Source organism: Lissotriton vulgaris, chromosome 5, assembly GCF_964263255.1.
Source record: "Lissotriton vulgaris chromosome 5, aLisVul1.2, whole genome shotgun sequence".
Lineage (NCBI taxonomy): Eukaryota > Metazoa > Chordata > Amphibia > Caudata > Salamandridae > Lissotriton > Lissotriton vulgaris.
Window position 1 is genome coordinate 952,686,470 of NC_141693.1, and position 72,089 is coordinate 952,758,558.

Sequence of the window (72,089 nt, forward strand, 5' to 3'; positions counted from 1 at the left end):
GTCGCCAGACCCTCAATATGTCCCAATCCTGGCACCACAATCCTGTAGAAAGAACCAGAGTCGAAGCCCAAGTAAATTTTAAAGTGCTCAAAGATTTATTTTGGCCGAAAAACAACCCTACGCGTTTCGAGGTACGCCTACCTCTTGCTCACGGGTGGAGTGTAATTCAAAGCGCCAAACTTTTAAAGTGACAGAATTGTGTTTGCACATATCACGTGACAATCAATCATGAAGACAGACTACCGTGGCTACATTGTTGCTACTGTTTTACATTGTGTTACAGAACGTATTTTCAAACGACATATTTACCACAAATGCAGTATTTCATATGTGCATTTTGATGCCTATGTGAATACGCAATTTATATTTACACCAAACTTGATATTGTCTCACTCTGGCGAAATTTCATAGGAACAGTGTCATTTCAACGTTTTGAGCCAGCTAAACAGTGAGACCATCAACACATTCATGTGCATTGTACATCATAATGAATTGGGTTGGCAATTTTTAGCCCTGATTTATGATTGCAAAAAAGTCCGTATTGCCCAAGTGGGCAAGAATATTGTGCTGATCTTGTTTGACACATTGTTTATCAAGCCCCAGTGGGGCATCAAAGGCAGGCTAAGCAGAAGATTTCTAAGTGCCAACAGCGTAACGCCAGGGGGCCCGCTGTTTAAGATTACTAATGGCTGATGTGAGAAACAGCAGGAGGAAGGAGGCGGCTGACAAGCGGTTTACCCACGCTGGGACCAGCGCGGAGGAGAATGCAGGCACGAGTGCAGCACAGCCTAAACCTGTGGATGAAACGAAGAAATTATGGGACACGCTCTGGAAGGCTTTAAAACGTGAACAATCCAAATGGTGGGAAGCGGCTGCTCTCACCAAATACCAGGAATGTAACCAAATACCAAGAGGATTACGTATCTTTATCATTCCCACCTTCCAGAAACCAGATCCAGAACTCATAAATGAATGGATGGAAAACAATAATGTATGCTCGAGTAACATGTTGAAAATACTCATCAAGTATGCTGAAAAGGAGTGTGCCAAACTAAACGAGGAGATTGAAGTCTTGACAACCAAATTAAAAGAAAAATACACCGAAACTGAGTTTTCAACAGAGATGGCTAAAATGACGAAAAGATTGGAAAAACTTGAACAAGAAATAAAAGAGAAGAAACAACGGAAATTCCTCCGTGATGAGATTGACTATAAGAAAGGTCAAATCCTCACGTTCGCCAAGAGATTTGATGCACTAAGGGACACGGCAAAAAAACAAAAGAAAGCCAAATTTCCCAAGAAAAGCAAATCTACTGCTGAAACCACAGAGACCACAGAAGAGGAAGCGACTGTATTGGTGCCTGAAAGTGAATCCATTGAGAGTGACGTATCTGAAGTGGAGGAAGATATGACCCCAAACGACAGAATTTTAAACGAGCTAGCACTGATGGTACAAGGACGCCAAACAGGTACGCCTCAAAGAAATCGTGGAAGAGGCGGCAAAGGAGGAAATACAGCAACAGGAAGAGGAAAGGCAAACAGTGTGGCCAGCCCCGTGGGAATGCGAACAAGGGGCAAATCGATGAAGAAATGAAGACCAAAACTGTGGTAAATTTATCTAAACACCATTTATCCTCTGATCAGTTAGAAGTACTGTCTAGGGGTCTTTCCTTTTGCCCTACGGCGAGGTTTAACTTTACTAACACACGTATAGACTTGTTTAAATTTACGAGAAAGCTCAAGCTAAAAAAATGGTTTGCAAATAGAACACGTTTGAAAAAAGATAATAACCAAGATAAGGTTAGCAAACTAACTTTACATGATGCTGAGACTTTACAAACTTTTCATGAACTGGCTGGATGTGTTGACATCTCAGAGAATCCGATATTGAATTTGGTTGAAACTGAAACTGTTGATCTTTGTAGCAAAAGTGGTTTTAAACCAAAATCGATCTTTGTGCCTAACATTGCAAACACTTACATTGACACCTTTGAACAAGGAATGTTAACTGCAATGCGTAAAATTGAGAAACAAAGACCGAAAATTAATATGAATCTTAACAAACATCAACACCAGGCTTTGCTAGACATATCATGTCGGTCTGACGTTGTGATAAAAAATAGTGACAAGGGGGGTAATGTAGTTATTTGGCCGATTGACATGTATCTGTTTGAAGGAGAGAGGCAATTGAATGACTTGGACAGTTATACAATGGCCACCAAACGGGAATACAATGAAATGATCAAGATTTATCATGACAAACTGTACAGTTGGAAAGAGGCAGGCATAATTGAGGATGAAGAATACAAATTCCTGTTATGCAAATATCCTGTGACTCCGGCACTGTACTTGCTGCCAAAACTACACAAGAGTATGTTGATACCACCAGGAAGACCTATAGTCTCCTCTGTTGGCAGCTTACTAGAGAACACCTCCCGGTATATCGACCACTTCCTACAGCCCTCAGTACAAGCACTACCATCATACGTCAGAGACACATCTGAATTTTTGAGAATACTTGAAAACTTTGCATGGCAACCCGAATACTGGCTAATTAGCTTTGATGTGGTCAGCTTATACACAAGCATACCACAAAGCCTGGGTATTGATGCTTGTAAACATTTCTTAAAAAACCGGTCCATTTCACATCTTGTACATACCAACATGTTATTGGACATGATATGGTTTTGCCTGAGCAACAATTATTTCATTTTCAATAAAAAGATGTACAAACAGATCCGTGGGACGGCGATGGGTACTTGCTTTGCCCCCAGCTTTGCCGGGTTATACCTAGGCTGGTGGGAGGAGCTAGTGGTGAACAACATCTCCCACTTTAGTACCCACGCCGTCCTGTGGATAAGATACATAGACGACATCTTCTGCGTGTGGAATGGCACGCTCAAACAAGCACAGGAATTTGAGTCTATTATGAATAAAAACAACCTCAATCTCAAATTCACGAGTCAAATGAGCAAAACTTCCTTGGAGTTTCTGGATGTGAATATGACAGTTAAGGAGGGTGTACTTACAAGTTCACTATTCCGTAAGAAAACAGCGGGGAATAGCCTCCTTAACGCAGACAGCTGCCACCCAACCTCACTTATACACAGTATACCATTTGGGGAGCTCATCAGGGCTAAAAGAAATTGCAGCACAGCAGAGGGCTATGAAAAAGAAAAAGAAACAATGAAGAAAAGGTTTTTAAACAGGGGTTACTCAAAGAAAATGATCAAACAGGCAGAACAGAAAGTAGCTCAAATGGAAAGAAAAGATCTCCTAATCCCAAAAGAACGTAAAGAGGAGGAAATGATTCGGTTCATAACCACATATAACTGCCAATCTTGGGAAGTTAGGCGTGGGTTGAAGAAATATTGGGAGATCCTTAGATTAGACAAAGATCTAGAAGAAGTAATAAATGTTACTCCATCAGTTACGTATAAAAAAGCAAGGTCCTTGAAAGACATGCTGAGCACAACACTGATCAAAAATCCCCCCAAACCAAATGCAATACAAGGATTTTATCCTTGTAAAAAGTGCAAAGCCTGCAAAACAAGCAAAAATTGTAAAGCAATTAAGCTTTCTCCTGAACAAGATGAACACATTATCACGAAACATCTAAGCTGCTTCACTGATTATGCCATATACGCACTACAATGCCCGTGCAAGAAATCCTACATTGGGTGCACGACAAAACAAGCAAAACTCAGGGTCTTAGAACACCTCAGAGCCATAAAAAACTTGAACCAACAATACCCAGTAGCACGGCATTTTGCCCAAGAACATAATCAAAACCCCAATTTGCTAACATTTGTGGTAATTGACTGTGTAGAAAGTAAGGAAAGGGGTGGCAACCGATGGCTGGACTTGAGAAAACTAGAGTCCAAGTATATAATTAAGTACAACACAATCCAACCGGGGGGCCATAACCTCGGAGAGGAATTAGCAATACATCTATATGATTGAATGCAATGTTATATCCTTCAATTGTGTAAACGGTTGCTACATATTGTGCCTGCATTTGAAACACATTAATGTGCGCTAGTTTTTAATAATCACTTGTCACCACCTGCTGAGATTATCTGCGAACTTTTAACTGAGTTATAATTTTTGCACAAGCCAATCACATTTATTATTGAAGACAATAATACTAAAATATATATGTTGTCCTTTTGTTACAGATCAGTGATGCCTGCCCACTGGGGCTTGATAAACAATGTGTCAAACAAGATCAGCACAATATTCTTGCCCACTTGGGCAATACGGACTTTTTTGCAATCATAAATCAGGGCTAAAAATTGCCAACCCAATTCATTATGATGTACAATGCACATGAATGTGTTGATGGTCTCACTGTTTAGCTGGCTCAAAACGTTGAAATGACACTGTTCCTATGAAATTTCGCCAGAGTGAGACAATATCAAGTTTGGTGTAAATATAAATTGCGTATTCACATAGGCATCAAAATGCACATATGAAATACTGCATTTGTGGTAAATATGTCGTTTGAAAATACGTTCTGTAACACAATGTAAAACAGTAGCAACAATGTAGCCACGGTAGTCTGTCTTCATGATTGATTGTCACGTGATATGTGCAAACACAATTCTGTCACTTTAAAAGTTTGGCGCTTTGAATTACACTCCACCCGTGAGCAAGAGGTAGGCGTACCTCGAAACGCGTAGGGTTGTTTTTCGGCCAAAATAAATCTTTGAGCACTTTAAAATTTACTTGGGCTTCGACTCTGGTTCTTTCTACAGGATTGTGGTGCCAGGATTGGGACATATTGAGGGTCTGGCGACCCTGTCGAACGCCTGCTGCACAAGCGGCGGAAGCACGCCATCCGTGTAACTTTCATATATATATATATATATATATATATATATATATATATATAAATATATATATATTTCCGCTCCGTTGCACCAAAATCCGGGTCACTCGCAGGCGGGTGCCTCTCGTGGCGGCGCCCCACGTGATAAATCACAGCTCAGGTTTCTTTCGCATCCCATGGAAAGAAATTACGGCACTCACAGGGAAAGTGTTCAGTATGTTTTTAATCGCTCAGCAGACAAACGCGTTTCGGTATTCCTTCGACACTGACGAAGGAATACCGAAACGCGTTTGTCTGCTGAGCGATTAAAAACATACTGAACACTTTCCCTGTGAGTGCCGTAATTTCTTTCCATGGGATGCGAAAGAAACCTGAGCTGTGAAATATATATATATATATATATCACCTACTGGCGGTCGCCAGTAGGTATATATAGTTAGGATTTTTTCTCTATGGAACTTTTGAAAATTCTATGTCTAATAACTTTGGCGTTTGTGGACGGAATCGGCTGGAGTTTTCAGGAAAATGGCACATTTTGTTCCTGAGCAGCCCCTGAAAATGTGGGGGGGTTTCGTCAAGGGGGGGCTGAGAAAAAAGGGGGGTCCCAAAATGCGTTTTTCCCATGTTAATTTCCATAGGGCCTTTGGCCTCACTTTTAGCCCGAACGGCTGAATGGATTTCCACGAAACTTGGGAAAATTATAGGGACTGTTAGCCCGATGTGCCTTTGCTAGGTCTCAATATATGTGCTTCAGTGGATTTTGAGAAATTAACGTTTAAAACAAGATATATATCTGTGACAGCGCTCCGGGCTGCGCTCCGGTTCGCTTACTTTTCGCGAAACGGAACTTTGCGATGCGAAGCTGATTGGCTCCCCGGTGTCTGTCAACATTCTAAACAGTCCGGAGCGGCCGCCCTCTTATCTCTTGGTAGGATCGAGAGAGAAGAAGAGGTGAAAAACGAAGGGGGAATTTAATGAAAGGGGGCAAGGTATACCCCTCTTGACCCCCTAGGAATGTTGTTGGGGTTATTAAAGGGTCCCGTGGGGAAAATAAAAAATAAAAATATTCTTCACGGTAGAAGCGCTTCACGGGCCGCGAATTGGGCCGCAAACTGGTAGCGAAACGGGAATTCGCCATTTTGTGCTTCGTTTTAATTAAATTACTAGGTATAAGGGGGTGCGGGAGATGTATCCTAATCCCTTATGTTTTCTGAGGGTGGCTGAGGAGGCTCATATATGTTGATACATGTCTTCCAGCGGCTGTGCGTGAGCTTTTTTTTTTTTGCTTTGTGACGTCTGTTAACGTTCGATTCGATGGAAATCAGGAAGTGTTGACCGCCAATTTGTCAGTGCGATAAAATATTTTGTTATAAATGAATCCTTATTGTTAAACATTGTCTGCGCCATCTTGCCTTTTTTCCAATGCCACAATTTTGTCGTGCACGGCAGCCATTTTAGATGCCAGGCCGGTCCCAGGCTATCACCTAGCCCTGCAGATGTAGTTTATGGCCCCAGCTGTAGAGAATCCAGACATGCCAACCCTCCCGATTCAGGCGTGAGACTACTGATTTCAGTGCTAGTCTCCCGCCTCCCGATTTCTGCAAGCAAAAACCCGGGGGCATATTACCAACAACTAGCGATAATTTTTGTCTCTAACTTGTTTAGAGACAAAAATTATCGCCGCACATCGGCGATTTTTATCGCAGATAAACCTTGCTATTAGCAAGGTTTATCGCAAATGCGAAAAAAAACGGTTGCAATGCATGAATATCGCTGAAAAGTCCGCGATATTCATGCATTATCGAGCAAATGCTCTTAGCCATGTTATCCACCTCCCATTGGATAACATGGCTAAGAACTGCTCAGGGCAGGTGTTAGCTTTTGGAGATATTCGCGCTTAGCGCGAATATCTCCAAAAGTTGGTAATAGGAGATAGCGATGTTAGGGACTGTTTCCAGTCGCTAACATCTTGGCACGCCCACTTTGCATGTCATTAGTGATAAATATCACTGACATGCAAAGCGGGGCCCAAGATGGTCGCTATCTCCTTTTAGCTGTCACTAACTGGTGTTAGCGACAGCTTGGTAATAGGGAGATAATTTTATCTCCGCTTTCTTGGCTTTTAAAGCCAAAAAAGCGGAGATAAACCCCCTTGATAATATGCCCCACGATTCCTCGGGGGTTTCAGCTGACAAGGCTTGGTATTGTGTTACGTGGTAATTCTTCCAGGAAACGTCAGAGGGTCGATGCAGGGGTTCTAGAAGGGGTGATAAACCATTTAAGCCTCATGAACAAGCGCATGGTCTTTTAAAGATCTGTGAAGTACTCCGGGCGGCGGTGTGTGTGTGTCCTCTTTCAGGAACGGGCAGGGGGGGGGCACTGCCAGCAACTTGCCAGGCCAGGCAGTGTTCAACACTTGCATCACCCTTTCTCTGCCTGCTATTGCGCTCCATGCTTCGGAAAGGTAAGAAAAAGAACGTGCATTTGAGTTTGAAATGTCCGATCCTGTAGCAGTACACTTGCAAAGCCCACACATGACAATAACCGGATTCAAGGCCCCATTCACCCGTTTTTAAAAAATATATAGCACTCCAACAAAGTAGGATTATAAAACTTTATTAACTTTTAAATATAACGAACGGAACAAAAACTGTAACAAACATTTAAACATTTTTGACAAAAAAAGCAACAATGGTCAGAAGCTGTCTTATGTGCGAATAGTCCCAAGGCAGCACAACGTGCTGAGTTCTGGACGGCACCCAGGTGATGTCACCTGGGTGCCGCACTGGTTTTTGGGATCCTACAATGCAGCTCAGAAAAACAGCGTGGGGCGTCCCGGGTGGTGCGGGGGGAGGCCTCGTCAGTAGCGGTCTGTTGTGCGAATAGTCCCAAGGCAGCAGAACGCGCTGAGATGTGGATGGCACCCAGGTGATGTCCAGTAAACTGCAGCACTGGTTTTGGTATCCTACAATGCTGCTCCGAAAATTGGCGTGGGGCGGCCCGGGGGGGGGGCGTGGGGGAGGCGGCGTGAACGGGCCTCCCCAGGTGGCGGCCATCCAGCTGAGTTGCGCCCGCTCTTGCGGCTACAGCGTCTCGCTCACCATGTAGTTGAGTTGCTCCCACTCTTGCAGTGCAGCGATAGGCGGCTGCCACAGGACTCTTAAAATGGCGGCCGGCTCTTCGGTTTTGGGCCTGGTCCACTAAAATGGCCCTGGGACACCTTGGAACTCGGACGCTTGCCTGCTAGGGCTTGGGCTCCATTCTCGAAAGCGTCCCCTCAGCCGTGAAGATTCTACAAAAGTCTTGGGGGCCCTCGACTCCTGCAGGCTTCCGGTGGGGAGCGGCTGCCATGATTGCTCACGGAATGACCACGACGGAGCCACGAGATGGTGGTGCTCTCATGGTGATGCCAGCTTCAGTCTGAATCATCCAGAAACAAGGTGGGGCTTTCATCGTTTGGGAAAAAAAAATGTTCTAAACCAATGAAAAGTGTTATTTTTAGGTCATATGACCAAGCCTTCCATCTTTAGGAAACCAAAAGTAAAATGAACCAATGAAAAGTTTTATAAACAAGTCACATGACCTGTTTTGCGGCATAGGGCTACAAAAAGCATAGAAAATCCGTTGGCACGTGAGGCGGCGTCAGTAGCAGACCGGTGTGCGAATAGGCCGAAGGCAGCACAACGAGCTGAGATCCGGATGGCACCGAGTTAGTGTCCAGCAAGTTGCTGCACTGGTGTGGCTATCCTACAATGCTGCGCCGAAAGTCGGCGTGGGGCGCCCCATTGGCCTGTGAGGTCGCGTCAGTCAGTGGGGGCTGTGCGTCTCCCCCAAGATGGAGGCTCCTCGGCTGCAGTGGAGCGCCCCTTAGCGTTTCACTCGCCGTCCAACTGAGTTGCGTCCGCACTTGCGGCTACAGTAGGCCGAAGGCAGCACAACGCACCGAGATCCGGATGGCACCGAGGTGGTGTCCAGCAAATTGCCGCACTGGTGTGGCCATCCTACAATGCTGCGCCGAAAGACGGCGTGTCCAGCTGAGTTCCGGTCACTCTTGCGGTACAGTGACTCGAACGCGCCGAGATCCGGATGGCACCGAGGTGGTGTCCAGCAAGTTGCCGCACTGGTGTGGCCATCCTACAATGCTGCGCCGAAAGTCGGCGTGGGGTGCCTCGTTGGCTTATGAGGTGATGTCAGTAGTGGATCGATGTGTGAATAGGTCGGAACCAGCACAAGGCGCCAAGATCCGAATGGCAAGTCCTGGATGTTGAGTGCCATAGTTGAGAGTTCTGAGCAGTGCTTGTAAGACTGTCTGAAGCTTATTTGCACCTGCTGTAGCTTCACTATTGCCCTGGTGTGGCCAAAGATCGCCCATGACATAGGCGGCCGGCTCCCGAGGTCCGGCGGAACTTTTTTCCTTTTCCTTTCTGCTTCTTGTCCCACAATCCGTTTCACCTGAAGACACGACCAGGTTCCTGAATGTGTGCAGGGGGACGCTATTGATTGAATGAAAATGGCGGCTTGACACAAAGCTGACTCAAGCGTTGCTGTTGATGCTATACAGACAAAAATTGGTTTTCAGTTTGTACATTCTTCAGGATTTTTTTTTCCATCCAAGGCTGATTGAGAGTTTGTAGAAAAATGGCTTCAGATTTTCCACATACTACTCTTCAACATTCTTCCTAAATGTAACAATGTGAGACTCACTAGGAGAACGGCTGTTTATCTTTCCTTTCAAAATGCTGCCAACAATATTTTCTGAATGGAAGACACCATCTTGTAGCATAAAGGGCCGAAAGGGGTTCTGGTCTGGCCGATGGTTGGTGGAGACATTTTGACTATATCTTGGACCTGCCCGGCCTCGCCCAAAATGGAACCGGTATAAATGGGACTCGTAACTCCTTGTTGTGTACTGGTTGAACAACCTTGATATCACAAGATATGAATGCAGTTTTGATGCTCATGGCGGGCGGGGACGAGAATTGATTGAATATTTCGACATCCCTATTGATATTAAGTTCTGATGTGTTATTGATTACTGTACTATTGAAAGTTCGAATTAACGTCACCCATGGTACTTGCACGCAAATGTATATCTAGATAACTTTTTTGTAAGTGGCCCTGTCGTATTTTAATTACAAAATGTACGTCCACCGATTCCGCAACTGTTAGACATCTTAGTTCTTGCAACCTAATGGCTCGCTCGTTACGTTCCTCTATAATGTCAATGTCTCCTCATCATATACGATTTCAGTTTGCTCCGTGGCCGGCCCACGAGGTTATAGGCCCGTATTTGTATACTGACATTTTCACAATAAAGGTTTTTAAAACAAAACATGGTAGTAGTATTTACATTGGTAAAGTTTTTACTTTTAGTCACTGTTTTCGAATCAGTAAAAGGCAAGTGAAATAAAGCAGTCCAATTACATGACGGATAAAAGGTATAATATGTAGGAACGCAGTAAAGATAAATGGTCAAGGGCAGTTGTGTTTTCCACTCCTGCAACATAAAGTGATCGATAAGAATCTGATAATCAGGGGTATCGGCGACTAAGACAGCAGGCCGAGTCTCTTTTACTCAACGGCTCCGTCATGGAATGAAGAAACGCCCTTTTTCTCGAAAAAGGAATATATTTTACTTGCAGGACAGTTGTAAATTTTCCGGGAAAGTACATTAGCCTGGAATATTATAACATATATGTTTAAAAAAAAATAATGTTCGAAATCAATAAAAAGCGTAATTTTTAGGTCATATGACCAAGCTTTTCATCATTAAAATAACAAAAGTAAAATGAACCAATGAAAAGTTTTATTAACAAGTCACATGACCTGTTATGCTTACGTTATGCGCTGCGCGCCGCGCCCCGGATCACTTCCGGGTGCGCTAACGCGGCGTGTCATATAACGCATTACGCGACAACGTAGGTCAAGAATATAGTCAAAATGTCTCCACCAACCAGCGTTCGGAACACAACCCCTTTCAGCAGTCCAAAAAGTTCTGTTAAATGACAACAGAGGGGACAGGCAACAAGAACCATCAGTCAAAGAGGGGAGGGCAAGTTCTTCTCTACCGGGTCATGTTGGGGCGCTACCGCAACTGATCGAATTGGTAGTCTACAGTGTTTCTGGATGTTTCAGACTAAAGCTGGCGTCAGCATGAGAGCACTACCATCTCGTAGCTCTGTCGTGGCCATTCCACGAGCAGACATGGCAGCCGCTCCCCACCAGAAGCCTGCGGGAGTCAGGGGCCCCCAAGACTTTTGTAGAATCTTCACGGCTGAGGGGACGCTTTCGAGAATGGGACCCAAGCCCTATCAGGGAAGCGTCCGAGTTCCAAGGTGTCCCAGGGCCATTTTAGTGGACCAGGCCCAAAACCGAAGAGCCGGCCGCCATTTTGAGAGTCCTGTGGCAGTCGCCTATCGCTGCACCGCAAGAGCGGGAGCAACTCAACTACATGGTGAGCGAGACGCTGTAGTCGCAAGAGCGGGCGGTAAACAGCTGAATGGCGGAAGAGGCACAGTGTTGCAAAAGCGGGCGGAATGGCAACTAAAACGGTAAAGGGGCGCCCCACTACAGTGTGTCTTCAGGTCAAACGGATTGTGGGACAAAGTCCAGAATAGAAGAGTCATCAAAAGGCAAAAAGTTCCGCCGGACCCCGGGAGCCGGCCGCCTATGTCGGGGGCGATCTCAGGCTACACCAGTGCTATAAGACTTGGGGAGGGGGTCGGAGCCAAGCGTCTTCTCCGAGTCCGTGCCATCACACCGCCCCTCGGGGGCCTCCGTCAAGCGGTTTATGGAGGTACCATATAACATTGTTTTCAAAAGCAGTCAGGTCCACAAACGACCCTCACTTACTTTGAGAATAGTGAAGCTGCAGTAGGTGGAAATAAGCTTCAGACAGTCTTACAAGCACTGCTTTTCTAAACATTTTTTGATTTTTTTGTATTTTTGCACAGTTTTATATATTTTTTTTGTTTTTGATGGAGGGGAAACAACAAAGCACAGGCATTGAAAAAGGCTCAAACTCAGAACTCTGAACTATGGCACCCAACATCCAGGACTTGCCATCCGGATCTTGGCGCCTTGTGCTGCTTCTGACCTATTCACACATCGGTCCACTACTGTCATCATCTCATAAACCAACGTACTGTAAATAGTTATTTAATAAAATGTTTTACCCTGTTACTTTGCTGGTGTGTTGTCTATATTTTTAATATTTGCATAGGGTTTGTCGTTATTTTGGGCGGGGTGGGTGACGGAGCCGAGCTGTCTTGCAGCCCTCATGGTGTGGAGCTCAGTTCATCTCACTATTTTCGTATTTCTCATGAAGGGTTGTTCCTAATGTTTCTATTTTAGCGAGGTCAAAAAGAGATCCAATTAGTGGCCTACTGATTTTGCTCGATTACTTTTATTTTTTTACACGATTTTTCACGATTTTTCACTATCTGCAAAGACTAAACAGAGTATTGCGACTTTGTGCTTGTTTGTAAATAGAGAATGAACCAAAGAGAATCAATTGTAAAACAGCAAATGCTTGGATAACAATCAATCAAATGGAGAGACAAGCAGGCACGACGGATTACAACGGGGGTAAAGGCCTGCATTAACTACTCTTCACTATCTGCAAAGAAAGAGTACTACTAAGAGAAAAGAGGGGAGGGGGGCAGCGTTCAAAGCACATCAGCGTGCATAAACACGAAAAAGTTTTTACCTATCACGTACTTGACATTTTACAGCTTTTGATATTTGCTATTAAAAAACCAATGAAATTCACTGAAAAAACCATAGGTTATAGGCCATATATAGTTAGGAATTTGCATTTACAAAACCTTGAAAATTCACTGAAAAAACCATTGGTTATAGACCATATATTTTTAGGGATTAGCCTTTTCAAAACCTTATTTTACTCACACAAAACCATTGAAATTTCATATATAGTTAGTTCCACTAACTATATATCGCGCACCCGCAATCCACTGCTGATGATGTCACATATTACATCATTCATGACATGGTTAGTGACATCACTGATGACATCACTGATGACATCTCAAATGACATCACTGATGACATCTCAAATGACATCACTGATGACATCTCAAATGACATCACTGATAAAATCACTGATAACATCTCATTTGACATGACTGATCACATCACTGATGATATCATTCATGTGATAATACCATGAACCTCTTCAGACTCTAATTTAACCTTAGATACAATCAGTGTAAACAGACAGTCACAGACTGTCACTCATCCATGGAGTTACTCACACACCTAGTCAGTTATGCAAAAAATCAATCACACCTCCATTTTCTCAACTATACAGTTATACACACCTTACTTATTCAAACATATACTAACACATATTTACTTTACTCTCTTATACAATCCCTGATACATGTTCACAATGATCCATACAGCCACTCACACATTCACTGGCTCTTATGCACAGTTATTTATATATGTCAACTCTCACATGTACTGTGTTTTACATATGTACTTACTTTGACATGTAGCACTGAGATATCCATTCACTCACTAATACACTCATGCACAGTCAACCGCCCATACAGCTGTTTCCACATGCACTTTTGAACCCATACATATAGTGAATCAACTACTCACACATCTATGTACAGAGTCACACACCTCCCAGCCACCCATACACACACACTCAGTTTCCCATACAAATACTTGGACAACCAATGAATAACCCATACAGTTACTCATATAGCTACTGATCAACATATGCAGCAGTTTGTAGAACAACAGATATAATGATGCAGAAATTAAAACAGTTTAGTCACTAACCCATGCACTCAGTGAGACACATTTAATCCCTCACTCATACAGTCAGTCATGCACCTACTAAATCCTTCATCCAGACACTTATACATCCACTCATTCTTCAATATGTAAGACATATTTTAACTTTACAGAAACATACAGTCACTGGATGTTGTCATCAGTGATGTCATCAGTGATGTCATTTGAGATGCCATCAGTGATGTCATCAGTGATGTCACTAACCATGTCATGAATGATGTAATATGTGACATCATCAGCAGTGGATTGCGGGTGCGCGATATATAGTTAGTGGAACTAACTATATATGAAATTTCAATGGTTTTGTGTGAGTAAAATAAGGTTTTGAAAAGGCTAATCCCTAACTATATATGGTCTATAACCAATGGTTTTTTCAGTGAATATATATATATATATATATGTGATCAAGACTACTGTGTAGTCGAAACGCGTTTGGCAGCGGCAATAAAGAAAATCGTGAAACCTCACTTGGCGTGGTCATTTTTGCAAAGGATTGTGAGGGACTCGATCCAAGGAGTCCTATTGAGACGACGCAACTCTCGATCTGGTGGAGGCAGTCAATACTTGGATACATGCTGTATATATATATATATATATATATATATATATATATATATATATATATATATATATATATATATATATATATATATATATATATATATATATATATATATATATATATATATATATATATATATATATATATATATATATATATATATATATATATGCACAAAACATCCAGCTCCCAAAAGGATAAACTCCACGGAAGAAGGCACAGGCACAAGGTGGTAACAGGATCAGGCATCACTTTAATCAAACATGTCGCCCTCAATCCCAGGTACGAGAGACGCGTAGCGGCCTGCACAGAGGCCTTTTTCGATCTAGTTTGGCGCCAAATAATGCACACATTAAATAGCCCATCCCCCTCTGACCTCATCATAGACATAGAAAACACATAAATGTGTAACATTTCTTTCTATGGCCCTAATGGTGCATGTGTGCGCCTGTAAAGTACAGCTTAAAATCTCCAGATGAAACAGTTTGAACATAACATGAAATGAATTTCATAATTTATGTAAAAATGGCCTATAAAAGATACCATAAACACTGATAGAGAAAATCACACACATGCCATGAATTACGTCACAAAGGGATTATTGGGCTGATATAAACTGCAGCCAAACTTATAGTTCCGTAATGTCAGTTTTAAATAAAATGTGCTTTTAAAATACATGCCGCCAAACAATTAACTGTTCCACAAGGTCAGGCACCTAGGTGCTGGAAAGTATCCTCGGGCCAATATAGTTCCTGTACGTTGCTTCCTAAGTTACAGTTGCTCGCATTGAAACAAGTTGAACTGCTTGCCTAACATTCTCCAAAAATAATTGTAGTCAGGAACGGAACATGAAGAGTCATTTCTCGGGGTCCCATTGAATGATACCAAATGTGTTAGCAATTTGAAATATTAATGTCTTGACAGTGCAAAATACCCATCGAGACTACCAGTCCCATAATGCCCCACAAATGAGCATAGTCTAGGAAAAGGCAAGAGCCAACGTTATATATATACGTTTTTTAATTACTAGGTCAAATTTGTATTGTTCTTAACATTTCCCAAACAATGTCGAATTCTATAAAAAGTGCACTTTGGTGTTTCACAATAAAACAGTTCACATCAATAAACGGTGCAAAAATGAACATGTAATAATCTGTACAGTAGTATTAGTGAAAAAATAGAAGGAACTTATTCGGCAGTAAAAAAATTAGATTACCACATTTGTAGTCCTTATTTGCTCCAGAAGCCCGTCATTATTCAGGCAGACTTTATAAATGATGCTACATCGAAATAGATGACAGGCTGGTCAAAACTGTAGCAAGTTTAAGTGCTACAGCAGGGCATTTAGTTCCAGAGGTTCAGAAAATTGCCATTAGCCACTTTATGCAAATAGAATGGCTTTTGTGCAAATCAACATAAAGAGAGGGACTAACTCCCTGCCACCCAGACTGCATTCACACATCCCATCAATACTTGTGTTTCCATTCCTTTGAGACCTATGGACTCTAGCAGGGAGCCTTCCTAGACTAGGGGTAAATATAGAGTGTGTTAATCCTACAAATTGCTTGAAACCAATTTTTTGCACACATAGTGATGTGTGGTTCCCACTTTCCAGTAGAAACTGCATGCTTGTTGGGCAACATAAACGTAGGGTTGGTGCAAGACCGATTCTGGGCACCACACAGGGTATGTCGTCATAGAGACCAGCCAGACCACATTGCCATCATTTGCAACCCTAACCTAGAGAGGTAGCAAATGGTTTTGGTAACCACAAAACATGACAACCCTGAGCACTCCCTCAGGGATCGTGGTAATGGATCTAGAACCCCTTTGCTGAGTCACTCGTGTTCTCCTCTCAGAGTAATGTATAAGGAATACACAGCGGGCCTTTTTCAATATTTAATGAACCATTGTGATCCTTGTATAGAATATATGTGCAGTAATTATCAATAGACCGAAGCAGATAAAAGTGATTTACAATATAAGGAAAGTGAACGGAATGTTCAGTTCCACCATCTTAGTAAAACAATGTATGTATGCAGGCATTGATGGAACAAGGTTTCGTCCATAAGAAAACTTGCTCTGATTTAGTCCTCTTAAATAACATGTAATAAATGTATCCAATATGTTTTGTGAATACTAATAATTGCACTACACACGATTTAATTCATCTAGGGGAAGCTTACCAATGTGCTTTACTAACACGTAACTCAAGTGGTTTAATATGGCTGCCAAAAACGCAGGAATCTTCTGCGCATGCATCTACTGCATCTACGTAGGATGACGTCTTCCACTTTGGTGGGAAATCTTTGAAGCTGCGCAGTGGCATTTAAGATGGCCACTTGAACATCACATGTTAACGCACATGGCTATGCTTAAACTAAACCTTTTATGTCTTACTAAACTGCTAATGCAATAGTTTAAAGAAATTAAAGGGATTAGAGTAGGAATAAGTGGTATACAGTGCATTAATTTATTTTTGTACTCTAACATGTTTTTCTTTGACTTTGTTATTAGTTTGTATTTGGGTCTGGAGGGTGACTGAAATCTCCATCTTGCCTGGTTTTGCGCAGGCGTGTTGGACACTGTCAAACTCCGAGCTGTGACATTGAAACTCTGCCAAGTACAGTTTAACCAGAAGACGCGCCTGGGAACAGTACCTCTTGACCCAGAGAGGGGAAGACGAAGAAGCTAAAATTTTCATACAATGTATTGATTCTAATGTGAAATGTGGGTGGGAAAATAAAGCTTGGGAAAGTAATTAAGGGGAGGAAACATAGAACAATAAGTCTAAGAAAATGACATTACATTAGCATGGTGTGGTGACCTCTCCCCATCCCATTGTCTAATCAAAAGTAGGAGATTCACGAATATTGAAAAGTACATACACTGAGAATAATATAACTAAGGTAGGTGCAGTTGATAGAGCGCGCAGGTCACCCGGGTCACCGAATTGACCAATTTTTCCACGCACTGGGCCCTGGCGTGCATACGATGACTTAGTTTGCGTGAACCGGGTGATTCTTACACGCTACTATGAGTAATTCGGGGGGTGACTCTTACACCACTTACTATTCATGTACCTGACTTACCACAGGCACATTACTCCTGACGGATCAGGAGCTAGCAGTGGATAGGGGACAAGATTCCTACAGGGAGAAAAAAAACTTTTACATACCAAGTACATTTATCCACACCTTATATTGTAAATGACCACAGACACCTGATGAGTTTTAAAGATTTATCAAGAAATTTCAGAATGAATATGCTAAGATGATAAGCCAAATAGAAATTAACACATCAATCATTAAAACTAATGCCACAATGTAACTATGGTAAGTGAGAACACTACAGGGTACGAGAAGTAGGAACAGAGCTATTCATCATAGGTTTAAGCTAGGGCATAGGACATGAACAGGACCTAAAATTGTGTACTTAAACTAGGCTACTTATGCTATTCTTACTAAGTTCACTGCAACCATGCTAAAGGGAAGGGAAAAATGGAACACACTAATATAATACGACACTTTAATAATATCCTACAGGTAGGGAGAGAAATGGAACATTTCTAATAAACCATTGTATATAATTTGCATTCAAAGGTGATAGAGCAATATCACAGGCAAGTGTGCTTTATTAAGAAGAGGAGAGAGATATAGGAAGACGTAAACCCACAGATTAATAATTACCTAGATAGGAACGAGGACTAACCCAGGCCACGGGTCAGTTTGGAAAGACGGGGACAAGGACCCTCAAGGAATGGAATACCAGAATGCGAGCAGGTACAGCTCACGGACAGTCAGGACAGGATACCCCTCAGGATTTGGGTCAGGACTGGGCTCACCAAGGTACGACCAACACCCACAGCTTCGGATGCAACGCCTGCGTTACCCCTCTCTGCAAGTAATCCGCCAGTAACCCCGATTGGGTTTTCGAATTTCCCCAGCAAAGTGCTTCGCCAGTACTTAGGACTATTTCCACCCCTAGGAGTTTGTGGAAAGTATGGACAGAGTGCTCCGCAGCACTCAAGATTGATCACCTATAGAGTTCGTACGGTCAGTGACAGGTCTGCTACTCGGACAAGTCGGACAATTTCTCTAAGCTACACTAGGCCAGTTATACGGTTTGGGGACCCTTAGACCACCCACAAATGTTGCAAGTGACAGTTTCCCACATTATGATTGGTCAGGAGAGGTGATTTGGTCATTGTCACCTCCTAGAATTCAGTGTTCCCATCATTATTATTCAATTTTGCATACCCGCCCCTTGGGTTCACGTTCCCAGGCATAGGAATTTAGACGACAATGAGAGAGAGCATGTTACAGATACATTGTTGCACAGTCAAGGAAAACTGCCGTGTCTTCTAGGTGGGTTCTCAGGCGCATCGAGCTTCAGGAGCCAGCTGGCTGGTTTTAGCTTCTGCGCAGTGGGGTTTCTCCCATGTCACGTGACAGGGTTCAGAAGAGCTTCAAGTATGGCGCAGCTCCCGTTTTCCCCGGCCCCCAGATACACGGTACATGAAAAGTAAGCGAAAACAAATTAGTATCATACGTGAAAATGATCACACTGTATACCGTTATAGACTTTACTGCACCCCTTATTTCATAATATCTATAGCATTAAAGTTTAGTGCAAAAAGACAGATAGGCAGAAGCAGCGGTGGCAAGCAGAGAGCGTGGTGAGAGACAAGCGGCCATGTTTGCAACAGTGCGCATGAGCAATAAAGTCCCTCCAAAATGCGAGTGCGTCACATCATGTGAGTATGACCGACGCATGCGCAGACTGGATTTCTGCAAAGCAGCCTTTTCCGTAGTGCAAGCATTGTTAGGATGAAAAGACACACAGGCAAGCCTCCTGGGGACACCCGCGTGTTGGGGAAAACGCTAAATAAATGACGGACAGGTTGAATTAATATGATTACAAGTTAGGCGAGGTTCTTGAATCAGAGCAAGTCGCTTTACGTGCGAATCCTTGCTCCATCAATCCCCTCTTTGATGATATTTACTATCATCACTATAAAGGAAACAGATGCCAACTTTCATTCTTCCATATCATGCATTTCAATTTCAACAAACTTATTGTTGAGTTTTCTTTCAGCTTCTCTATGAGAGTGGTGATTCTTCACCTTTTTGTAGATTTGATTCCTCAATTCATCTAGTTCTAACTCATCAATATTTCTCTTCACTCCTCTCTTATTCACAGGGTACATTTTTGCATTTTTGACATTTACAGCAAATGAATATGATCAGTGCAACCACACCTATTCCAGCTATTGGCATCAGTATTTTCCACAGAAGATTTTTACCTAAGTTAGAAAACCAACTACCTATAGAGGAGAGACCTCCAGTCAGTCTTGTCCAGGCACTGTCAACCTCCAATGGTTTGAGTTCTTTTTCCAAATTAGTTATGTTTCTTACATTTCTCTTAAGTTCGATACTTTTGTCAGGTATGTAGGTGCAACAATGTTGCGCCTTCAGCATTTTACAGACTCCGCCCTCTTTTGCTAATAAGGTATCAAGAGCAATGTGATTCTGTAAAACCATTGATCTGATCGCAACCATCTCAGTATTGACCAGCAGGAATCCAGCAGCAGTGTCAGTTGATAACCGATCCACTACTGTAGACAACTTGCAGATTCTGTGAGTATTCAGAACTACCCCCATTCCAGGTATCAGTGCACTGAAGATATCACCTATAATTTCGCCTACACTTTTTCGCTTTCTACGCGCTAAGCCATTAGTCTCCTCATTGCTTCCAGCAGCATTATTCACATGGTATACTTTCGGGAAGACAATGCCAAAGTAGCAGCTTCCATACCAGTGATCCGGCAATTTGAAATAAGCCTTGTTCCCACATATATAATAAATTCCGGGAAACACAGGTTCTGACCCATTTTTGAAACCCCAACCTCCAATTACCTTGTAATTATGTTCACACTCGCTGGAACCAATGAATACATTGTCATAATATTCTGTCCTTTCTCTATGGAGACAAAGTTTCCCTTTCCGTTCAAAATCCAGCAACAAAGCAGGAGTAGCTTCGCTTTGCGAGGTGTTGTCCATGTGCTCTGCCCACCTAGGGACTCTATCCTTTTTATCATTCGCCTTTTTCTGAAACTTTTCCCTCCTTCTGTCTGCCATTTTTATAAACATCTTTTCCTGCTCTTGCAAAGAACAGGTCAGATTAGCTTGTCTTGCTTCATTCAAGTCTATGTCACCTATAGTCAGAAAATATTCTCCCATATAACGGGTTACCTCGCTCCTAATATGTACAAGGTTCAGGTGCCCCCTAATAGGAAGTTCAGAAAATATTACGTCAGCATTGGAATAGTAGTACTGTAAAGTGCTTCTATAAAACAAGCTTGCCAATATACTACAGGAAATTCCGTAGGTTAGGGGTAAGTGGTGATATGTCACACCTTCAGCTACAGAAGTGGGTAGCTTCATGCAGACATAACAATCTTCTATTTCCATAGCCTCTACATAATGCACTAAAAGGTTAGCGAAAACATTTAAATGTGTCCGGTTTCTCATCTTGTGAAAATGTAGTCCGCCCTCATCTGATGCTTCTAATGTTTGTCGTGTGTGTCTCAGACTAACTGGGTTGTCACGTCGTTCTAAGCTTCGTGGAGTCTCTACAGTATGTACAACGTCGATGTCTAACGTTTCAGGTTCAGTAGGGTACAAGTTAGGATCTTTACTTATCATAAAAGGTATAAAGACTGTTAGTCCTATCCACATCACTATCAACATAGCTACACTACATAAGCATACTTTACAACAAGTTTTGCAACACCTAAATCTGGATCTTCCAGTTACGTTTGAGTCAGACATTATAGCTTACAGGTGGCTTTTGCAACCCCTCTTTATTTTCTTACACCAAGGGTTCACTCGGCTTTGTCTCAAGGAGGGTCTTCGTCAGAACTCTGATCAGCACCGGACTCTTCGTCACTTTTGCCACTGGGGTTGGGCTCATCAATTTCTTCCAACACCAAGTATGTCCATTCAGGGCTCCGATACAGCCTGTTCTGTTTCTTTACTCTGTCGCTCTTTCTCAGAGACTTGCCTCGGGCAGCTTTTCTTTCACTTTCAGCCCTTTTTCGGTCTTTTAGTTTTTCTTCAACTGTCTTTATTCGGAGTCTCAGCCTTTTGACGTATCGGGGTTCACCCTTACTTCTGTGACTTTCAGTGGTCGAGGACACTTGGCCTTCCTCGTGCACTCTTTTTATCTCACTTTGTTTTTGTGCTTTCTTTCTGACAGTGTCTATTTCCCTTCCTGTCTGACTAGTCCCAGGTCTTTCATCTATTTCTTCTGCCTGGTGTCTATGCTGGCCTTGTTCAGGTTGGCTTTGTATGTGTTCTTTGCTTTCAGGCGATCTGGATTCTGATTCCTGAACACGTTCATCTATTTCTATCTGCTCCTGTTCATGCACTTCGTTCCTTTCATTTTCTTCCGCATGAACTTCAACTTTGACCACTATCTGTCCCTTTCCAGACTCCGGAGTTTCAGGAGGAGTGTCGATGTCTTGGTCTGTCCCTACTTGGCCTACTTCCTGATCAGGTGTGATGTGAGTCTCGCTGACCTGACCTTCGTCCTCTAGTTCTGTCTCACCTGGACTATCCCACTCACTGTCTAGGTAGGAATATTTCCTGGTTCGTATTGGATCAAGAACCTGGTCGTCGGCAGGGAACCAATCAACTTCTCGACTTGTGCTCGGCAGTTCGACGTCAGCGAGATCCGGACTCTCTTCGGGAGCCTCCTCAGCTGTGCTGCCTTCAGCTTCAGTCGCGTTTTCTCCAGTTACCCGCTTCATGTGACTGGCATGGATCCACTTCGGTACACCAGCACACTTTACAGCAGTAGTGGTGACAAGGATCACTTGTCTTGGCTTTCCCCACTTTGGTCCAAGGCAACTCTTCCGGGTGTGTTTCTTTAACACCACCCAATCACCTGGTTGCAGTTTATGTGCTGGAGTCTTGGGCCAGTCGTCAGCTGTCTCTCCAATCTGGTGAGAGAGAGAACGCACTTGGTCACCCAGCTGCTTGCAGTATTCTAGCACCAAATCATCAGAAATGCTTAGCAGTTTGTGTCCAGGTACCCATGCCTGTCGCATCACTCTCCCCATTATCACCTCATGGGGGCTCAGGCCTGTTTTTCGATTCGGAATACTTCTCAAACTCATCAGCACAAGGGGCAAAGCTTATATCCAGTTCATTTTGGTGGAATCACACATTTTCGCCAGTCTGGACTTCAGTGTGCCATTTATCTGTCCAACTATTCCAGAAGCCTCTGAACGGTATGCACAGTGCAGCCTTTGCTTCATCTTAAATGCTGTACAGAGTTCGTCTAGGACATCGTTGGCAAAATGCCCACCTTGGTCTGTTTCAATCGTCTCAGGAATTCCATACATAGGTATCAACTCCCTGAGCAATAGTTTGGCTACGGTTAGGGCATCATTTTTCTTTGCTGGGTAAGCCTCCACCCACCTGGAAAACAGGCACACTATGACCAGGACATATCTATATCCCTTGCATCTGGGCATTGTTATAAAGTCCGCCTGCATCCTGACAAAGGGACCTACTGCCTTTCCAATGGTACTTTGTTCCACTACAGTCCTCTTTCCTGCATTGAATTGCTGACACACTAGGCACCTCTGGCAAAGCCTTTCCGCTTGGTTCCTGAACTTTGAATTATAGAACACTTTGTCAAACACACGAGACATTGCGTCCCTTCCCATATGTGTTGGTTCATGTATCATCCTGACCATGGGATCTATCAGGCTGTCGGGCAGTACAGGCACCCCAGTCGAGTTTACCACCACACCATCATCCCTTATTCTGCATTCGTTCGCCCGCCATCTACCTTTTTCTTCCCTGTCTGTTGCCTGTTGTAAGTCTCTCAATTCTTCCCACGTTGACACATTTTCAAACAACATCAGTTGGCAGCTGTTTCCACCCCATAACCCAATTTGGAGGGACATTTGGTGTCGGGCACAAAACTGGGCGATTTGGTCAGCGTATCGGTTTCCGGCTGTCACATCATCCTTTCCGGATCTGTGAGCCGCACACTTGACCACAGCCAATTCTTTGGGCAATTGAATAGCTTCCAGTAAGTCTTGTACCACCTTTCCATTCCTGATAGGGGTACCTGAGGAAGTCATGAATTCTCTTTGTAACCACAATTGGCCGAAGTCATGAACAACCCCATAACAGTACTGGCTGTCGGTATAAACAGTTATTCTTTTGTTTTTACCCCTCTTATATGCTCTTGTCAACGCGATGAGTTCTGCGACTTGCGCAGATTTCACTTCGCATAGGTAAGATGCTTCCAGGGTGTTTGTCAATGTGACTACAGCATAGGCAGCACACAGACCTCCACTCTCATGTCTTAAACACGAGCCATCCACAAAGATTGTAAGATCCCCATCAAGTAAGGCTATTTCTCGGATGTCAGGACGGGGCTTAGTGCTGAATTCTGTTAAATCGATGCAGTTATGTTCCATTTCATCCTCGGCGTCTACATCCAGAGGAACAGGTAACAGTGTTGCAGGGTTTAAGACATTGCACCGAGAAATTGTCACATTCTCAGCACCAATCAAAATTCTCTCATACTTAGTCAGCCGACTAGGTGTGAGATACTGGGTCTTGGTTCTTGTCAGTAGGATAACAACAGAATGTGGAACATATACGGTGACAGGATGTCCCATGACAATATTCTGACTCTGTTCTAGACTGACGCAAGTAGCAGCTACTGCCTTCAGGCATCCAGGTAATCCAGCAGCCACTGGATCTAGAGTGGCCGAAAAATAGGCCACGGGACGCCTGACCAGCCCATGCTCCTGGGTCAGGACTGAGAGAGCACAATTTTCTCTTGTGTCACAGAACAGTTCAAAGTGTTTGGAATAATCGGGCATACCTATTGCAGGAGCGGTACATAGACAATTTCGCAATGTTACCCAAGCGGACATGCTTTCACTGTCCCAACTGACTGGGTCTTCCACTCCTTTCTTGGTCATTTTTATCAAAGGTTTGGCTAGAGCTGCGAATCCTACAATCCACTGCCTGCAGTACCCCACAACTCCTAGGAACATTCTTACCTCTTTCTGAGTTCGGGGTAGGTCCATGGTTTTAATTATCTTGATCCTTTCTGTAGTGACTTTTCGGATCCCTTTCTCTATCTGGTGCCCCAGATATTTTACTGAGTTTTTACAGAACTGTAATTTGTCAGGTGATACTTTATGTCCTCCCTTTCCTAGGTGATTTAGCAAGGCGATGGTGTCTGTGACACAGTCAGTTTGAGTTTTAGATGCCACTAAAAGGTCATCTATGTACTACACCAAAACGGACTCTCTTGGCAGTACTAAAGATTCAAGGCATTTCTTTAGGATCTGGTTGAAAATCGATGGACTTTCGGTGTACCCTTGAGGGACACGATTCCAGACATAGATATGGCTGTCAAATTCAAAACTAAAAAGGAACTTGCTTTCGGGATGCAATGGGATGGAAAAGAATGCATGGCACAAGTCAATGACAGTGAACCATTCCGCATTCCAAGGAATCTGATATAGTATCACTGCAGGGTTGGGCACAATGGGACAGCAAGGTACAACAATTTGGTTTACCTTGCGTAGGTCCTGCACTACACGGTACTTTCCACTAGGCTTTTTAATCCCAATGATGGGCGAATTGCAGGGACTGCTCATTACTTCCTGTATGATGTCTGCTTCGAGCAACCTATTAATCTCAATTGCGACCCCTGCTTTTACTTCTGCACTCATTTTGTACTGTCTTGTTCTGGGGTATACAGCATTACCGGCCTGTAGGTGTGGACACTCGTCTCTCCAATGCCCTATCTGGCCGCACCCGTGGCAGGGGAACTTCTTCATAGCCTCTTCCCGACTCATTTTTACCCGGGGCTTTCCACCTCCCCCAGCATTGGTATTCTGGGCATTATTATTCGAATTCAATTTACTTAACTGCTTTTCTTGCTGTTCAGCCAATTTCACTTGTGCCCACATAACTTTCTCCTTGAGGGCTTTCTTTTTATTTTCTATTTCATCCTCGCAGTACTTGGCGTATTTAAGGACATCGTCTATGGGCTTTCCCTGCCAACTGATTTTATTGTCTCGAATCCATTGGGATATTTCAGGCCTTAATCCTAGCACGAATCTGTAACTGAAATGGGTCATGTCCTTCATGTCCACATTATCGATTCCACTGTAAGTTTTGAATACTTGCAGCAACCTTTCATAAAAGGAGTGGACAGTTTCATCGCGTTCTTGAGTAGTTCTATCTATCCGGGTCCAATCAATTTCCTTTGCGGGCACCTTTTTCTTGAGGTATTGTATGACTTGATCATACTTCCTCATTACTTCAGGTGAGGGAGCTCCGGTTTTGGGATCTCTCACATATTCATCATTAGGCCAATCAATTTCAATTTTGCATTCGGTCCACAAATCTACAGGCACCACAATGTCGAAAAACCCATCCAGGTCTTTTAGGAGACATTTCTGAACTTTTATGAAACGTTCGACCTGTCTGTACCAATCAACTGGTTTCTCCCGTAATTTTGGAAAGTGATTTGTAAATGACACAATATCCTGTCGGGACCAAGGAACATGGACGTACTTTCCCCCAGGGACCTCTCTCATGGGACACAATTTTTCTGCGGGACCTACTTCTTTGAGCACGTATTCTGAAGTTTGTGATTTAGCCCTACTGTCTTCCTTTTTCTTTGCCCACCGGGTTCTCCATTTTCCTACATCCCCCCATTTCTGTAAGAGTTTCAATAATTCTTTTATCTGGATTTGTTTTCCTACCACATTCAAGCTCTCTAAGTCTTTGTCTGAAAAATCTACTCTGTAGGGTTTCTGAAGGATTTTGGAGCGACTGACATCGATTCCCATTTCTGTGGCAGTGTCCATCAGTCTCTCATGGAGTAATCTAGCGTTCCGGGTAAGGTTTTTGCTAATGAACAGCAACTCTTCTTCGCTAAAGGAGTTTAATCGGTCTAATCCTACATTTCCAGCCATTAGTTCCTCTATTTCTATCCTTAATTTATAGATTTCTAATTGTTTTGGTTGGGGTGTGGTCTCCTTTTCTAACTCTTTGGTCCATCTGTCCAATTCTTCTGGAGATACTACTGTGGAACTCCTAACCCCTGATGTGCTCTCAATCAGAACTTCTTTTGCCCTACTCTGACTTCTCGGTCCTGGCATGCTAGCTCTAGATTCCCTAATGGGCATATCCATTAGGACCACTGACTCGCATTCGCTTTCTTGATCATCATCTATGAACACTTCTTTTCTCGGAAGTGGAATGCTAGGAGTTGGCATATTTGGGGTCATAACAGAAGGACGTGGACTAGCCAGTCTATCTCCGTGAAGAGGAATAGCCGGGCCAATAGTTACTGGGGTAGTCAGTGAATCTGGATGGGGATGTATTTGGACTATGGTCCGAACTAAATCATCTCGCTGTCTAGCTAGAGCTTCCTTCTCTCGCTCTCGTAAAGCCTTTTCTGCAGAGTTGTCATGTAATACTTGGGGTACCAAGGGGGGGTAAATACTTGGGGCCGTCGGAGTAACCAACCGAGGTGGGTCTTCTCCAAACGGTCGATAATTCGGGACCGTAGAACTAGGTTTGCAAAACCCATCCCCATCACTGGTTTTACTATCTGTTCCCGTTCCATCTGTCTCACTATCCCTCCGACATCTAGGATATTTAGAAAAAGGGTTTGGTGAACTCACAGGTTCTGACTCGGCCACATAGGGAGGGGGGTTTTTCATCAATAAATCCTCTAGGTGCTCATCTTCAGAGTCCCCCACGGCCATTAAGTGGTGGGTCTTCTCTTTACATTTCCTTTTCCCTTGTTCTGCTACCCCCATCATTGGAAACAATCCCTCTACCATCATGTTCTGTCTCCAATGTTTCATTTTATGCTCTTTGGTTTTTCTATGGACCCTCGGATACCATTTGCTTACTCCCTTGTCCATCCGGGGTCTATCTCTTTCCACAGCCTCAATTTCCCATTCTTCTAGGGCTTCGTACTGTGTTAATCTGGGTCTGGGATGTAATTCATTCATGCGGGTCCTCAAATTAAACAGGATTCTGCCATTAAACGTACCATCAATAGGAAATGCCAGAACTCCGTCATCTGCAGTATACTTCGCCCAGTTCTCTAGCCATACACAGGTATGATACCCTTTTTCAAACAACATGAAGGAGGCAGGAGTATTGGGTGGAGGGATGATCACCCCCTCTCTCGTTCTAATGGGCTTGTCCGTTTTAAAAAAGTTCTTTATTTTATCGGCAAATGACATTTTTCTTTTTACTCCGTACATCATGTGCGGTCTACCTCGTAAAATCTGTTCCTTATAGAAGCCTAAGTTTTGTGGATTAGGTAAGAACTCAGAATACCACATACACCTTTCCAGCCCCCTCTCAAGCTCCTGTTGATTAATTTTGTTTACCTCTGTGCTTCCAATGCTAATGCGACTTTTATTTCTTAGTAACTAATCAACTCTGTGATTACAAAAATCTTTATCCAATGGGTGCGCGGCCTTTTCGCGAGACGAGGTCTCACGCTCCGGCACTCACCCCTCCCTTACAATTTCGGCTCCACTACACACCCGCTGTCTCGACCAATACCAGCGCGGCACGGAGTGACGTCAGAGCAGTCTTCCGACTGACTCCCTCCTTCACAAGGTAACGGAAACTTTTAACTTTTCCTAAAGTGCGAATGCAAATTTTAGTCAACAACACGCAACGTTTGCCACTGTGTCTGAGTGTTCTAAACAGGTAGAAACATTTTCTTTCACTACAAGTAAACCACTTCTGTCTACTTTTCATTCACTCCGGATAGACTTCTCTGCCTAACCCCTCACACGAGTAACATAGAACCTGTTATTCCTCTGACTCATCCACTTCTTTCCGGGATATATACTGAGCCAGGCTTTCACCAGCAGACTAATTTACTTACCATTCAAGCCTCGGAGACCCTATTACTCCTTCCGTATGTGACCCTTACTAGGTGATATCACAATGGAAGTTTTATACAAAAGGACTCGTAGCTATCATTTATTCGAATGTAAAAAGATCCTAATTAGCGCTTCCAGGTATTCCTAACCCTGCACTAATGACTCACAACAAGTGACTTTTCCAGCTAACCGGATTCTGCTCACCGTTAGCTATATACCTCCCCGGGGATTCGGACTACAATGAACACTTACAAACAATTCTTTGTTAATATTATATATAACACTTATAGCAGCAATGCAAAAAAATCATTTACATACACATATAAATCCTTTACATTTGCGCAATATTTAAATCAATGCAATAGAAATTTCAGCAGCACATTTTATTTTCACGGTTTGTTTATCAACTATCCTGTCTACCTATCTTAACTAGTCCTAACCATACTACTGCTACCAGAAAATTACTGATAGAGCGCGCAGGTCACCCGGGTCACCGAATTGACTAATTTTTCCACGCACTGGGCCCTGGCGTGCATACGATGACTTAGTTTGCGTGAACCGGGTGATTCTTACACGCTACTATGAGTAATTCGGGGGGTGACTCTTACACCACTTACTATTCATGTACCTGACTTACCACAGGCACATTACTCCTGACGGATCAGGAGCTAGCAGTGGATAGGGGACAAGATTCCTACAGGGAGAAAAAAAACTTTTATATACCAAGTACATTTATCCACACCTTATATTGTAAATGACCACAGACACCTGATGAGTTTTAAAGATTTATCAAGAAATTTCAGAATGAATATGCTAAGATGATAAGCCAAATACAAATTAACACATCAATCATTAAAACTAATGCCACAATGTAACTATGGATTAGGGCAAGTACCATTAGGGTAAGTGAGAACACTACAGGGTACGAGAAGTAGGAACAGAGCTATTCACCATAAGTTTAAGCTAGGGCATAGGACATGAACAGGACCTAAAATTGTGTACTTAAACTAGGCTACTTATGCTATTCTTACTAAGTTCACTGCAACCATGCTAAAGGGAAGGGAAAAATGGAACACACTAATATAATACGACACTTTAATAATATCCTACAGGTAGGGAGAGAAATGGAACATTTCTAATAAACCATTGTATATAATTTGCATTCAAAGGTGATAGAGCAATATCACAGGCAAGTGTGCTTTATTAAGAAGAGGAGAGAGATATAGGAAGACGTAAACCCACAGATTAATAATTACCTAGATAGGAACGAGGACTAACCCTGGCCACGGGTCAGTTTGGAAAGACGGGGACAAGGACCCTCAAGGAATGGAATACCAGAATGCGAGCAGGTACAGCTCACGGACAGTCAGGACAGGATACCCCTCAGGATTTGGGTCAGGACTGGGCTCACCAAGGTACGACCAACACCCACAGCTTCGGATGCAACGCCTGCGTTACCCCTCTCTGCAAGTAATCCGCCAGTAACCCCGATTGGGTTTTCGAATTTCCCCAGTAAAGTGCTTCGCCAGTACTTAGGACTATTTCCACCCCTAGGAGTTTGTGGAAAGTATGGACAGAGTGCTCCGCAGCACTCAAGATTGATCTCCTATAGAGTTCGTAGGGTCAGTGACAAGTCTGCTACTCGGACAATTTCTCTAAGCTACACTAGGCCAGTTATACGGTTTGGGGACCCTTAGACCACCCACAAATGTTGCAAGTGTCAGTTTCCCACATTATGATTGGTCAGGAGAGGTGATTTGGTCATTGTCACCTCCTAGAATTCAGTGTTCCCATCATTATTATTCCATTTTGCATACCCGCCCCTTGGGTTCACGTTCCCAGGCATAGGAATATAGAAGACAATGAGAGAGAGCATGTTACAGATACATTGTTGCACAGTCAAGGAAAACTGCCGTGTCTTCTAGGTGGGTTCTCAGGTGCATCGAGCTTCAGGAGCCAGCTGGCTGGTTTTAGCTTCTGCGCAGTGGGGTTTCTCCCATGTCACGTGACAGGGTTCAGAAGAGCTTCAAGTATGGCGCAGCTCCCGTTTTCCCCGGCCCCCAGATACACGGTACATGAAAAGTAAGCGAAAACAAATTAGAATCATACGTAAAAATGATCACACTGTATACCGTTATAGACTTTACTGCACCCCTTATTTCATAATATCTATAGCATTAAAGTTTAGTGCAAAAAGACAGATAGGCAGAAGCAGCGGTGGCAAGCAGAGAGCGTGGTGAGAGACAACCGGCCATGTTTGCAACAGTGCGCATGAGCAATAAAGTCCCTCCAAAATGCGAGTGCGTCACATCACGTGAGTATGACCGACGCATGCGCAGACTGGATTTCTGCAAAGCAGCCTTTTCCGTAGTGCAAGCATTGTTAGGATGAAAAGACACACAGGCAAGCCTCCTGGGGACACCCGCGTGTTGGGGAAAACGCTAAATAGATGGCGGACAGGTTGAATTAATATGATTACAAGTTAGGCGAGGTTCTTGAATCAGAGCAAGTCGCTTTACGTGCAAATCCTTGCTCCATCACAGTCACTTTGATGATCAGACTTGTCACCGACCCATCACTGCAGCAGAAGACGACGGACGCTGCTCGAGCATTCTGACAGAAGAATCGAGAAAGGAGAGATGGAGAGAGAAGAGTTATAGAGATTGCTGAGGGAGAAGAATCTGTCCATCCAGAAGGGGAAAGAATCGAGGAGAGTAGCGCCAGAGAGGGGAGTAACGCTGGCGAGCCACTTTGAAGAGGTTACTTGTTCTGTCCTGAACCTGTCCTGATCTGGTGGCTCCTGACTACTCAGGAGTCCCTTTTCCAGCTCCTTGGCCAGGGGTTAGTCCTCACACAATTCTAGGTAAATATAAATCTGTGTGATTTTCCTTTTCCACCCTTCCCAGGTACCAACATCATGAGATTTTATTAAGTCTTTATGTTTACTTTGATTATTATTTTCTCCTTGAAAGTTGGTGTTGACATGTATTGGTATTTGACTCACAAAATTATTGCATAGATAATGTTTTTAAAACTCTCCAGAGTCTGTGGTCATTCAAAGAAATAAAGGTAAATGTAATTTCTACCTATTATGCTAACAACCTGATCTATTGACCAGAGAAAACTAAGAACTAAGGTGAAAAGCTTTGGTAAGATATGGTGTACAGTAAAATGTTATTACAAAGTAAATTTAAGTCCTGATCACCAGCGGTGATTGCCAGCTTATTGTATGAATGTTTTATGGGCCCAGGTGAGTATGGTGTTTTTAGAGTAACCCAAGCTGGTAATCTTGCTGCATCAGCATATAAAAACAATATATTTGCATATATAGCATACTTCTACTATGCGTTCTCTAACCTAGATTCCTAGGGTGTATACATGTGTTCTGTCTATTGGATGATCCAACCTCCATTACCTGACAGGAAAGAATGTAGGTCCCTGTCATGGTCACAGGTTGGACATACCTCCTCACAGGGGGATCAACAAGCAGCTGGGCATGAGGGTTCAGTGTGTATTGACCTCACAATGACAGCAAGTGTACCTGTGCCCCAACCTGGAAATGCCTGTTTATTTATAACAAAAAGCATCCTTGCTATCGAGCCGTGGTTGTATGACGGAACAACGTATTCTGTTGCAATGCATGCCTTCACCACGCATGCATTACAACGCAAATGCCTTTACCACGTATAACCTTTACCACACATGCTTTTACAATGTTTTTTTTTTAAAGCATGTGTGGTAAAGGCCTGTGCATGAAAAAAGTTTTCCCTAACTCCTGCACTTAGTCCTCAAGCTGGTCCCTAGCCCTCCTCGCGCACCCTTTTTAAAACACCGACCCCTGACCTAATCCCTAATAAAAGAACCCTGCGTGACCCACTTCGCCATTAAAAAAGAAAAAATACCTGATCCTGTCGTAAGGCCTTAATCTAGACCCCAGTGCGACCCCCTCCTGGACTCCAACCCTGTTAAAAAATACCCAGCGCCGTCCCTGAAACCTAAATATGTCCCCTGGTGCAACCTGCCCCCGGCCCCCAGTTCCTGACACCCCCAGTCTAAAGTCCAAACTCCAGTGGAGAAGTGTGGCTCAATGGTTAGAGGCGGCAGACCCAGAAGCTGAGATCGGCCCGGGACCAGGGTTCGATTCCCAACGCGGCAGAGTCTTGGGTTAAAATGTCCGCGGGCCTGATAATTCTCGCCTCGCCACCTACTCTAACCTTGGACTCCACTCTGCAACTCTGTGCAATAGCTTGCTTAATCTTCACAACGGCCCCTTCAATGCAGGGGATGCCTGGTCTCACCTTGGAGGTGCCCAGAAGGGACCATCTCACAGGGAAAACCAGGACGGGTTCCTCAGCGGTATACAGCGCCGGGACACCCGCGGTGCGGGCAGCTGTGCACTTTACAAGTATACAACATTTACATTTACATTACAAAAGCAATTCCCTTTAATTTAACAGGACAACAACGAGGCAACTCTTGTGAGGCACAGCACAGGTCTTCAACAGGAAGCAGAAAGATCTCCTTGCTCCTCTAACAACGCAGATAGCCTTGGCCACGCAGGTGCCTTTACCACAGTAACCAGCATATGTCCTCACCACCTATGTTGTAAAACAATGCATGATGAAGGCTACCCGTGGTAACAGTGTATGCATGGTAATGCATGCGTGGTAAAGGCCCTGCTTGGAATCAGCCGCGTTGTAATGTCTGTTTCCCTGAGCCGATACCTTAGTCAAACTGACATTCTTATGATCTATTGATAGCTACCTCACCTCATGGATGAAAACAAAAACTACATTTGCACAATGTGTTGTCGAGGCCTTGTACGTGATGTTCAAGGTGTTGTGATAATGTTCTTACTAAGTGGAATTTGTAAGGAAAGTAGTTTCAGAGCAGTTAATCGTGCATTGTCAAGCATGAAAATGTGTGTCAAAAGTCATTGTGCGAAAGAGAAGGCAACTAAGGAAACGTTTACAAGGTCAAAAGGGCAGCATTTCTCCCCAGGCCAAATTAAGAGACATTACACCCACTCCTTGGACATAAGTTGACTAATATGCTCTCTAATAGTGAGAACACTACGGTAAATAGTATCATAGTATATGCACATAGAAGTGATTATAAAATCAATCTAAAAACCAGTTTAAAAAAGGCAATCATACAGTTTGAAAGCCAAAGCACACAGAAAGCCATGATTTAAAAATATCAAAAATTGAAAAAATAAAATAAAAAACAAATGTAAGATATTAAAACCAGGTCATATTTCAAAGTTACCACCAAACGGAATAGCCAATTGTTATGAGTTCCGAGTAGTAAGCAAAACATCTCTGTTCCCAGCAACCACAGACGATGATCCCAGAGGCACAATTCGATGCTGGTTTATGGAGAAAATCTGTTCCCATCCAGTCCCCACAGCAACTGCTTAGGGAGCAAACATGGCCAATGGAAGATCACTGAACCAGAGTCAAAATCCAATTCACTAGGAGCAGAAGCATACCAGGAACCCTGTAACAGGAGCAGGAGAGCAGCAGCAGGAGAGCAGTGACCACAGTGTGAGTAGAGCAGTGACAGCACTGTGAGGAGAAGAGTGACAGCAATGTGAGGCAGGCAGTGACAGCAATGTGAGGCGAGCAGTGACATAAGTGTCAGCATCAGTAGAGCAGCAGCAGGAGAGCAGTGAGAGAAGAGCAGTGACAGAAGCAGGAGAGCAGTGACAGCAGCAGCAGCAGCAGGAGAGCTGTGACTGCAGCAGTAGCAGGTGAGCAGTGACAGCAGTGTGAGGACAGCAGTGACAGCTCTGTCAGCAGTGTTAGGAGAGCAGTGACAGCTCTGTCAACAGTGTGAGGAGAGCTGTGACAGTAACAGCAGCAGAAGAGCTGTGACTGCAGCAGTAGCAGGTGAGCAGTGACAGCAGTGTGATGACAGCAGTGAAAGCTCTGTCAGCAGTGTTAGGAGAGCAGTGACAGCTCTGTCAGCAATGTGACGAGAGCAGTGACAGTAGCAGCACCAGGAGAGCTGTGACAGCAGCAGTAGCAGGTGAGTGGTGACAGCAGTGTGAGGACAGCAGTGACTATAGGTGTGGCAGGGTATACTCAGACATGAGTCCCTTTCTCACTGCTCCATCAGGATTCAAGCAAGCCGGGCCGAAGAAGGCTGTAATGCCAGAAACCGGTCCCCGGTAGCTTGTCTCCTTTCTGGTGAAGAATTGGTTTGGTAGTTTAGTCTGCCCTGTTCCCATGATGCACTGGGCCAGGGACAGACTGATTTGCATATAGCCAGGTTCTGAGCTGGGATGGGGCAGTGAGATAAATAACGGTGATGGATCAAGCCCTGATCTTTGGACTGGGTAAGAGTGGTCTGTTTAACTCAGACACTCTGTTCATCACCACCCCCTTTTTGTAAATCGTGACTGCAGCAGTAGCAGGTGAGCAGTGACAGCAGTGTGAGGACAGCAGTGACAGCTCTGTCAGCAGTGTTAGGAAAGCAGTGACAGCTCTGTCAACAGTGTGAGGAGAGCTGTGACAGTAACAGCAGCAGAAGAGCTGTGACTGCAGCAGTAGCAGGTGAGCAGTGACAGCAGTGTGATGACAGCAGTGAAAGCTCTGTCAGCAGTGTTAGGAGAGCAGTGACAGCTCTGTCAGCAATGTGACGAGAGCAGTGACAGTAGCAGCACCAGGAGAGCTGTGACAGCAGCAGTAGCAGGTGAGTGGTGACAGCAGTGTGAGGACAGCAGTGACAGCTCTGTCAGAAGTGTTAGGAGAGCAGTGACAGCTCTGTCAGTAGTGTGACAGTAGCAGCAGCAGAAGAGCTGTGACAGCAGCAGCATGAAAGCAGTTACAGCCGCAGTAGGAGAGCAATGACAGCAGCCCCAGGAGAGCAGTGATGCAGCAGGACAGCCGTGAAAGCAGAGTCAGCAGGAGAGCAGTGACAGCAGTGTCAGCAGAGTGAGAAGAGCAATGGCATCAGCAGGGAAGCAGTGACAGCAGCAGGAGATCAGTGACAGCTGCAGGAGAGCTGTGACAGCAGCAGCAGGAGAGCAGTGATAGCAGCAGCAGGACAGCAGTGACAGCAGCAGCAGTAGGAGAGCGTCAGTAGGACAGGAGTGACATCAGAGTCAGCAGGAGAACAGTGACATAAGCTGCAGGAGATCAGTGACAGTAGCAGCAGCAGCAGCAGAGCAGTGACAGCTCTGTCAGCAGTGTGAGGAGAGCAGTGACATTAGCAGCAGGAGATCAGTGACAGTAGCAGCAGCAGCAGCAGAGCAGTGACAGCAGTGTGAGGAGAGCAGTGACAGCTCTGTCAGCAGTGTGAGGAGAGCAGTGACATTAGCAGCAGGAGAGCAGTGCAGCTGCCCCAGGAGAGCAGTGATAGCAGCAGGAGAGAAGTGACAGCAGCAGAAGCAGGAGAACAGTAACGGGGAGAGCAATGGCAGCAGGAGAGCAATGACCACAGTGTGAGGAGAGCAGTGACATAACTGTCAGCAGCAGTAGAGCAGCAGCAAGAGAGCAGTGGCAGCAATCTGAGGAGATCAGTGACAGCAGCAAGTGAGCAGTGACTGAAGCAGCAGCTTTGTAAACGTATGCGTGAATACGTGGCCTATTCCAGCAGCAGGAGAGCAGGATCAGTAGAGCAGTGACATCAGCAAGAGAGCAGTGACAGCAGCAGGAGAGCTGTAGCAGCAGCAGGAGAGCAGAGACAGCAGCAGGAGAGAAGCATCAGCAGCAGGAGAGCAGCATCAGCAAGAGAGCAGTGATAGCAGCAGGAGAGCAGCAGGAGAGCAGTGATAGCAGCAGGAGAGCTGTGACAGCAGCAGCATGAGAGCAGAGACAGCAGCAGGAGAGCAGCAGCATCAGGAGAACAGCAGCAGCAGGAGAACAGCAGCAGCAGGAGAACAGCAGCAGCAAGAGAGCAGAGACAGCAGCAGGAGAGCAGCAGCAACAGGAAAGCAGTGATAGCAGCAGCAAGAGAGCAGTGACAGCAGCAGCAAAAGAGCAGTGACAGCATCAAGAGAGCTGTGACAGCAGCGGTGGGAGAGCAGTGACAGCAGCAGCAGGAGAGCAGTGACAGCAGTGAAGAGCTGTAAGTAGAGCAAAACACTGTGTCAAGGGTTGCTTTTACTCATTTCAGGTTGACTTGGTTGGCATTTTACCAATTCAAAGCTGTATTACTTTGTCTGGAGTGGTAAATGGCTTTTATCATTCTACATCTCGGCATGGACATCACTGTACCAGTGCTAAGCTTAAAGACTTTGCTGTAGAAATGGCAAATGACTTTGCTCCGTTCTATCTCTGCATGGATGGCACTGTGCTAATCCTATGCTTAAAGACGTTGATAGAAAAGCTGACAGTTGAGGTGAGCAAATCTAGAGTGTCCCTGGTGTTGAGAGTGCTCTATACAGGGGCTGCTTTCCACCTAAATGTGAGAACTACCCAGAGTTCTCGGCTTCTTTTTTGCATAATTTATGCGTCACTCAGTCCATGAAAGGGAATTGTTTTGACTGATACTGGGTGCTCCATTGTGTCTGGACAAAGCTTTACCTCTCTGAAGAGCTGTAAGTAGAGCGAAACTCTGTGAGGCGTTGCATTTACTCATTTCAGGTTGGCTTGGTTGGTATTTTCCCAATCAAGGCTGTAATACTGTGCCTGGAGTAGTAAATGGCTTTTGTCATTCTGCAGCTCCCCGTGCACAGCACTGTGCTAGTCCTATGCTTGAAGACTTTGCTGTAGAAATGGCAAAAGACTTTGTCCCTTTCTATCTCTGCGTGGATGGCACTGTGCTAATCCTATGCATTAAAACTTTGAAATACCAGTATTTGTAAAGCGCACAGCTACCTCCAAAGTGGTGTCCAGGTACTGGGGGCCCTTGGGAAGATTAAGCGAGTTATTGCCCAGAGTCACACGGTGCTGGGCATCGAACCGTGAACCCCTTGTTCCAGAGTCAGGCACCCTGGCCGCAGTGCCACACATTTTCCACTTTGATAGAAAAGCGGACATTTGAGGTGAGCAGATCTAGAGTGTCGCTGGTGTTGAGAGTGCTCTATACAGGAGATGCTTTCCACCTAAACTTGAGAACTACCCAGAGTTCTCTGCTTCTTTTTTGCATAATGTATCCATCACTTTATGTCTGAAAGGGTCATGTTGCGATATATACTTATATACACGCAGACACGTCAAACTAAACTGATCCTCAGTGTTCCCACTGATTTTCGAATTCATATTGAGCTACCAAGTGCTGTTAACTAGTGTCATGAGAATAAAGAGGCCCACATTTTTCACATGTGATTGCTCCTTTTGCTGTCTATGCATTTGGAGATGCCTGTCTGCCTTTCCATATTCAAAGTAACCAATGTCACCTATTTATAATTCCCCTCCTGTTCTTGCAGTCTAATTATGCTCGGAATCTCATGTCTCTGCATGGTAGCTCTTCCTAGCCTCTACAAAAAGACCACTCTGTGTAGAATTTCGCCATCCTTCTGCTTAGCACCTTTCCCAGTGCAGAATTTCGCCTGCCCTTCTAAAGTGTCTTATTGTAGCTCATCCAATATCGTCTTTCATTGCATTCTGTTAAATAAGTGATACTCAAATTAGGCCCAGGGGCCGCTTCCGGCCCTCTTGACCTTTACATGTGGCCCCCCTGGTGAACAGCAGTAGGAGCTGCTGCTTACTTGCTGAGCACAAATAATCAGAGAAAATGTTAAATAAACAGGCAAGCATTTATTTTCAGGTTAAATGAAGATATGAAGTAACAACTGTGGAGTCCTGCACCACTTAACTTTAGTTGACCTGCAAATAAATGCTTGCCTGTATATTTAGAAATGTTTAGGCCTCTTTACACATCCACCCAAACCCCCTACTGCCACCCTGCTGGCATCAGTGAGGCTCTCTTGTCACACCACAGACCATACTTTGTGGCCCCCGGGCAAATGTTTGCGAATGCCCATGTGTCAGATGTAATCATGCATAAAAGTAAGCTCCACGCACCACAATGGTAAGTGAAAGCTGGGTTATCATGGTGCAACTTCTTTAGTGAACAGTTCATAGAGAATTTCCCAGTCTGCTTCCTTTGTCATAGATCAAACCCTCCCCAGCCCTGCTAGGCTGCCCCATGTCCATGGACATCTATTCACAAACTGCCAGGGGTAGCGACAAGATACATAATGTACAAGCAGTGACAAGATAAGCCCTATAACCTCAGTGACATTACAGGGAGTAACATCATATGACCTTTTAACCAGAATCATACCAGGAAAGGATCCCACGTGACTTTAACAACTGATGGTATCATAATAATTGACATAGCTGACGTTCCATAATGACTGCATTATTAATAAAGCAACATCGCATTTCTCTTTGTCTTTCATGAAAATATATATTAATTTCAAGAGAATTTTAAGCCAAAAAATACAGAACACTTGTAACTTAAATTATTTATGCCACTAATTGACATGTTCTAAAGATTTGCTTGGTGTATCCAGTCGTGGCCCGCATGGCTCGCAGGTGGTGGGGCAGGCATGGGGGGCTGTGGGTGATGCGCAGGGGTGAGTGGAGGGACGATCAGAATTAATAAAAATACAATTTAAAAAAACTTACATGGAGCCCGAGTCCACCGTCTTCTTCGCTCCTGCTCTCCTGCCTCCGACAAGAACAGGAAGCAGGCAACCCAGCTCCCTCCCCTAAACCAATCACAACGCTGCCAATTGCAGCGTGTGATTGGTCTGAGAGTCATGACACAGTGCTCATCCAGGGGCCTGGAGGGGTGAGCATGTTCTCCATGCAGGCTGTAATGCCGCCTGCATGAAGAACAGGGAAGTACGCGTGACTGGTTTGGGCAGCCCAGAGGGTCGACCAAACAGTCCTTGCGCACTTAGGAGTGGGCAAACCACTCCTCCCCTGCCCTGCTCAGAGAGCAGAGCAGCCCCGCCAGCCGCAAAGCAGCTGGACAGGCAACATAAAATGATTGTCATTTTATGTTTCTCACTGCTCAAAAGCAGTGGTGCGACGCTTCTACGCCATAGTGGAGGAGCCGCACCTGGGTGTATCCCTCAACAAGAAATATATTGATAAATCACAGGGAGGTGAAATAGGAAATTAAAAAAAGTAGTTACATCCACCTCTATTTATTGATTTGAACCAAGGGGTCTATTCACAAAGGTAAATTCAGTTGCAAACGTTATGTTACAACAGATGAATTTATCTCAGTGATGCCTCTACAGAATTAAAAGGATTACTGGTAGGGGTAAGACTTTTTATGGATGATGAGATTTCTGCAACGAGTGAGGAATTCCTTGAGCCTGTAAATCTCATGAAATTGGTGGGAATGTGTGCACTGGTGTGCTCTCTGTATAGTGGTTTGGAAAGGGTGAAATATTTACCCCAGTCAAGTGCTGGCATGAATAACTTCCCAGATTGGGAAGAGGAATGGATCACCATAACATTTGGCAGGGTTGTTAGTGAATGGGTTTCTTCACAGAAACATATATTTTGATGTTATAGAAAAAAAAGAAGTTAAAAATGTGCTTTTACACAAGGAACACTGTTCTCACTGTGTGGAATTCTGTTCCATGGAGAACTCAGTACAGTGGGAATAGATTTTCTATTTGGAAATCATGCGATTTCCCAATCTGTCCACATGGAAATCTGTGCCTGATATAGGTTTGCATGCAGATTCCATTCAGAATTTGAAGATTTAGAAAAATTAGTGTCGTTTTACTATTTTATTCTGTGAATTTACCCCTAAGAACTGAGGGGCAGATTTACAAGCCCCTAAGGCCACTTTTGCGTCACTTTTCCCATGTTAAAGGTGACGCAAAAGTGGTGCAAATGGCTTGTAATAAGCCCCTGAATATATACTATTTGCTAAAATGGTCCATATTTTTTATTAATTTTCGTTTATGTTCATTTGTAAGGCACTATCACTTGTAAAGTATAAAGATGAAGGTTGTGCTTAAACACATGACGCTTCATGTAATTAAAATAAGGAACCATAGCAACAATATGTTTAACCCTCTAGCTGCTGAGGTTTTCCCCGTCCCAGGGCTGTGAATGTTTAACATGGGTAATTTTGGGGTAATTTATTCTTAAGCCTTAGTACCTTCTTTCCTCACAAATAGTATCCATGCCAAATGTATGTCATCCCCCCACATGTGCATTTTAAAGATATTCAGGGTTTGTGGATTCCCCTGGAGGTAACAAAAAAACACACCATGTATCACAAATATTAGGTTTCTGTTGAAAAACAGGAAAAAGTGCTGTACAAGCAAGCATATGTTTTTTCATTAAAAATAACATCAACAAAAGGTTTGCAGGTTGACTGGTAGTACCTCATGCTGGTAATGGGAGCAGTGGGAATCAGAATGCAATTTAGAAGCAGGGTGAGGCTTATTTACAACAATCCCACTGTGGATCAGTAAACTATGCGCTGACGGTTGGCCAATCGGCAGAGGGACACATCAGGCCTGCCCGACCTCTCTGCTCCTTTTCACTATCGCTCTGAAGCCAATGGTCATTTGAATTCGGCAAGAGATGACTCAATGGGGGATTAAAATAGGCGCTGTTACCCATGTAGATCATTGCCTAGGTATCTCGTTATGCAGATGACTCCCTCTTATATTCAACGGCACCCAGACACACCCTGTCCATGCTTTTGGAACATTTGGATACATTCAGGGAAATCTCTGGCCTAAGGATAAACTACATGAAGTCTTTGAGCTTCCGTCTGGGTTCTCTCCTTCCCAGACTCCGGAGTCCTTATTGGAATTGCCCCTTTGGTAGGAAAAAGATAGATTTCATTATCTAGCCACGGTAGTGGCGCACAACGAGCAAAAGCGCTTGCAGTAAAAAAATATCCCCTGGGTCATGGAGGGCCTGCGGTCCTCCTTCCAATTTTGGAACACCGTTCCTTTTTAAGTCTCGGCTGTCGAAAGCATCGCATGCGCTACACTAGGCATTCACTTCTTGGAATCAATACAGATTCCGAAGCTCTCGGAGGCGGAGTTGAAGCCCTGCCCATCTTTTTAATTGGCCAGCATCATCTTGCATGCAAAACCCTGGCTTCTCATTGTAAAGGAGGATTCTTTGTTGCCGCCTTGTCGCCTTTTGGCCACGCCCACCGGGATTTGATATTTTACCGACAGTGTGATACCCTTCCCTTTATTATTTCCTACGCACTTTTTTCTTTGCATTTGGCTTTGGTAAAGTCAGCCGCGTGTTTAGTTTCGCACCTCACTTTCACTGTAAGTGAAAGCGCGATGCAAAACTAAACACGCGGCTGACTTTGCGGTACCACACTTGTTGTTTTTTTAAGTTGTGTGTGCCTGTGTCTGACCCCCCTACCCATGGTTGAGACTCCGCTCCATGTGCGATGGAGACAGGGGGGTGGGGGAGGTAGAGAGCACAAGTCAAGATCTTGCTGAGACAATCACAGGAACTGCAGAGCATGCAGCAGCATGGGCGACCATGCCGTCGGATCTGAAAGGTACATCGGGGTTCTCTCCAAATACACCCCTCGGGGGATTTTGTGATTTGTGCTAATACTTATTGATGCGGGAATAACTGTATAAGCAGCCATCTTAAAACTTTTGGCAGAGCAGTACCAATATTATTACAACGGAGCATTACCCCACGGAGAAGCATATCAAATATAGCCCTTATTTAAATCTCGCCAACCCAAGCATTCCAGTTGATGCGCTCTTGGGCTCTTGCCTGCTCTCTCTGCTCCTAGTGCCTACATGCGGGATACAGACCTCGGTGCCCCTTTATTTCCGTGATTTGTGGCTCTTACACATATTTGGATTCCTCTTCGCTCATTTCCTCCAACCCCCGTCTCACACCACCTTTTCCATTCTGTGCTGGTGCTGGTCACACAAACGCTGTACTGGTTTCAAGCCGCCTCTCTTCCCCCATCAGGCTCCTCTTCTCTCCATTATAGATTGCTTCTGGAACCTGCATAAGCAGCCATCTAACTTTTGGCAGTGCTATATCAATATTAATACAACAGAGCATTACCCCACTGAGTACCGTGTTAAATATAGCCCTCACTAAAATCTCGCCAACCCATGCCCTCCAGTTGCTGCGCTCTAAGGCTCTTGCCTGCTCTGTCTGCTCTAGCACCTACATGCGGGATACAGACCTCGGTGCCCCTTTATTTCCGTGGTTTGTTGCACTTACACATACATGACCTTGCTTCATGTCTCTTAGGCCACTTACACTTTATGCTTCTTATACCTTACACAATAATTTAGGACTCGGTGCTTCCTTCTCCCTCCCCCCCTCGCCGACTGCTACTATTTATTATTATCCTCTTTCACCCTTTGCTCCTTTTGTGCTCCTACTGTCTGTATATATGCTCCGTACACACCCTGTGAGCGCCGCCTATCAAATTTACAGTTACGCCCCCTGCGTGCTCTCTCTTCTTCTAGCAACAAAATATAAAATAGAAATCCTTTGTGTACAAAAATGGGTCATCAGCAATTAGTGCCTATATCGGCAACACTCCCCATCCCTCCCACAGCAATACTTCAGAGAAATAATCAGACACAACACATTTTTAGTGGAGAAAATTGCTGCAGGTTTATTTGCATAACAAATATGCGAACCCCTCGCTGCCTGCCCCCCTGATGAGCCAAACTACCCGGTGGCCTCGTCAACCGGTGTTTATTGATTTGGGGGAGGGGATAGCCCCCGGTTGCTCAGGTCCACAACCGCCCGAAGGACTAACGGGGCGCCGTCGCTCCTCCAGGGTCCAACGTGAGGACCTCTCTGGGGATTTTTGGCTTTTGCACCCTTACTGTGCTCCTGCAGAGGGTATCCTTACTGTACCTTACAGCCTCTGGATCGCCCTGTAACTCTGCCACAGCACTGGGTGTGGCCACCGTCACCCCTGGGCCCCCCACCACGATAGACCTAGTTACCTACCCCCTGCTGATTCTAAGGCCTCCCCCAGATCAAGCAAGGATAGGTCCATTCCCCCTTTGGACAGGTGTTAAGCCAGTCACCACCCTATGTGACGCCTTGCCCTCCCCAACTTCTGCTAGTATTATTGGGAAATGTTTTTAATACTTTTTAGCTCATTTGTGCTTTAACCCAGAGTTTCCCCAATCTTTGGACCGCAGCACAACTTCCACAACCTGCATGGCTGCCAGCTAAGGCTATAGGGCGGCATAACTCACATGTGTTTATTGTTACTCAACTCCATGGTACTCGATTTATCGACCTCAGAAGAATGAAATGCTGAGTGGACCTACCAGGATCGCAACCTGTGACCAGGAGGTCGAACACAAGTCCTATCGGTTCTGCCACTCAACTTGCCTGTGAACGGATTCCCGGGCCCGACGTTTGGCCTTAACCCTTACTTGGACATGCCTGAGCTACAAACCCACATCTAAAAGGCCTGCCAATCGCCTGACCATAAAATTGCAGTCCCAATGGTGACAGACAACTCCCAAGGAAAATGTGCATGACTGAGGCAACTGGTAGCATGCAATCCCTATGGTTAGGGGACATGGAGAAAAGTTATGAGTAATGTGCCTGCACCCTCTTAACTATGACTTCAAAATGTAGTCTGGTAGTTGTCCATATAGTGCACCATCCCCTCCAATTCAGCACTATCAAGCAAACTGCACCCTCTTGGGAATGGCAACTCCCGCCCCAGCTGACAGAAAGTGCTTATTTGCGTGTTGACCAACCTTCCGTTTACACTGACTGTATACCCGTAGTCTGATGAACTTAGCTTGCTTTACTGCTGAGTGCGCGTTGCGCAATCACAGATATGTCTTTGCTTATTCCAATTCTGGCCGCAAAGTTCCCTGACATTGCCTGCCCCAATCCCGGACAAAATAAACAAAGGTTTTAATGCTACCAATGTGACAGTTGCTGGTGTTAATGATGGTCCAATATAGCCCTGATGCCGTGTTATAGCCTTAGATAGACCCAACAGGAGATGATAATGTGAAATGATGTAGGTACCACCACCGCCACACCCTGCATGTGACTCAGCCCAGGTTTACTTTGCCATGACCCCTCCTAAGTCCTTAGAGATCCCCATAAACAACCTGCAGTGGCCAGGTGGCAGGCACCCTTACGGGACCTGCCAGACCAATTTACTCAAGTCAATAACTTTATTCGGTTATATTACATAAATAACCATGAAAGTACATAAAAAGCACAGCATATAAGATACAAATTATACTTGCACAATTCATAAAATGTTAAATTCATACAAATTCATACAATAGGCTCAGTACAATTTACAATTTAGATGGTTATTGATTTTCGTGAGATGAAAACACTTTTAGGAAAAGCAGAGACAGATACCACAGAAAATATATTGCCAAGCTTATGGATTGCTAAAAAGGCAGGTTGACATTGTCTTAGGTTCATATACATTAATATGGGCATAATCCACCTTTTTCTTGGAATTGAATACAATTTACAAAAGAATAAAATATGGATGTCAGATTGACTGGACAGGTCGTCACAAGGACATTTAATAATTCCATTTGACCAGTCGTTTACAATAGGAAAAGTTAGTAACCTGAACAGGAGACCAAATCTAAAGCGAATCAGTAGAAACCTTTCAAATTCACTCATCTGCAAAGTTAAATAGGGTTGGATAACATTCGATATTGTTATTAGTTAATGAGAGATCACTGTTTTTTTAGTCATCTCTGATTTTTCCCAGCGTGCTATAGTTAGAAACATTATCTCCATAACATGAGGATATCAAAATGAAATCAATTGTCGAAAATACCCCTCTACCATTGAAGGTGGCGGAAATTGTTTCTCCGGTTGGCACATTTTGTTGGCAAAACCTAGATCATTCATAAAAAACTATTTCATTTAGAAAATCCCTAGTTTCAGTGTGATCAAAATGTGACAAGTTTGTGTCCTTATCCGACATCAGACCACAAGTCCCCTTCACCCCTTTTACATGGGGCGCAGTTAAAATCGCCCCCAACACAAAAACAAACTCTTTAGTTTCCTTGCTTATTAAACTGTTAAGGTCAGTTCTCAGGGTTTTCAAAACTACAGGGATATCTACTGAGGGAACGTTATTATAAAAATTCACAATCTATAAACACATTTTTTTGTCTATATGTAACCCAAACATGTGATAAAAACAATTATTATAAAAAATCTCAATTCTTTCACATTTAAAAAGGTTCGATACATAGGTGCAGAGCTCACCTTTCGCTCTGCCTTGTGGTGAGTCTATAGCTGATGTAAATATAGTTCTAAAACCATTCAAATGATATACTTTGACTGCCCATGTTTCTTGTAGGCATACAATGTGATATTCATTAATAAGTTTGACCCAGTACGGGTTATCTAACTTGGCTCTAAGTCCAGCAATATTCCAGTAAATGATAGACCAAGTACCCTCGTTCATACAGGTAATGACACTACAAGTGGTCCCAGCATTTTCTATATTACCATTATCAATCTCTTCATTCAAGTTAAAGTCCCTGGTTTCTGCTTCGAGTCCTGTATCAGAGTGTACTAGCTCCTTAATTATATCAGTTGGGGGAGATTGCCCAGTCAAAAACGATTTTAACTGATTGTCCATTGCCATTTGATGTAAATGATTTTCAGTACATTTTGCATATGCATATTCCATTATTGGTCAATCTACTCCCCCAAGCCCTGATAAAGATTCAAAGCGGTTACCTATTGGGACATTGAATTGATTTTCTAATGAAAAAATGGGGCCACCACGATGTAAGTTGTAAGTCAAGGGGCCACCATAAGTAGCAGGTGAGGAAGGATAAAAGTAGCTTAAATCGAAGGAAAAAATGTCTCCCAAATTTCTATGATTCTGAAAGCCACTTATATGCTGTACCTATTTACTCACCCACTCTTTGCTGCCTGGCAGCACTCCCTGCTGCAGGTGTCATGTTGCAATCCCTACTGCGTGTTTACCTCTCCTCGGGGTCGGTAAACGTATAACTTGTGTCTGGAATGTACAATATATATGATGTTGTGCAGGGGTAGAGGAGTCAGAACCTATTAGTAACTGCGCATAAGACGAGTGCTAGTATTCAAAACTGTGACATACAGATTATGCATGGCATGTGCTAGTAATCCAAACTGTGACCTATAGATTATGCATGGTGCTTAGCAGCAGAATTTGGCCCAGCTCATCACTTTACAAACCTAGGAAGCAAACCTTTTCTGGTTACCCCCAGATCCTTGCGGTGCACGCCTTAACCCACGGAGCTCTCTTCCTACTGGAGCATTAGTCCAAAAACAACTGATACTTTTGCTTTCCTCTTCCAGATGACGATCACTGCTCTATCCAACCTCATCTACTTTCTCTGACTGCAAGTTAAAGGATAATGTAATCACCAAACCCAATTTAACCAAAATTGCAAGCCGAACTTGCATGGAGACATTCAACCTCTATCCTGAAGCGCAGCAAACTTAGCAATCGAATTACAGAACTCACAAGCCCCTATATGACTCAAACTCAAAGTGTGACCCATGAGGCTATCCAGGCCCCCAAGACGTGTGCTAGTAATCAAAACTGTGACATACAGATTATGCCCGGCATGTGCTAGTAATCCAAACTATGACCTATAGATTATAGGGTGGTGCTTAGCAGCAGAACTTGGCCCAGCTCATCACTTCACAAACCTTTGCTGGTTACCCCCAGATCCTTGAGGGGCAAGCCTTAACCCACGGAGCTCTCTTCCTACCGGAGCATTAGTCCAAACACACTGACACTTCTGCATTCCTCTACCGGATGACGATCTATGTGTTTCATGATTGCTAGCTTATTGCTAAGTGTCCCAGATCATGCACTGCTCTATCCAACCTCATCTACTATCTCTGACCGCAAGTTAAAGGATAATGTAATCACCAAACCCAATGTAACCAAAATTGCAAGCCGAACTTGCAAGGAGACATTCAACCTCACTCCTGAAGCGCAGCAAACTTAGCAATCCAAATTACAGGACTCCCAAGCCCCTGTATGACTTAAACTCAAAGTGTGACCCATGAGGCAATCCAGGCCCCCAAGGCTAACAGGATGGCTTGGGCAGAACGCAATACTCAACAATGACTTGAATTACTCAGTGCCTGTTGTAGTGATCCTCTCTCCAAGCAAGACAGTGCCACCTCGTGGCAGACTGTCTGAGGCGCCGGTGGTGACAATTAACTGACGGTACCTAATGCCCAAGAAAACAACACAGTCAAATTTAAGGTGAACTTGCTGCTGAAGATCGCAGTGGTGCGCCAATGCCGCACTTACGGAAGTCCAGACTTGACCTTCTCACCTTGTGGATTAAAACAAGGTACAAAACAAGTGCGTACCCCGTGACTAACTAGACGGAGCGGGAAAGGTAGCCCCTATTAAATGGTTGCCCCTGAGTAAAACCATATATGCCCCAAGCTTATTGGTCATGTGAGCAAGGAATGCTTCTTTGCGTGCGGGGCTTGCTAAATACCTTCCTGCAAGCGAAATTCTAGATGCCTTAACAAAAACCAACCAAAGGATGCGTGCCCCTGTCGCCAATCACCTTTGTATGCTGTGCATAAACCCCCAGATATCTCAGGCATATCCCATGTAAGATAAAAAGGACACCAGATCATTGCACTCTACCAGTGCCACAAGGAACGCGCTAAAATGTCAGCATCCTCAGGAACGAAAGGTGAACTCTAACAGCAGGGCCAGCTATAGCACTGGTGGTGTCTTGTGCGACAATGGTTTTTTTTGGGGCGCCCCCCCCCCTACGACCACCTGCACAACAAATTCCCCACACTACCAAATTCCCCTTAAATCATCATAACGGTTATAACCACTCTCACTCAGATGCATCTAATTAGTTTATAGTGTCACTCATAAAAGTGAAGGGTGTCGGAGCACTTTACATTACACACATATTACTTAATCATGTGTGTAAATCAATGTATAGGCGAAGTTACATCAGACATGAATGAACGTCATCCCTTTTGGTAGGCAGTAAAGTTTAGGGGGATTTGTCTGGAGAAGCACAAACTTCAACTTTAGTAAGACCATGCTAAGGTATTATCTTTAATAATTGGAATGTATTTCTACACCCTTCAACAGTTTGTGCAACATTAGGATTCAAAAAGTCTGGGGGAAAATTCAATACGCTCTAATCTATACTTTTCTGCATTTCAGTTCTTTGATGGCAGTTAACAGCTCAGTTTTTTATTAGTATTTTAACTTACCAACAACAAGTAACAAAACAAAGTCTCTTATGAAAGCAGTAACCCCCTGACCTATTTACTTTGTGTTTACTCTGTTGGTTGCATGCTACACATTCTTTGCAGCAGGTATAATAACCCTCTGCACTACCTTATGATGACTCTAAATATCCCCCAGTCAACACTTCTTCTAGACAAAATTCCTTATCTCTCCAGGCAGGATATCAATCACGGGAGTAGGCTTAACATTTTATTGTTGGCTGAAATTTGCTGGAGGTCAAGCACGCTGCAGCGAGTGCCTTTAACCGGTTCCATGCTCATGACGGAGCCGCTCCGTCATGAGCCGCGGTTGCGCTGTGCTCATGACGGAGCTGTTCCGTCATGGCCCTGCCACCGCGCCTGCGCGGCGCGTTCTATTGAGCAGGCAGGGCCATGACGGAACCGCTTCGTCATGAGAACAGCGCAACCGCGGCTCGTGACGGAGCGGCTCCGTCACGAGCATGCGAGTGCCGCTCGGCCCCCCTCCCTAGCGCTGCGGCGGAATTGCCGCCGCAGCTAAGGGGTTGAACAATATAAACTAGAAAACCGGAGCTCCCATGCAAAGTCGGACAGACGTAAAGGGTCCCAGTGTGGAACCGTTTAGGAATGAAGGCAAACACAATAGAAACTTTAAAGGAAAGATAATAAAAATGTATATTCAATGTTATATACTCACAATGAATCAATACACAATATATGGTTCACAATTTGATGAAATCGCACAGAGAGTTTGTTAATTCACAAACGACAGAACAGCAACAGTGCCCCAGGGAGGAGCGGGAGGGGTTTAAGTGCAAGGAGAGTGTGTTGGTTACTGGGAAAATAGGAAGAGAGTGCTGGTCAGCATGACCTGATTCATAAAATAATTACAATACTTGTTGGCTTATGAATTAAACCACACTTTTCACATTCAAGAAATTACATCATATGCCATCAAAGATAACCATTTGGGTCAATTCAACAATATGGTTGATTGTTGGCAAAAAGTACAGTTGTCGACGTTTCGACCCCTATAGTTCTAGGTCTAAATGTGACCTTAGGCTGGGGTCTTCATCAGGACGGAGAAAGGAGGGGCAAGGACCTGTGAAACAGGGGGCACAGAGTCAGTAAATGAATAAAGTGATTACATTTTAAAAAAGGAAAAAGATATGGCGATTAGGAACCCAAAAGGGGATTTTTACTGTGAACATCAGTTGTCACGGTCTGAGATTACATGGTAAAGGTGGGCCCGGAGGCTCCATGCGAGAGAGAAGGAAACAAACGTAAGAAGTCTCAGAAATTGGAAAATCAACCACATTAAAGGGGAGAAGGGTTTTGTGGATTCTCAAAACCACAGTGTACAAATAATTACAGTGAACTCACTTAGTTTTACAATGCTAATCGATAACAGGGTAACAAAATACAGAGCGTGCCACCTGGGATCGGTCGGCCAATGCCATAACCTGTAGGGGAGAAGAGAACCAACACTCAGTAGGGCGCCAGTGGTCTGGAGACCAGAAAATACAGGGGCTACTATACATGCAGTATGTGGCCAAGTACAATGAGAAGATTAATTGGTGCGTCTAGAGTATTGCCAAGTACAGTTCACAAATAAGTTGTCCCGCCCAACACTAACGCTGTGCTAATGAGGAGCAGCCGGGGCAAATGGCCCGTATAAAATCACGGTAGACACATGGTTGAATAAAGCTAATCTGCTGACACATTCTAAATTACGACTGCTAAAGTAAAAACCCAGAGCAAAGAATGGGAAGCAGAGGGGGTACTCACAAAATGGAACCATTCGTTATGGGCTGAATTGATTGAATAAATGCCGCCTGTCACGGTCGGTAATCACGTTCTGCAAGAAAACACAAAAAGGACCTCTGAGTAAGAGACCGAGTTCCAACTGAGAGAGGGACAGAGACCTGGACCATCAAATCACTCACCAGAAAGCCGGGAAATCCGAGACAGCAGTAATGTCAGTCACTCTGGTAAACTGTACAAAAGGGGTGGTGATGGACGGAGCATCTGAATCAATCAAACACTCACACCCAGTCAAAAGATCTGGGTTTAATCCATCACCGTTCTTTAGCCAACTCTGCCACCCCAGTTCAGACAAGCGTTCTTTAGCCCAATCCGGTAAAAGCGCCCGGCTCGTACTGATCGGGGATTTAAAAAGCAGACAGGAGCGGCCCAGCGCGTGTACGTTACGTTACAAGGGACGCCGAAGCGTCGTGTCTAACTCCGGGTAAAAGCCGAAAGCATTGATAAGGTTGCAATGGCCACCTTGAACTAGTGGGTGATCGCATCTAGTAGAAAGAGAACAGTTGGGTACTGGTGGTTGGGCTGTGTGGGCCTTGGAAGTACATCATCGTGATCATAGTATAATTGTAAATGCAATAGTGGAGGCAAATGGCGGTTGCATAAAAAAAAATGCCAGGTAGCCAGCAGCAAATGTAAATCAAACACATGAATACAACTTGCTGGTTATGTGAAAATAAATGTGAAGTACTCAACGGCAGATATAAGTAGACATAGATCGCACATATATAAATATAAAAAAGTTATATGTGATTGTGACGTGTACCTCTCATATAAGAGGGTAAAGGCGACTACCACATCTAATGCATTATATGCATTAGATGTTTTAGTGGAGGCAAAAGGCGTTTTTATGAAATAAATGCCAGGTAGCCAGCAGCAAATTGAAGTTAGCATAGAAATCAAACATATGAATACAATTTACTGGTTATGTAAGATAAATGTGGAGTATTCAATGGCAGACAGAGGTTGACGTAGATTGCACACATGTAAATATTAGAGAGTCATATATGATTGGTGGCGCGTACCTCTCGTATAAGAGGGTAAAGGCGACTACCAAGATGGAAAGAACATTGCATTTGGAGGCAACATTGGGACTCACTTCACTTAGAAAAAACAGAGGTACATGTAGATCATACAGAATTATAGCGCGTACCTCGCACATAGGGGGGTATAAGCGACTGCTACGATCACAGTGCATCCCACTAGGAGAGAAACCATGTTGTTAGGAATTAATGAATAAAGACGCCAGCGCCTCTCAATGCAGGAGGGCAGAAAGCGTCTTACTGAGCAAGAATGTCCATATATTCAGTGGTAATAATAGCGAAGAAGGTATAGCCTGAGACGCCAGAGCCTCTCAACACAGGAGGGCATAAGTGTACATACAGACCTCAGGACAGTGCAGAAGAGAGGAAACAGGTTAGGTGAAGACTTAACATTTTATTGTTGGCTGAAATTTGCTGGAGGTCAAGCACGCTGCGGCAAGTGCCTTTACACAATATAAACTAGAAAACCGGCGCTCCCATGCAAAGTCAGCAAGATTTGTCTGTTGACACCCAATTCTTGAGGCAGGTAATCCCCCTGCTACATATACTGAAACATTACCTGTGATGGACGCGCTACCACGTACCACTGGTGCGCCAAGGCTGGCATGCCCCCAAACCCCGTGCAACGGTGTCCTGCCATAGCTGCCTTGCAGACCCTTGAGAAAATGTGCACATCCATGTCCAAGGTACACTCGCCCTGCATAAACAACTTTAAACATTTCGTGTCCTGCAACCCCATCGTACCCCTCCGTCGAACATACGCTTGAGGAGACCTGACATTGTGCCACATTCAATGGTGCGAGTGCCTTTAACCGGTTCCATGCTCATGACGGAGCCGCTCCGTCATGAGCCGCGGTTGCGCTGTGCTCATGACGGAGCTGTTCCGTCATGGCCCTGCCACCGCGCCTGCGCGGCGCGTTCTATTGAGCAGGCAGGGCCATGACGGAACCGCTTCGTCATGAGAACAGCGCAACCGCGGCTCGTGACGGAGCGGCTCCGTCACGAGCATGCGAGTGCCGCTCGGCCCCCCTCCCTAGCGCTGCGGCGGAATTGCCGCCGCAGCTAAGGGGTTGAACAATATAAACTAGAAAACCGGAGTAATAATAGCGAAGAAGGTATAGCCTGAGACGCCAGAGCCTCTCAACACAGGAGGGCATAAGTGTACATACAGACCTCAGGACAGTGCAGAAGAGAGGAAACAGGTTAGGTGAAGACTTAACATTTTATTGTTGGCTGAAATTTGCTGGAGGTCAAGCACGCTGCGGCAAGTGCCTTTACACAATATAAACTAGAAAACCGTCGCTCCCATGCAAAGTCAGCAAGATTTGTCTGTTGACACCCAATTCTTGAGGCAGGTAATCCCCCTGCTACATATACTGAAACATTACCTGTGATGGACGCGCTACCACGTACCACTGGTGCGCCAAGGCTGGCATGCCCCCAAACCCCGTGCAACGGTGTCCTGCCATAGCTGCCTTGCAGACCCTTGAGAAAATGTGCACATCCCTGTCCAAGGTACACTCGCCCTGCATAAACAACTTTAAACATTTCGTGTCCTGCAACCCCATCGTACCCCTCCGTCGAACATACGCTTGAGGAGACCTGACATTGTGCCACATTCAATGATGCGAACGCGACCGAAGGTGTGGAGCACCTTTCAGGCCGGCCCACCCTCCCCAGCTAGGGCTGCTACCAATTGTGTCACCAAAGCACTGTCCTTGCTGCCACGAGCACAGAACGGTAATAGCGTGCCACCGTGCACCCTCCTTAAATTGCATAGAAGTGCAGGAGATAAGAATTTGCCCAGAAACACTGAAAATTGTAGGTGTGCTAGTGTTCACAACGCATTCCATTGCACCTTCAATCACTTGGAGAAAGTGATTTTCCCATCAGATCAGCACGGCGCCGGAGCTCCAGCATGCGCCCAGCTCCACACTTCACCCTCAGGCGCGGGACAAAATTCCAAACATAATACAAACGTAACCGACCTTGTTGTGCAGGGAGCAACACAAAGCGGTGCGGAACCCGGTGGCCAAACACCGCTAGCCCCAACCCACGATGCAGGACCATCGTCGCAGGCAATGGTTGTAACCTGCCTAATACAACAAGCTGCAACTAGGCCTGTGCACACTAGGCCATGCACACAGCCACAGAGATAACTGTAGCAGTGGTCCCCGAAGAACTGCTCGAACCAGAGGTATGAAGCGCACAGCATGAGCACCGTAAAGATACACATTTAGGTACAAAACAAGTGCCATGTAAAGGAAAGGAGCACAAATATAGTCATCCATATAATTCTATAAGATGGACTTCCCTGCGCTTTCCTCACACCGCTTCCAGCACCCAGAGCCGCTGCAGTATCACAGACGATGCCATGATTGTTCCCTGCCGTCCCAGAAATTTCTTTTATGAAAAGCAGTAACAGACAGAATGTGGCTATAGCTCAATAACACTACATTGGCACTTTCCGCCATCTTAGGATGTCGGCCCAGACATACCCGGTACAGGTACAAAAAGGGGGGTGTTCCACTCTCGAAAGACCTGCGCTTCCTCGCGCAAAGCAAAACTGAAACTCTTGAGCTCTGGAGATGCCGGTGGAGAAAGAATGCAGCCCAACGCTGCCGCCCGGCCCTCATGAGAAGCGGTAGACCCAAGATCACGTCGCACCCGAGAGGAGACTCCGGAGAGTAGTATCCCGGTGCGCCCTTCCTGCATGCCGCCATCTTGGGGTGAGTGGGGGTCGAGGTGGTTGGGGGTACTTGTGGGGAGCGTAGTCGACGTCACCTTGGTGTCTCCACGGGCAATGTTGTACAACGCTGGGACCCGGACCCCTGCGGTGGACCTAAGCAGACATTCTCGGAATCAGTAATTAGCAGAGGGGGTAGCGGACCTGCACATACCATACACACACATAAGCGGGGCACATGGACGGGCCCAAGATGGCCCCCAACACGGAATACCCTTTACTTAATAAAATGGAGGCCCTCTACAGCACCGGGCATTCCTACTGACCTCCACCTAAAATGCCCAGCTAACCTGTCAGGATGGAAAAGTATTAAAATATCCTTTACTAGCTAAGTAGACCTCGCAACGGCTACCACCCGCCTCCAAACTAGAGTGAGCAGAAAACAGCGCCCCTGCTGCACCGCAATACGGGGCTGAATATGTGCAGGAAACCTGTGCCAGCCCGACAGAGCTCCGCCTCTCGCCCCCACGACAAACAAACGTCCAGACCCCACCCCTGGATACTACACACTGGCGTGTCCCAGGGTGTGGGGAACCGATGGTGCCAACCACAAACAAGGCTCCTGCTATGCCGCACATCACAGCACTGACCCCCGATATGCCGGAGACAAGTAAGGCTAACCACGCTGTGCCGCTAGAAGCGCGATCCGACTCCCGTGCATCGTTAGACCAGGTGGAGCCAGCGTGTCCCACTGGGAACCAACCGGCCACCCGATGAGCCCACCCTAGTCCAACCTAACCCGGCAGAGTGACACATGCTTCTACGGGGGTGGCCACAAACTGGGAGCCTTGGCCCCTACCTACCAGCCCCAAACCCAGGCAATGGCCGTAGGCGGCCAACTTGGTTCAAATTGCACCATGGCTAAGCATGGTGTTGGTGGTACATGAAAGGCACTCACCACCACAAAGGCTCCCAGACCCGGCCACATGGAGGAGAACCCTAAGCCCCTGGAGCTGTCCTGTCCCACTACGCGGCCGCAGCCACAGCAATGGCCGAGCTAGCAGCGAAGTCCCCGAGGGGGTGGAGAGGAAACACTCACCGCGCAGCACAGAACAGCTTCAGGAGTTTGACGACCCGAACACCCTCCAAACAGAGTCAGGGCAGCAAGAGAAAGAGGGTGCCCAGTGGGCGGGAGAGGTATAAGTACCTCTCCCCTGCCCTCTCCTGCCCGGAAGTGACGAAGGCCTGGGGGACCCTCGAGCTAGGTTCACCCTAACACTGGGAGGCTAACGGTGTGCCATCCTGTGGCACTAAGTGGGGCCGCTCTCATTTTGGTGTCACACATACTAATCAGTATTTGTTCTGTGAAGATTGCTTACTTCTAGAAATTTACACTTTCTATTGCTTACAGACTTACAGCCCATTGTACTCTAGCCTGGGCCCCATGAACTGTGGAGAATACAAAGCCGGACTCGCATGTTCAGCACAAACTTCGACCCCCCCCCATCCTAAAAATGGAAAGGCACAAGTTTCAAACTTTAAAGGGCTCCGGTTATTATCGGGATGCACCTACATCGTATTTCTGGCTATGGCTCTTCACACTGTCTCATTAAGCAACCCCCAAACCATACCAACAACATGTATAAACCACTCAGCCGTTGCCAAACCTATCCATTCATAATAGTGTTTTAGTACAACCTGCACACAGTGCGCTTTCAGTTCTGTGCCAGTGCTAATTACAGCACGCCATGGGTATACACAGACGCTGCCCAACATGGCTATTAACAAACGCTGTATAGGTTTCAAGTCGCTACTCAAAAAACAATACATTGATATACACAGCACGCACTCAGTTTTGCATGTAACCACAGTGCTACCACAATAACCTTGCAACGCAGCATTATCCCACAGTGTAGCCCTACCCATTTACTTATAGGCTCCTGCACCTTGTGTTTGCCCTTACTAAATAATTTAGCCTTACAAACTGTTCACGGCCCACACAAATGCCCTAAAGTACTTTTTTTCTACTTCACAAGTTAATTTGTGGAACCTTTCACAGAGATTTTCCTTGCCCCTTCCGTGCTCACTTCCTTCCCTCGGTCCAACCTCTCCTCCCTCCACTCTATACCACTTCTAGTCATTCTCCACCATGGCCATAAACAGTCGGCTCAAACACATGCCCTCCTGCCCTTTTTAGGTCTCGACCTAGCGTACACTGCGCAGCAGTGGTGGCGCAGGCCGAGATTTTATGTTAGCACAGTATTGGGGACTTGAACCCGCCCATTCTTCCATTGGCTAGCTCCATAAATGGAGGATAGCCATTGGAAGAGAAGATGGTTGTCAATCACTCTTTGCCCCGTCACGACGCGATTCGTGGGCGTTTCTGGGTCTTGTTTTAAGTCCCGCCCTTTTTCTCTCCATCATTAAGAGGTAGGCGTTTACTCATTTCCCCCGACCGCCGCCCGCCGGAAGAAATCGTCGAGAAATCGTCCTCGGGTGAGTGCTTGTTTAGAGGTTGATCTCACTCGGTTGCACTTGTGTCTATTGCCTCTTTGGCAGATCTGCCTCTGCTGCGTTTTTCCTGGGACGTGTTTTTTCAATTATTCCTTGCAGACAGGCAGGCAGCTGACGGGCAGGCAGGCGGGAGGAGGGGCTCCTATTGCCGCCGGGCCGGTCAAACCATAGGTAGGTAGTCCTCAGGTGAAGGAATGAGAGGGGGGCGAGGCACGAGTCTCGATGACCCCCGGCCCCCTGCCCAACCCAGCCCTTGAGCTTGGCAGCCGACGGCAACAGTGATTTTCCCTGTAGGTGTTTTTTGCGCTCAGCCTCTACCTGGTTCACTGGTGGAGATGGCTGACGCTGACTAAAGTCCCTCAAGCTCCTCAAGGACCAGGACCAGTGGTGGGCAAACAGAGGCTTGCAGACCCAGGCCGGTGACAGGTGGGGTGGGGTGAGCCTTGCAGCAGACCCCCGCCGCACCGCAGACCGCTCCGCCAAATCCGCTAAAAGTCGGAGGGAGCTCCGAAAGCCGCCGGTGCCGAAAGCCCCCGGGCCGCCCTGGCAGGCAAGGCTCCCTCGCTAGGTGGTTGTTGAAGTTACCGGCGGCTCCCAGCGTCTTCCAATAACTCCGCAGCACAACTGCAGAAGCCGCTACTCAGATAGCTCTTGTGGTACTGCTGCAGCTCTCTGTGGCTCTCTGGTGGATAATACGTTACCTTACCACACACAATCAACAAATATGCCCTTGCCATCCCCTTTGGTTTTGCCTACCTCATCACTTAACAATGCAACCTCACCTACGTGGGGATGGCGACCAGGACAATCAAGAACAAAATCAGGGAACATAGGAGCACCATCTGATGTGCCCGCAGTGCAACTAAGATGTGCAACCACTCCAATGAGTTAAAACATTCCCTAGACGTTTTAAGAAGGACAGTCCTAGAAGCCAACCCCATGTGCGACACGACGACACTGTTTAAAAGAGAATAACATTGAGTTTTCTGCCTGTACACACAAACAGGACTTAAAAGTTGAAATACCTTGTGTTGAAATATGAAAGACTGAGCACCCCCCCGTTTAGAAGACACACCCATCAACAATCTGTTTTTCTTTTCGTGACCTCACAGCAACACCCAGGCATGCCAGACAACCAGATCCCCCACTCTGTTTATTCTACCACACACGAATATGCATTCGTGACCGATATTGATGGCAGCCTCCCTGTGATCTGACAATACAGATAACATGCATGAGGATTCACAATACACAGCTTGTTCTGTCATGGCCTCCGGATATGCACGTAAACACTGACTACTCATTATGGTCACTCCCACATCCACACAGGTCACTTCAACATGTAATTACACCACAGGCCTATGCCACTAGTCCAACATGGATGTGTACGTTGGACAGAGAAGATTATCATCGAACTGTGAAAGTTGAGTGTGTTTTTAAGTCTGGCCAAACTTTGCTACAATCACGCCCGCTACACCTATACGATGCATACTTCCATTATCACACGCTTTAACCACTTTACACGAATAACTATTTGTGCTCTTTGGTGGTGGCAGTATCTCCAATTTCGTTGGTACCACACATACAAATTTGACTCCCCCCAAAAAACTGGTAAACACTGACAATCAGTTAAAGAACTAGAGGGAGAAATGTACGATCATACTCCACTAGGCGCTGAAAACACTAGAAGACAGGTATTTCCAGAGTAATGTTACTGGTAAAGCCAGGTCTTTAGGCGCTTCCTAAATTGGAGTAGGTTATGTTCTTTTTTCAGGGAAGTGGGCAAGGAGTTCCAGAGTTTAGTGGGGGTATAGGAGAAGCTTTTGCCTCCCCATTTTGCATTTGAAATGTTGGTGATGGCGAGATTGCCACTATTAGCCGATCTTAGCCGATCTTAGTGATCTGCCTGGTATGTAGGGTCTAAGGAGTTGTGATAGTTGTTGTGGGCCCTTGCAGTGTAAGGCCTTAAATGTAATGCACAAGGCCTTAAACGGGATGCGCTTGCCGATAGGCAGCCAGTGTAGCTCTGTGAGAGCCTTGGAGGCTGAACTTTAGCAGTGGCATTTTGGGTAGTCTGCAATTTGTGTAGGCTATGTTTACTTGCACTGGTCAGAAGGACATTGCAGTAGTTCAGGTTAGAACAGTGGTAGAAGTGGGCGGGGACGGAAGGGCACGGCGTGCCCGTACTTCTAAAAATTATTTCAGTCAGTTCCCATACTTCTTACTTTCCACAAAGCATCCCGGGACGGCAAGAATAGTCTTACTTAAAAACGAAAACTTTTTTTTCCATTCCGATTCCGGGGGCTGCTCGCACTTCTCTGTTGAGCTCCAGCAGAGGCTGCAGCAGCCCCTCCCCGAGCTCTCACAGACTGTGGGCAGGCGCATTGTTATTCCGATTGAGGTTGATTATCCCCTTTCGAATGACAATGCGCCTGCCCTTTGCCTTTAGCACAGGGGTTTCCAATGTGCAATCTGTGTGCCGCGGCACCCTGGTGTGCCTTTAAAACTAAACAGGGGTGCCGCAAACAGATGCTATAAATATTAATTATGTACCTCTTCTAAGTCAAAGTCTTGAGTAAACTTTTAGCTCAAATTTCAGTTCTCATCAGCCCAGGCGTGCTGAGATGCCAAGGAATGCATCAGTATGAAAGAGTGTTTGAACTCTGAGGCAGAAGCTGCAGCACATTTGTAAGGAGTATTTCACTGCAAAATATACGTTATGTGATTTTACCACGCAATATGAAACCAATTGCCTTGAATGGACACCAATAGAAAGTAGGTTGCATCACTCACACGCATAGATTACTGATGCTGTTTGTTAGTCATTTTAACTCCAGCTGCACTCAAATTCCTGATTTTTGTTGATGGCTGAGTAAAAGTGTATCTGTCTGAAGTCAGTAGAGGGCTGTGTCTTACAGGAGCCAATCGGGCTACTAAATGTTGCATGCAGGCCTCTTGGGCCAAGGGGGCGATTGGAGGGCTGGGGGTGGGGGTGGGGGTGGATGGGAGATTCCAGCAAACGTCTCTGCGTGTATCACTAATTTGGGGTGTTATGCATGTACCACCAGAGATGGTATCAATGTTTAATTTGGTAGCTGTGCATGTTGAGGGGATTTGGGTATGATAAACTGCACAAAAGAACAGACACTTCCCTGATAAGCTCCTAATTGTCCCAAGGATTGTATATGAACAGCAGGGTCTGGAGCTGTGTAGTGGACTGGCCAGAAGGCTGTTTGCCAAAATGAATTTCAGCTGGTGTGAAATTTAACAACATTGGGCCAGCGAGCCTAAAGCTCTAGCTCTTGAGGTGGTTGCTAGTAACTCTGAGTGGGCAGTCTGTACAGCAGTCTCACAGAACTGAGTTACTTCTTGGCACTATGTGAACTTTGCTGTGGTTTTTGTAGCCTTTAAAAATTGCTTTGTTTGGAGCCAATGGAATTAAACATCCCGTAAAGTAAATAGATTTTTGAGAGGCAAATGCTCTTTTGCTCAGTCTCTTACCCTCTTTTCTGAGAGTGCCAAGTTTTGCCACTTTTGCTTTTGTGCACTTCACACAGACCACCGAGTACTGTACCACATCTGACTGATTTAGATGACTAGTGACCTGTGTCCAAATTATGGAGTGTGATCTTTTTCTTACAACATAACATTTCATCATTATTAACATAATGCTATTTTGGGATCTTTAGTGCCCTTGAGCATTGCACAAAGGTGTCATGTTGTGTCTTGGCTCTGCCCAGTGGAGTGTTCGTCCATTGGCTTTTTGGGTAGATTTGTTCATGTTCACTCGAGTGCTTGCATTGAACTGGATGACAAATAATGTGCTAACTATGCTACTCTACAATCACCCTACTGCTGCTGGCATGCATTGGCACATTAAATCAATCTTGCTAAAGGTGTAAATGAGAAATATTTAAGTCGTCCCCCATCTATCACCTGTTCGACTCGGCTCCCTGGAATGAGCTCCTCTAGAGGCAATTTTTTAAAACAAAAGATAGTTTTAAAAAATTCCATATGCAGACTTCAGATTATTGTTTCTAGCTTACTTAACAAATTCAAGTTTTTCAGTAAACAGCTGTCATATTTTTGATTTGTTACATCTATGATTATAATACCTTCATCTGCTTCATCCCAATTATTTTCAAGGTGAAAAATGGAAGTAGCCCCAAATCTGGGCTTACATCCCTTCGCCCACGAAAAAAGTAAAATAATGGGGAGCCATGGCCAATGGCCAATAGGTCAAGGGAGCCATAGGTCAAAAAAGTTTGGGAACCACTGCCTTTAGCATATCAAGTGCCAGTGAGATCGGAGTTGGTGATCACAGAGGGCTTTCCCCAGAGTACTGTGAGGAACTTGACACCTTGTGTAATTTGTCAATGTTGTACATGGAGTGAACTGGGCAGGAGCAGTGACCAGACAGAAGAGGCTACAGGAAAGGAGAGGTACTAGGGCAGGAGAGGTGACCGGGCAGGAGAAGTAACGGGCAGGAGAATTAACATGGCAGGAGAAGTGACAGGCCAGGAGAAGTGACAGGACAGGAGAAGGGAGGGGGCAGGGGAATTGACGAAGCAGCAGTGTTGATCGAGCAGGAGTACTGACTGGACAGGAGCAGTGAAAGTGTAGTAGCAAGCCTCAGCAACGCCCACCAGTGCAAGGGGTTCGCCCTTCTCTGCACTAAGTCCTTAGACAAATAGGAGGAAGTTGGCACAGAAACTGGAATAGAAAAGATACTGTTTATTACACCTCATGAGGTGGTGCTACGGTTCAGACAGTACCTTTCAATTTTGTAATATGTGTTGCAGTTACTGTCGGTTAGAGCTTATGTAAGATTTCATTGTACCATAAGCCACCGTTCATCTCCAACTTGTTTGCCTATTATTCTTTCTCCCCACGTATTGTCTTTCCTTTCCTCCTTGACTCGGTACAGGCTTGTGCCCAGTTAACTTTGGCTTGCTCCACTTCCTGATCCTGTGTATATTCACTAAAACCTTTGAAATAAATACCTCCTTTTCCGGCTGGACATTGGAGTAAAAGACACACAGTCCATATTTAAAGTCTGTGCTTATTATTTCACGTTACATCCACTAAAAGCTTAGGACCTTTGTTTGCCTTAAAATAGGTATTGCAAGAAGTAGCACACCGAACTAAAAGAGCATGGTCTCTTTATACCCACACAGGGGCTCAAAAGAAGGTGGTACAAACACAAAAGCAAGTTTTATGTACATATAAGGTAATATAGAAAGGCACAATTGATCAGTGGGAGGAGCTCACGGTTTTGGGAACTGGTAAACACATTCCTGTCTGGTACTAATCACTAACAGCTGTAGACCCTACTGGGCATGCGCGAAAGTGGGGGATGCTAAATATAACTCGTTGCCGGGCAGATTTCAAACGCAGTTAACAGGAAGATAGGACAAAGCACATGGTCGACACGTGGTAGCAAGTGGCAAACAAAAATGGTTGCCATGAATACAAAATTGAGTCCGCTAAATGTCACGATAATAGCTAAATATGAGATGTCTTCTGCTAATGCTTAACCTAATCACTGTCAAACTACAACAAAAGGACAGGAGCAGGCGATTCCCAGGGCGACTGGAAGGGTAGGGGGCCAGTTTAGTTTGAAGGGACCAGTTTTGTACAAGTGCAGGAGTTTTAAAAACACTGCAAATTTCTTTGTATATTCAGCAGGTTTTGGTCAACAATACAAGTGCCAAGATAACTTTGGTGATCAATGTACCTGCTGGAGAGAGATCGGAGCATGTTTTGTCTAGTGGCTGTTTTACTCATCTAAGGTAGTGCAGAGGCGTAATATGCCTGCTGCAAAGAACATGTACCATGCATATCAAAGAGCAATATGTTTTGTGCATAGTTCAGTGGGTTCGGGCTGGACTGTTCACATTGGGCGCAGGATCAAGACTGATTTGCATATGGCTAGGTCTAAACTGGAATGGCATGGTGAGCAAAAAATGATGGATTTAAGCCCAGATCTCTGAACTGGGGTGAATGTATGACATTGTTCTGCATTCTGTCCATCAATTGTTCTTTTTGCATTTGTCACCCTAGTGGGACAGGTATGGTCAGACATAAGTCCCATGCTCTCCCTGCCACTAGAATCAAGGTATCCTGGCTGATGAGGGCTGAAAGCCCGAAACCGGTCCTAGGATGCTTGTTTCCAGTCCAGGGAGGACCTGGCATGGCAGTTCAGACTGGATTGTTCCCATTGGGGGCAGGATCAAGACTGATTTGCATATGGCAGGGTCAAAACTGGAATGGCACGGTGAGCAAAGAAACAATGGATTTCGTCCCAGATCTCTGAACTGGGGTGAATGCTTGATATTGTTCTGCATTCTGTCCACCAGTTGTTCTTTTTGCTATATTATGACCGAGCAGCTAGCTGGTTGACATGAATATGAAGGAGCCTTTGTGGGTTTCCGTCTAGATTCTCCTGAAGAGTCCCTTTCTCTTCTGAGCCCTGCTTAACACATGTGTACAGGAGGAGCCCTGTATTCATGACCTCAATGTTTGAGACAAAAAATAATCATGGATTTCAGAACATTGAGAGTAAAAGCATTAAGGTAACATGTTGTTCCGGCTTATATTTCACAAGAGTTACATAACCCTGTATTCCTTATGAGTCTTAGCTTTGTCCTGAATTAAACATCAAATAAACATGTTTATCCATTGTTTTAATTAAATAACGTTATAAGCTGTAACTGGTCAGTGGAATGCTAAACGTACTAAAAATTTGTATGTTTTGCTATTTCTAGCCACGCCCCTGACTCTGCCCACTGATTCAATCTTTGGTTATTCCCGCCCCCTGATTCTCCGCCCACAGTTCCCCTACTTTTTTTTCCCCACTTCGACCACTGGTTTAGAACCAATCAAGGCTTGCGACCATTGTTTTCCTGAGCTCTAATGGGATGAGCGGTCGTACCTCAAAATTTTGAGGATGAAAAAACAGGTTGCTGTCGGATGATGCAACGGGGCTCGAAGGAATCTTGGCGGCAACACTGTCAAAAGTAACATGCCCCTAACATTCTTCCGAGCAAGAGGGGGACGTGGTATGTGCATCTAAAGGGAGCACTGCTCACAACTGAGTACTGTGATCTATAGACTCTGCGCAGAGATTGGGAGTTACAATTGACGGCCCCATACCCCCAGTGCTATTCTTCATATCACAAGAAACCCAGTCCCTTCTTCTTTAACTTCTTACCCTGTCCCCGTTCCCTTTTGCCCTATCTTCTTTCAGCCCGCATAGTGCACGTTCCTTGCTCTGACCGATGGGGCATAACTGATCGCCACTCTGGTAAGGCTATGTTCATCAGGTCTTTGGGGGGCACTAAGAGGAGCATGATTATGTACCAGCAACACCCTTTATGCACTATGACATGATTGTATTTAACATACTATACAGGGCATGAATCACTTCGGTGAATAGATACATGACCACCAGCAGTACCTACTGTGCATTTATTTACATTTACCATGAGCATGTAACATACGTGACAATTGATGCATGAATATCAGGATTTGCCAGCAAAATATTTTAATGCTTTATTCATGATTAAAATACAAACTGTGCTTTCTATGCAAAATATATATAGATGTTTAAGTCATTATTGCCAGCAGGGCCAGACCCTGGCACACACTTGGGTGCTTTGAGTGGTAGACAAGGATGACTGTGCCAGACATGAAATGAATTAATCAAAATTGTTATGAATATTTGTCTTTTTATCTCTCTTTCTCTTGTAGGTGGGACACTCATTTTCACCACACAAAATAACAGGTACCACCTGCAATATGGGGGCCTAATTGTTAGGTCTCGACCTAGCGTACACTGCGCAGCAGTGTTGGTGCAGGCCGAGATTTTATGTTAGCACAGTATTGGGGACTGGAACCCGCCCCTTCTTCCATTGGCTAGCTCCATAAATGGAGGCTAGCCATTGGAAGAGATGGTTGTTAATCATTCTTTCCCCCATCAAGACGCGATTCGTGGGCGTTTCTGGGTCTTTTTTAAAGTCCCGCCCCTTTTCTCTCCGTCATTCGGAGGTAGGCGTTTACTCATTTCCCCCGACCGCCGGCCGCGGGAAGAAATCGTCCAGAAATCGTCCTCGGGTGAGTGCTTGTTGTTGGAACTGTTTCCCATTATTTTGCCAGTGTGTCCTACGAGCAATGTCTTCTGTTTAATAGCCCGATGTGATCTAGGAATAGTTCCCAGAAAGCAAACCTCAGTGAGGCACTCAAACTACATTTCACACCACGCAAAGGGATTCGACAGACTACGCAAAGGATCCTGGGATAAGTACTTTTCGTTTCCAACTGTGCCATTCACAGGGCATAGGCTCAGTCCTCACTTAGGACTTTGTTTCCCACGAGCTCCGTGACGCGGCCTACTCCACGGAGACATCTGCGGGCCGACTCTCCAATATGGCAGCTTGGGGAAGAAGGCGGCTGGGAACCGGCGGCAGGGAAAGGTGAGGTGACGAGTGGTAGTGGATTAGGGAGGCGTACAGCACTGGCATCCGGGGCTGGGGGTCTTCCGCTTGTGTGCATGGTCGAACTTTAGGGACTTAAGGTTAGACAAAGACGGACAATTGTGGCCGAGGTCGTCGCTTTCTCTAAGGGCTGCGGGGTGGGATTGTATGCCCTGACAGGAGAGGTACTGATTGACCCTCACAATACGGTGTTCTAAAGGGACGGACAAACGTGCACTAGTTCAATCAAGGGTTGTCCTTTCCCTTGGTACTCCCCTCTTTCTTGTCTGTGGCCTCCTTCTCCTACTACTGCCACTCCCCTTTCCTTACTTTGTGCACCCCTCTTCATCCTTGCCATTTCTCCACCATCCCTTAGTAGTTCCTCGTTAAACCCTCGTCTTTTTCTAGAAGACCCACAATGCATCAAACCGCAGCCAACTGTGGAACGCACTTCTCAATCTCCCACACTTCTCATGTACCATTTTATATACCCAATGTCTGTTGTCCATTCTATGTCCTGTTTAATAAAAGCGTTTACCCCTGCCTTTTTTGGTGTCACTTTTCTTGATCGTCGATTTCCCGTCTCCCCACTTCTCCCCACTTAAGGGGTGTCCTCTTTTGATATTTCCACACCCTCAATGTTAGTGTGGCTCTGAAGCCCTGAATCACCCCTCATTCAAGCTGGACCCCTTCTCTGAAGCCCATGAAGCTGGGTCCCATGGCGGGCTCCTGTTTTCTGTTACATGGTGCCGGGACATTCTTTAAAAACCCTGCCCAGCGGTGCGTCCGCAGTTTCGCCCCTTCTTTCTCTGCCTGGCACTCTCCCGCAGGGACCATTGCTGCAAAACACTGCTACTGACCGCTGTCAGCTCCTAAGGTGCGTCATTTTCATTTACATTTATTTAATGTAACAGCACCCACGAGAGCCCTGAATGACTCACCCATCAAATGGCTTCATTTGAATGTTTCTTGGCTGTATCGGTTAGTTGCCTTATACATCAACGTTTCCGTATATGTTGCAGAAGGCACAGCTATTTAATAGCCCCACCTGCACGGGTGAGTATGTGTACTCAGAGACTAGAGAACAGCTATGGTAAGAGTCAAGATTTCTGCTCTGGATGACAGGAAAGGTGGCTGTCTGTCAGTGTGTGTGTGTGTGTGTGGGGGGGGGGGGGGTTCTGTCTGTGTGTGTGAGTGTGTGGGAGGTTCTGTCTGTGTGTGTGTGTGTGGGGGGGAGGGGTTCTGTCTGTGTGTGTGTGGGGGGGTTCTGTCTGTGTGTGTGTGGGGGGGTTCTGTCTGTGGGGTTCTGTCTGTGTGTGTGGGGTTCTGTCTGTCTGTGTGGGGTTCTGTCTGTCTGTGGGGTTCTGTCTGTCTGTGTGGGGTTCTCTGTGTGTGGGGTTCTGTCTGTGTGTGTGGGGTTCTGTCTGTGTGTGTGGGGTCCTGTCTGTGTGTGTGGGGTGGTATCTGCGTCGGTTTCTGTGTGTGTGGGGTTCTGTCTGTGTGTGTGGGGTGGTGTCTGTGTGGGGTTCTGTGTGTGTGGGGTTCTGTCTGTGTGTGTGGGGTTCTGTGTGTGTGGGGGGGGCTCTGTGTGTGTGAGGTTCTGTATGTGTGTGTGGGGCTCTGTCTGTGTGTGTGGGGTGGTTCTGTCTGTGTGTGTGGTGTTCTGTGGGTTTGTGTTACTATCCTTGTGGGGACTTGGGTGTGATAACACACTCACGCTGTGGGGACTTGATTGCACTCTGGGGACCTGAACCCAGGTCCCCACAAGGCAATGTCTTCTAAATGATAAAAAATCACTTCGGGAACATCTGTGCCAATTTTGACAACTTTTTAAAAAATGACCTTGTGGGGACCTGTGTTTCATCAAGTGTGTTTATATTTTTGCTCGCTCTGCCCCTGTAGACAGGTAGCGGTACTGCAGTCTTAAACACACTTTGCATTTAAACACACTTTGCTCTGCAGAATCACATACTAGCAGCAGATAGGACAGACATTTGGAAAAGCTCAATAACTTGTGTCTATCCAAATATTTTTCATGCATATTAACCTGTCCTCTATTGATTAAAATAAAACTTTATTAATATGAAGCTATTTAATTTTGACTTATGGTGTCTGAAAATAGGATCAGTTTCAAATATGAAAACGCTTCACTATTATTGCCTTTTGATGCATCTCTGCAATTAAACAATGATGGTGCATAACACTGTAATTCAATTTAAACTTATTTGATCATGTTTTGCACATAATTTACAGGCATCCATGCCTATTGTTCCATTTTACTGCTTTTACCAGGAATTCAGAGTCTTTATTTTGCTTTTCCTTTGTTCGGATATGAATATGCACAATGGAATGTTATTTTAAATGATGGCTGGATGAGTGAGTGATTCGAGTTGCATTTCACTAAGGACTACGTTCTTGCAGACAGCGAACTGAAGCAATGTTATGCCCAGAGCACTACAAAGTTTATTTTTACCAGAAAAGGCATGCTTCTATAAGATTAATGAACTTCTTAGAATACATATTCAAATATTGTCATAATATGTTACCACGTGTAAATCATTAGAATTGATTTAAAAACTGTTCCTAAGCCTTTACAAATTAAAACAGTTTTTTGACATTCCAAAGGTGGATGAAAAACACTCGTATAAAAAGGAGGGTGCACCAAAATAGTTTTTTTTCTCCTGAGTTGGTGGGCACTAAGGATTTATGTGACACCATATATGCTAACTTTGTATTGGAAATGGGTGAAGTGCAGTTATCTAGCAAGCACTAGGATTAATGATTTCAATAGTGCAGCAGGTGCAGTGGCACTGGGACCAAAAGCTCCAGGCACAACGCTAAGCATCTAATATTGCTATATTTTATTCCTAAACAGCCAAACCACAAGTGCAGTTCCCTTGCTGACAACAGGGTCATGGTTTGAATGGTGCAGCAGGTACAGTAGCACCGGCCCAAAAGTTGTCAGAACTCCTCTAAACACATAATATTGCTATATTCAACTACTAAACTGACAGTTACAATTACAGTTCTCTTGCAGTTAAAAGGGGCTTGCTTTGAATGGTGCAGCAGGTGGAGTGGCAATGGGGTCAAAAGCTCTAGGGACCCCACTAAACACCAAATATTGCTATATTTAACTACTAAATAAGCAGTTACCAGGGTCATGATTGCATTGGTGCAGCAGTTGCAGTGATACCGGCGCCCAAAGCTCTAGGAACTCCTTTAAACACCAAATATTGCAATATTTTACTAATACACGGGCAGTCACAAGTGCAATTACTTTACAGGCAATAGGCTCATGATTTGATTGGTGCAACAGGTGCAGTGGCACCAGGGCCAAAAGTTGTCATAACGCCTCTTAACACCAAATATTGCAGTATTTTGCTACTAAACAAGCAGACACAAATGCAGTTATCTTTGAGGCACTAGGGGCATGATTTGAATGGTGCTGCAGATTCAGTGGCACTGTGCCCAAAAGTTGTCACAACTCCTCTAAATACATAGGGGCCCATTAGGGTGGGGAGCGGACTTTCATCCGCCCTCCACCCTAGTGGTGCTGGGACCGGCCGCCAGTGGTGCGGCAGTCCCGCATGGCGATTAGGATGCCACCGCCACCGTGGCGGTGGCATCCTCCATTCCCAGCATTGTGGCGGGCAGTGCTCACAGCACCGCTCACCACAATGCTGGGAATGCACTGTGTGCATTGTCATGCACAAGGGGACAGGCACCACGAGGTGCCTACCACCATGTCCGTGACAATGCAGTGGGGTACCAAAGGTACCCCCCATGTGCACCCCTCACCCCCTAATACACTGGGGTCCCGCAACGGGCGCCTGAAAGAAAAGACTGCATGCCTTTCCATGGCTGCAACACCGCCATGGAAAGGCTGAACTCCGCCATCATCATAATAAGGATGGCGGTGTCTTGCAGACACCGCCACCATATTAAACCCTTTTCTGCCCAGTCGACTTGTCGACAGGGAGGAAAAGCGGCATACAGTATTCCTGTCCGCCGCGGTACCCCCGCCATACTAATATGGCGGGCAGAAATGGGTGGAGGGCGGGGAAGGATGTAGGGCGGATCGCCACCGAAATGCGGGCGGTGGCAATCCGCCTTACATCCTAATGGACCGCATAGTATTACAATTACATCAATTAATTCAATTATTTCCCACTTTAGTTTCATTTTTTAAATGTTGCTATTACTTGCCCGCACTATACCATTTGTAATAGCAAAATATATTCTATTTTTGTACACAAACAAGTCATAACACTTTAACAGACTTTCTCTAACTTATATTGTACAACTACTCAGCAAGCTACAACTTGCAACGAAAAACTGCTTATTATTAATCGCATAGGTGAAACCTAATGCATTTACCAGTGCTTGTTTGTTTTGCTTACAGCACTCCATGGAAAAACATGTGTTTTCTTTCTCTCCACCTCCAGATTGTGTTCTGCTTCTCTTTCAAATCCATGCCCTCATCCGCTCTGTGTTTTTGTCATGTCTTTCTGTTGCTTTTCATCCCTTTCCTTGCCACTGGTTACTTGTAATCATTGCTAACAGCAAAGTTGACTTCCTACCCCTGACACTCTGCTCCTCTGTTGGTCTCCTATCCCTCCTCATCCTGTTTTTAGGAGATCCTGGCAGCTGCGATTTCCTACCAGGTCACTCCTTTTCTTAAGTGTGCTTTCATTCACTTTTTAAAAATGTACACTCCATGGTGCAAGTCTGCCAACCTTGAATGGAAAATTAAAAAATAAATTGCTGGTGCATGCGTTGTGACACATGTACACACATACATCATCACGTTGGGGCTGTCATAGCGTCATGATGAATAAATGCACGTGTGGTGATTTGGGCGCACACATCATAGCACTAGGTTTTTTGCCACTGCTGTTCAAATGCAAAATAACCATTTATTTCTTTTTGTTGATGATGAACAGCAAAAGAGTAGACCTATTGCTTTGCTTGTATTTTTTGTTTTTTAATATTTTTATTCTGATACTTGTAGGCCTGTAGTTGTATAGAAAGAGGAAAAATACAAGTTTCAGATGCGTGTGTCTGCTAATCTAAAATCAAGCAAAAGGTTCTAACTCATACAAAGTAGCTTACATTTTGTGAATTTCAAAAACAACCTACGTTAATGCACGAGCTCAAATAGATTTGGTATTGAGCAACTGTTTACAGACTTTATAGGAAAGATGTTTCTTTCACTAGGGATATGCAATTCATGTATTTAGTCGATTTTTACACTGGGTTTCCAAGTCAAGCAACTAAGGTAATGAAATTACTATTCCACTTTTCGGGGAATGAAAGTTCCCGCTCTGTCCTGACTAACTCTGTAACCTGAAACATGCAGGCAGTTGAATCGTGCAGCCCACCAAGTGTACCTGTTGATATGCAAGTTGAGAGCCTCGCCCTGGCCTTCGTTGTCATGACTATGGCCGAGGAGAGGTGTGAATGCCTCTACCCCAGGATCAGCATAACAAAGGGCCGAGAGCTTGACTTCCCCAGCTGAGAGCGCCTTCCCGGGAAACACCTGCAGCAGGCAACAGGCTGTGGTTGTGAGGGAAGGCACCCAGGGGCTCGTGTGCTGTGTCACACGAAGCAGACTGCACACAAGTTTAGCATATAAAATACTGGTTTTACCTAAAAGTAATAGCCTTGAATTAAGTACGGCATATACGTTTACAACATGCTTTTCTGTGAAAAACGAACTTTCTCAGACCTGTAACTCCCAAATGTCCAAGTAAAGCAAGATGTAGCTAAGTATACAACAACTTGTGATGGCTGTTTTCAGTTTAGTTGCACAACACAATTCTCAAATTGTAGTGCTCTCTCCACATGCCAAATGCTTTGATGTTGCAAGCTGATCTTATCAAAATTCTAATTTTACACTAAATCTCCTTAAGTTTTAAAATGTTTAATGATATAATGACGGGCGCAATGACAACAGTAATCTGAACTTAATTAACCTAAATCAGAGAGCTACAAGAAAGGTGAGTGTTCACAAGCGTAGCGTAATTAAAGATTTAACGCAAAAGGATTTATTTTGCATTTCTATATGTCTTTAGATAGTTTATATACAAATGATTATTCATAGGTGAAAGTATAGCTAGTGAAGAAAGAATTAATTATGAATTTTCTTAGGAGAATTCAAAGTAACAGTTTGGCACTTGACACTTCAGTTTTAACAGTGACTTCTGCGCTAAATAAAAACTGTTTGCACATCTGAGGAAGTCACTTAATCTCCATTCTTAACTGCCTCTATATTCTGCAAATTCCTATCATATCCTTGTATCTGTAATTCTCGCTACTGGCCCTGCGCGCATTTTTCCGTGTACAGCAGCTCGTGTTTGGAAAGCTCCTCCTAAATAAAATTCTTCCCTGTACATTGTCCCTCAGTTCCAGGAAATTACAGGTCAGCTCTATGTACCGCAGACTTTAATTTTGCTAATGTTTTGCAATCAGCCACTGGAGATAGACACATGTGACGTCATGGACAGAGGGGAAGACAGACAACGAGAGACAGAGGAAGGTGGACATGGGAATATATGGAAATTGGCAGTTGTGAGAAGACAGAAATACACAGATAAAAAGAGATGAATATAGGATGCTTGGACTCGAGTAGACATGGGAAAAAATTGATGATACAAAAAATCAGATAGGTACAAGAAGACACAGACTCGAGTATTCAGTAATACAGGGAAAAGAGGTCGAGTCACAAGACAGTGACACAGGGAGATATAGACACAGAAGGCAAATGTGGTAGGGTAAAAGCAGAAAAGCACACTGAAATGGGCATTCACTGCCAATGACAGGCTCACATTGACTCTGATATAGGGAGACACAAATATTGGCACAGAAAGAAATGAGCACTAACACAGGGACACTGTATCAGTGAGAAATAATCTATGAGATATGGCCTTAGGACAGAGCAATAGAAGAGAGAGAGAGAGTAAACAACATTAGAAAAAAGATAGAGGTATGCGTTAAGACTGTCCTGGATTTAATTGAAGAAGTTACAGCACCAAATGAGGAATGCAAGAGGAAGGCTGTCACCCTTGTTTGACCATCAACTGCCAACCCCAATTTCCTACCATTTAATCTCACACACACATCAGACTTGCACAGACTCGAGAGCAAACCATACATTTCAGACTCTTCGCCATCATGT